This window comes from Rattus norvegicus, chromosome 1 (assembly GCF_021556685.1).
Source record: "Rattus norvegicus strain SHRSP/BbbUtx chromosome 1, alternate assembly SHRSP_T2T, whole genome shotgun sequence".
NCBI classification, from domain to species: Eukaryota; Metazoa; Chordata; class Mammalia; order Rodentia; family Muridae; genus Rattus; species Rattus norvegicus.
Window position 1 is genome coordinate 16,298,898 of NC_141534.1, and position 71,657 is coordinate 16,370,554.

General features: G+C 41.5%; 2 protein-coding genes across 23 annotated transcripts; both read left to right on the forward strand.

Annotated features, from left to right (window-relative positions):
• The first annotated feature begins 6,967 nt into the window (after nucleotides 1–6,967).
• On the forward strand, nucleotides 6,968–35,982 carry Bclaf1 (BCL2-associated transcription factor 1). Of its 22 annotated transcripts, none has more exons than XR_015685025.1 (15): nucleotides 6,968–7,096; nucleotides 12,402–12,539; nucleotides 12,856–12,959; nucleotides 16,438–16,551; nucleotides 17,379–18,290; nucleotides 19,475–20,140; nucleotides 20,280–20,449; nucleotides 22,412–22,517; nucleotides 23,727–23,811; nucleotides 26,490–26,665; nucleotides 26,798–26,960; nucleotides 27,802–27,982; nucleotides 28,902–29,048; nucleotides 33,221–33,433; nucleotides 33,568–35,982. XR_015685025.1 is itself a non-coding variant. In XM_087655354.1 (14 exons), exons 4-14 carry the CDS (start codon nucleotides 16,448–16,450, stop codon nucleotides 33,571–33,573), a joined length of 2,766 nt encoding a protein of 921 aa, XP_087511480.1. In that variant the 5' UTR covers nucleotides 6,968–7,096; nucleotides 12,402–12,539; nucleotides 12,856–12,959; nucleotides 16,438–16,447; the 3' UTR covers nucleotides 33,574–35,982.
• Nucleotides 35,983–41,671: 5,689 nt separating this feature from the next.
• Mtfr2 (mitochondrial fission regulator 2) lies at nucleotides 41,672–56,776 on the forward strand. Its single transcript, NM_001290110.1, is given in 8 exon segments — nucleotides 41,672–41,779; nucleotides 42,214–42,314; nucleotides 47,089–47,193; nucleotides 47,622–47,734; nucleotides 51,252–51,484; nucleotides 52,319–52,685; nucleotides 53,661–53,844; nucleotides 56,082–56,776. Coding segments are annotated over 8 exon segments (1,122 nt in total). The 5' UTR covers nucleotides 41,672–41,766; the 3' UTR covers nucleotides 56,088–56,776.
• Nucleotides 56,777–71,657: the final 14,881 nt, after the last annotated feature.

The following is a 71,657-nucleotide window of genomic DNA, read 5'->3' on the forward strand; positions in this document are numbered from 1 at the left end:
TTGTTTTTTTGTTTTTGTTTTTTTTTTTAAAGATTAATTTATTTTATATATGTGAGTACTCTGTAGCTGTCCTCAGACACACCAGAAGAGGACGCCAAGATCCCATTACAGATGGTTGTGAGCCACCGTGTGGTTGCTGGGATTTGAACTCGGGACCTCCGGAAGAGCAGCCAGTGCTCTTAACCACTGAGCCATCTCTCCAGCCCTCCCTTCTGATTTGTAAACTGCTACTGTCTCGTGCCCCACATACGAAAAGAAGTCACTAGCTCTCTGGACCATCCTGCTAAAGACATGAGTTCTGCTCACGAGGGTGCCTCTCTCAAGATCAAATCGCTACCCTGAAGTAGCAACCGGGAATATTACATTACAAGGGAAATTCCACAGACCTTTGTGGGAGACGCAAGTCTTTAGTCGACTGCAGTAATCTTGTCTTGTTTTTCTGCTGTCTTGTGTTCTTTAGTACCTGCAGCATGACGCCTGTTACACGGCAAACATCGTAGGACCCAGAAGTCCCGCCTATATACTCTCTGCCCAGCAATTGGTCCCTGGCCTTCTTTATTGACAAATCAAGGACCAATTGGGGAACAGCGCCTCTCCTTTCAAACCCCCAACAACACCACCTCTCAGGGGCCTAGCATTTATATGTCCCCTCAAAAGTCCTTTGAATTCCGGATGTCGCACAATCACAGAAACTATCTGCAGCTGACAAAATCATGCCTCTGCTAGAGCTCAAGGCAATTCAGCGTTAGGTGCTGTGGACGATCTGAGGCAGCCCCATATTCCACACCTGGGATTAATATGAGAACGGACTCCCACAATCTTTCTGTGTGTGTGTGTGTGTGTGTTTTTTTTTTGTTGTTGTTGTTCTTTTTTTCGGAGCTGGGGACTGAACCCAGGACCTTGCTCTTCCTAGGTAAGCGCTCTACCACTGAGCTAAATCCCCAGCCCCCTGTGTGTTTTTTTAAAAATAAATTCTTACTGCAGGATATTTTGCAGAGACTTTTTAACTCTGTCCCTGGACTCCATGAGATGAAGGATCACAAGATGGCTTAGGGGACAAATCACTATGTGAAGAAAATGTTTACCAAACTAAGACAAGCACCTTGGAATGACTGAGAGAGGAAAGGGTTTTATTCCCCATGGATAATATATATGTTTGTCTATTCGTTTCAGCAGACTTCCCCAATATTGTGTATATTTACCAACTGATTCGTGTCTTATTCCTATTGTCTTATCTTTGTGAGTCGTCTCCTCCCCTCGTGTCTGTGTGTACATGTATGTTGGTACAGGGTCTTGCTATGGAACTCAAGTCGGCCTTTTACCTATCCTCCTGCCTCAGCTTTCTTAGTGCTGGAATCACAGACATGAATCACCAAACTTGGCTTTAACATATACTTTAAAGTAAAATTCCAACTTAAATGTTTTGTTAAGATCCAGTGGTTGTGTAGCTGGCATTAAGAAACATGTTATGCCACCAGTGGGTAATGAGCTGGTCTTAATTTATACCAAAGACAATGGGAACTAAATTATGTTTCTCCCAGTGACTTTTACTTTTTGCTTCCAATTTTTCAGAGTATGTTGCCAACTGGTTCCCTGTAAGTAAATCATAAATGACCAAATTAATTATTTGTGTGGTTCCCGTTTCAGGACAAATTTTAGGCACGTAAATGGACGTTTCCAGAAACGAGCATCCCGTCTTGTGCGCAACACAGCGATGCATGTGCCACTGCCAGGATCTCTTCTTGAATGACTCAGAATGTGGCACGCCGAGGGAGCTGTCAAAATGGGGGCACTTGTCAGAACAGCCACGACTCCTTCTCAGTCTTGAGGTACGGTCATGGGAGCCATCCACAGTGGCAGCCGCTCCTCTCCAGCTTCCCCAAGCAGCTTAGAGACCGAGCCTCAGCAAAGCTGCCTGCAGCCAGGAAGGTCTTTCCATTCTTACCCATAGACCCAATGCAAAGAAGAGGGGCTGGAAAACGCCCCCACCAATCACTGAACAGGAAAACCCACCAATCCCTGAGGTCTCCAAGCTCAGACGTGAAATGCTACCAATCCTCACTCTGAAAAGTTCAGCCTCCTAAGAAATCCTACTTAAGTCCCGCCCTTTGTCTGGTTCGCTGTTGTCCACTCAGAGAAGCAGGAGCAGTCACCCCGGTTCATCTCTCTCCCTCCTGGATCTGTCTCTCCAATAAATCTCTTTTATGAGCCTTGCTGCCTGGCGTGACTTTCTCATTGGAAGAAGCCAAGAAGCAAAGAAGGGGCAGGACTGAGGCTCCTGAGCTCCTGGGCTCAGCTGGGGATTCCCTCCCTGGGAGCTGCACCGCCTCTGCTGAGGAGGCTTCTTAGAGCTGTGTGGTTCCAGAGTCCACAGGATTCTTTTCCATCGGAGCAAAGTTACACATTCTTTCGTGTATTAAGAGAACAGTGGCCCAAGGCTGGTGGAAGAATTCAGTTGTCTGGGTGTGCGCCTAACACATACAAAACCCTGGGATCAATCCCTAACACTAAAGGTTTGTTTTTTTGTTTTTTGTTTTAAACAAAAAAAGTTTGAAAAATTAAAAAAATTTCTATAATAGAATTAAAATATTGATTAGCCAGATACCAATACAACAAGTTTTATTATTGAGTTTTTGTTTTGTTTTGTTTTGTTTTTAAAAAACAGTCTCACTGTGTAGCTCTGACTGTCCTGGAGCTCACTAGGCAGACCAGGCTGGCTTCAAATTCAGAGATCACTCTGCCTCTGTCTCCTGAGTGCTGGGATTGTGGATTTACAATTAGCTGTTTAATCCCACTTTTAGTCCTGAAAATGTTTTCTCATCAACAGAACACCTAAGCATTACATTTCCCTGGTGGTCATATATGTAACAAAACGATGTTGAGAAATGGCTTGCACATTATTACGGTTTTTGGTTTGTTTGTTTGGTGTTTTGAGGTAGGATTTCTCTGGTTATCCCTGGCTGGCCTTGAACTCACAGAGCTCTGCCTGCCTCTGCCTCTTGAATACTGGGACTAAAGGCATGTGATACCACTACCCAGCTATGTTTGCCTTTTATGTTCAGTAGTTTCCACTTTTAACTGTTTCCAAGGTAGAGAATGAGTTCATAATTTTCTGATCATTCTATGTTAAGATAATTTTCTACCTTTTATATTTATTCCCATGGTTCGTGGAATTTTTCTTTGCTTGTTTTTAGTCTTTTATTTCTTCTTTAAGTAATACTTACCAAAGGGCTAGGAATTAATTGGGAAGGTCTCTACATTTTAGCTTACATTGAAAGTTTGTCTTAAATCAAGAAAAACAGAAATTGAAGCAAACTCACGATTTGTTTGTATCTCTGGCTAACCTGCTATTTGTTCTTTAGGCCAGGCTGGCCTTGAGTTCACAGGAATGCCCCTGCCTCATCCTCCTGAGAGCTGAGATTATTGGAATGTACCTCTATGCTCAGAGATGTTTGTTACATGTTTGAGACCTTACCATGCACCTTTCGCGTATACCCTTCTGCAAACGTGTGTTTCCCACCACTGAGACCTAGATCTGGGAGCTGGTTCTCTCTTCTCAGCATAAGATGCTGTAATGAGCGGTTTGTGTAAACTTTATACTTCCTTCTACTTGCCTCCTTACCCAGTGCTGCTTGCTCAGGCATTGCTGCCTTTCTCCTGCCCTTGGTTCTGGGACTTAACTCACCCTTGCAAGCTACATTTTAAGTTTCAAAAGCAGAAGTGCTTTGCTCTGTTTCTAACCCTCTTGTGGTCGATATTCTTGGTTGTCAACTTGATTACATCTGGACTCTAATTAAAAAATGGAGGGCACACCACTGAGGGACTTTTGCTTAGTTTGAAGTAGGAAGGTCCACCTCTAACCCAAACCTTGAGGTGGGACTACACATGCCTTTAAACTGGGCCAGACCTTCTGTAGGAAGCCTTGATAAGGACTTGAAGAGGGAAGCTTTTGCTCTGTGCCTGCTTTCTTTTGCCTTGCTGGCAAGCCCACTCCTTTCCTGACATTAGAGCCTACTTCTTCTGGATTCTAGCATCTGCCAAAGACCAGCTGGGACATCAAGCCTCGTGGACTGGATTCTGGATTCTGGATTTTGGGACTTTCTGTTCATAGCCAGCCATTGCTGAACTAGGTAGACCACAGCCTGTAAGCCATTCTAATAAATCCCCTTAATATATAATTTATATATTAATAAAGTAATATATAATAAAAGTAGTTACTCTAGAGAACCCTAATACACTTCTCTTTTTTTTTTCTTTTTTTTCTTTTTTTTTTTTTTAAGGTTTATTTATTATATACATTATAGCTGTCTTCAGACACACCAGAAGAGGGCATCAGATCTCATTACAGATGGTTGTGAGCCACCATGTGGTTGCTGGGATTTGAACTCAGGACCTTTGGAAGAGCAGTCGATGCTCTTAACCACTGAGCCATCTCTCCAGCCCCCTAATACACTTCTAACACCCAGATTACAGGTTTCAGTAAATCACTGGTTCTTATTTATGCTAACCCCTACAGATTTTGTCTCTAAGTGTGTAGAGACTGACACATGTCCATCTCTGTGCTGGAGAGTGAATATAGGGCCTTGAACATGTTAGGCATGTGCTCTACCACTGAGTCCTATTCATAACCTGGTGACCTTCTAAAATAATAGGGTTATTCTTATAAGGTCAATCTTGAGGTGTATCATATTCTAAGAAAAATCATTAGGGCTTGTTAACATCCATGGTCTCTTCGTGGACTAGGTTGAAATTTTTTTCTGAGACAGGGTCTCATGAACTCTGGTTATTTACAAACTTGTGTAGCTGATGAGCAGACACTATAAACAGTAATTCACTAACTTATTAGTCATAAAACATTACTGCAGCATTCTTTTGTAATTAGTAAGGTTGGCAACTTTATAATCAATATATTTTTCAAGAAATCTAGTTCTTCTTGAAAAATTTTCTATTTTTAGGAAATGCCCAAATTTCTATTTGGACCTTTCTACCTATGATGGCTTTTCAAGTTTTGAAAAATCAACCAACAAAATGAATGTCTGTTAAACAAGAACCTTAAAGCTTGGTTTAAAAAAATGTTTATCAAACAAATCTAGTTCGATTTTTATTTCTTTAAGAAGTTATTCACTTATTGTTTACATAAGTGTTATGAAGTGGTTCAATGCTCCAACTCCCTGTTGAGTTCAGAGGACATCCTTTCAGAATCTGTTCTTTCTGCTGTGGAGTTTTTGCCAGAGAAGACTGCTTGGACCCCAGTTCAGGATAATGGAAATCTTTACAAGCTGGTTGGGAGTTTCAGATCCCAGTATGTAGTCCTCGGCCTTTCCCAGCTTAGCTAGCACACATACACTTTCCCAGAGCTGTAGGGCTTGATGAATTAGTTCTTGGTCTCATTTGGCAGACAGTACTGCCTATGTGCTGAGTTCCACATCCTGAATGGTACTTCTATCATGACATCAGCAGTCTTGGGCCCTGTTACACTTCTGTAACATAATGAACTTCTCTTCATATAGGGACTGAACTCAGGTCGCATCAGGCTTAGCACCAAGTTCCTTTACCGAATGAGTTCCTTCGGAGCCCCAACTTGTCTGTTAGACATCCATTTACTTAGTTGCTTGTTCCAATGTCTTCCTTCTTTGGTAGCCCATTGATTTATTTGAGGTCATAGTTGGGATTGGAAGGCGTACTTCTGTGGTTGAGCAATTATGTAGCATATACCAGGCAGGTCTGGGGTTCAATCCCCAGCCCAGGGGATTCATGCCTTAGGTGAAAAGGTCACTTTTCAACACTTACTAAAATTGCACATGACTTAGTAGCTGCAAAATGATTAATTTTGGTGTCTTGAATAGATTAAGAGGTATTGGCACCTGCTGTCTCATTAATGTAGAGTTGCGATGCCTTTTTGTTTCATTTAAATACAGTTCACCTACTTGACAAATATTTTCTGAGCTCCCACCTAATGCTTTGGACCTACCAGGGTCCAGTGTACTCCACAGATCGTAGCTTTTACCTTTAGAGTGGGGCTGGGTGCAGAGCAGATAGCCCAATTAAAATACAATAAAAAACTACAATTCATTGGAAAGTCAGATACTTCCGCTGTGTGCTGATCTGGATTGTGAGGGCAGACCGCCCTGAACAGGGTTAAAGATCAGAATCAAACTCTAATGCTGAACTTAACTGACAGGCTGCAAATGGCAACTCTGAAGCCCCTCAAGGAATTTAACGTTGTCCCATAACATCAAACCGTAATAACGGTTTTACTAAGTAGTCCCGCTTTGATAAAAACAGCTTGAAGGTCTGCAATTTGCTTCAAATCAATCCTGGCTTGCTTATTTATGATTCTGGTAGGTCCAGTTAGGGTGTGAGGTTTCCGGATAGGTGCCAACCTTGAGAAAGCCTCAGGGGCCAGGCTTCAGCGTCCGGGAAGCTAGGAGCTATCCCATGACGCAATCGCCCAGACGACAAGTCTCAGGACCGGCCAGGAGGCCGAGTTAACAGGAAGCGACTCGGGACTCGGCCGAATCGGTACAGGGCGTTTAGCCCTTTAACAGTCGGGCAAGGCGTCGGAGGAACGCGGCGCTTCCGGGCGGACGCAGTTGCGTCGTTGGTTTTCCGGCCGGTTTCCTCAGTGAGTGCTCCTGACGTGCTCTGGGCCGCCGTCTCTGAATGACCCCGGCTCGTTAAGTGCAGTTCACAAGAAGGGCGACACTTTAAATTCCTTGGGACAAGAAGTCTCTTTAGGACAAGGCCGAGAAGTCAGCACCTAAGAGCGGCCCTTCGAGGCCCTTCGGCTCCCGGCCGGGCCCTGGCCCCTACCCCTGCCGGCTACATCTTCTCGCGAGACCAGCCACGCGACTTCCCAGAAAGCCTTGGGCTACAGCTCAACAGCGGTTCTAGAGCCGCGCCTGGGCGGGAGGGTGGGAGGGGCCTGCCTAGATATTTAGCGGCACTGAAGGCCACGCCCCAAGTCGGAAGTGACGGAGCCGAGCTAGCGCGACGAGGCCACCTCTATGGTCTTCCTCTCCTTCTGGAGTCGGGAAATGGCCGCTGTGTAGTTACAGCGGAGGTAAATCCTGAGAATCGTGCTTCGGCGTGTCAGGTAGGCCTTGCGCTGCATTCCAGTCACTCAAAAGAAAAAAAAAAGTCGAGGAGACAGGACCGTTGGGTGTTGAGAACTCTCGTGCGTGGTGACGGGTCGGCGGCGAGAAAGGAGACTCCCCCCCCCCACCCCCCCACCTCGGAGCCGTTACTTGTGCGTTTTCATCGTCACCTCCTCGGGTTTGGAAGGCGCCGCGGGCCGCAGGGGTGGGGGATGGGGAGCTGGCGCGAAGAGCGGGCCTGGCTGCGAATCTGGCTCGGGTTCCGGAGACCGTGAGGCCTTCGCGTGCGCTTGTGCATGCGCGAACCTCTCTCCAACCCTTCCCCCCACCGCTTCAGACGGGACTCCGGCGCGCGCCCGCTGTTGGGCTCTGCGCACGCGTGCTTTTTTCCTTTCTTTCCCTGCCCATGGCAACGCCGCCGCGTGTGTTGGCATCGGAGCCGGCTTGTCGTTGGCCTTGGGGGAGGTGTCTTCCTTCCTGGCCTAACCTTTGGGGCTTGGACCTGCGGCAGTGTTAGGCGAGAGGATCAACCACGTAGTGCGTGGGAGTTATGCTGCCTTCCTCGCCTCTGTCGGTTTAGGCCCGGTTTAATCAGATGGAGGCTTTTGATCTGTTGCTTATAGCCGACCTGCCAGCACCTGGGTGTTGGCGCCAAAGTTTTTCGTTTTGCCTCCCTATCAGCTCACTCTGTCCTAGACGATCAGTCGGTGCGTAGTTACTGTTTCTAGCGGGATTCGGGTCTTAACGGGTGCGTCTGAGAAGGGCCCTTTCTCAGTCATCCGAGCGCTGACATACCATTTTTAGTAAGAGTTGGCACTCCTTAGAAATTCAGGATATTGGCAGCGGTGACTGGTGGGGTCGGAAGAGAAGTTGAGGTTATAGTTCTGTCACCCAGCGCTGGCCTCGAGTAGTGGGATAATAGTTTTTCGTCACTACTTCGGACCCCTCTGCGTTTTAAGGATTTGTTTTCTTGGTCTGGGGAGTGACCAGAATATTGGACTTCTGTATCCCAGACGAGCTTCTTGGGACCTAGTGGCTTCGGGTTCTCCATGTAGTTACGTGTTTGGGTTATGGATGTGCAAATTCATGCCTAACAGTTTTTAGGTTTAATAGTCAAAGTCGAGGAGCAGTACTTTTCTACGTTTTTTTTTTTTTAATTTCTCAACTAGAATTGAAAAGGAAAAAAGACAGAAACTGAAAGTGAATATACCTAAAACTGATGAAAACTGTTAGTCACTTCACAGATATCCTGTTGCTACAGCACATATATATTTTTCTTATATTAAAAGGGAAACGTAGAACAAAATGTCTTGTCCTCACTGTGAGCTTGCATTCTAGATTAGCCCTAACTGGAATAGTTGGTAGTTAGGCAATAAAGGACTTTTAAAGATTTACCAGTTTATCTGCATTTTTGAGTGTGATTCTAACCAAATTCAGGGTAGTATGATGGGAAGTGCCTCTCTAAAGCAGGTCTTGGTAAAGAACAGGTTTCCAGGGTTGAAGTAACAGGCTCCAGCCACCACCCCAGTTTATGTGGTGCTGAGAATCAAACCTGGGGCTCTGTGCTTGGTGGAAAGCTGGCAGCCGAGCTCTGCTCTGGTGTAGACTTTTGTCCTAGAAGACAAGTTAGTTTTAGGACTTGAAAGCCGATCTGGAAAAAGCACTGCTCAGTGACTAGGCTAGTTAGTATCTAGTTGAATTTGTTTAAAAACTCAATGTGGGGAGCAAACTAAGCTGCATAAGATTATCTTTGATGTAAAAGAAGTGGAGAAAGCATTGTTTTCCAGTTGTTTATACATCTTTGGTAATTCTCAGGAACTGTGTTTGAAATCATTGATGGAGCACTATCCACCATCTGAAATCTGCTGTGTAGTTTTCATGATTGCTTAATGAGAAAATCTAGAAGACAGTGTATCTATCTCTGGGTAGTAATTGTAATGGTTAATAAGAGATTCTAGAAGATCAGTGTATCTCTGGGTAGTAATTTTAAGTGATTGTGGTTGAAGCATTATTGGTATCTAGCGTCTTAATATTAAAAGTAACTGAGTATTTCGGTTATAGGGATTTAATATTTTTGACTTAAGATTGAAATTCAGTCAGACCATGAACTTCATAAGTAATAGTACTAACCTGAACTTGTTTAATGTTTTAGGGATTTTTTTTTTAAAAAGATTTATTTTATTTATGTGAGTACACCAGTGCTGTCTTCAGACACACCAAAAGAGGGCATGGGATCCCATAACAGATGGTTGTGAGCCACCCTGTGGTTGCTGGGAGTTGAGTTCAGGTTCTCTGGAAGAGCAGCTAGTGTCCTTAACTGCAGAGCCATCTCTCCAGCTCATTTTAGGGCTTTCTAACACCAATTTTGCTTAATTTATCATTTCTCTATTTTTGTAGGGGGAGCCCTAAAAGGTGAAAAACTTAAGGCTGCGTAAGCCAGAGAGTGGCACAGCTTGGTTTAGAATGTGCTGTGGTTCTTAGTTCAGTTTTAAAAAGAAGAAAGAAAGAAGAGAAAAGCAGGGTGATAAGTAGATGGAGCAAACTAAATGTGTCACTAATCTATTTTGCTTTTAACTAAGGAAGGTTTTTGGTACAAAAGTAAAGTAGCCAGGTATATTGGCTGAACTTCTAATCCCAGCACTCAGAGGCAGCCAGGAGGGTCTCTGTGAGTTTGAAGCCAGCCTGTCTGTCCACAGAGTGAGTTCCAGGATAGCCAGGGGTACTAAATAGAGAATCCCTGTTTCAAAAAAACCAAATAAACAGGCAGCTAAGATAATTAAGTTGATTCCCATATTCTGCTCATTTATTTTCAGAATTTTGTATTTTGTTTTTTGTTCCTCCTGCAATACATTTTAAATCAAACTTGTGGAACATTTTATTCAACATTACTGGAATGATTTTTTTTTTCTTTTTCTTTTGTTCGGAGCTGGGGACCGAACCCAGGGCCTTGCTTTTGCTAGGCAAGCGCTCTACCACTGAGCTAAATCCCCAATCCCTACTGGAATGATTTTTATAGAAAACTTGTTAATGTTGTAGTGAAATCGTAGGCGTAAGCTTAAATAGACAAGTTTTTGAAACAAATTTATAGATAGCCTTTAGAAAACCTGTAACAAACAAGGCTAAACAAATTATAACTAATGTCAGAGCACTTACTATGTTCCAGCTTAGCCTTTTCTATTTATTATCTACCATAAACTTGTAAATACTTATTTTAGACCTTTAGAAATTAAAGACTGAAAGAGATTAACATACCTAATGTTGAGTTGTCATTTAATGATTGAGCCTGGATTTGAACCTAATTTAATTGAGTATTAGGGCAGTCTACTTTTCTATTTTAAAAGATGTGATGGTAGTAATTTGCTTTAAATTTCGGTCCTAATATTGCTGAATAAAGACTTGGCTTAATTATGTTAGAAATCTACTTTGAACAACTTCATGTTAGAGGGGTGTTTGTTTTTAATTTTGTTGTTTTGAGACAGGTCTAATTGATTAGCCCTAACTAACTTAGAACCCACTATATATAGACTGAGGTGGCCTTGAACTTGTTGAAATGCTCTAGTTTTTGCCTTCTGAGTCCTGGGACAAGAGACTGGATTTATAGATGTGATGCAATGTCTTTAAATTTTTTTTTCTTTTTAATTTTTTGAGGTACTCCAGGCTGGTCCTTTCTCCTGCCTCCCAAATGCCTGTGTCACCAAGCTTGAAAGACATTTTCTTTAATCACTTGTTTTCTAGCTACTCTTACACATTACTCCAAAAACAAAGTTTCTAAGATGTTTCTGGATTCATTCTCGTTCATTTATTTGGCTTTTTGAGACAGGGTTTCTCTATGTAGCTCTGGTTGTCCTGGACTCACTCTGTACACCTGGCTGGCTTCCAACTCAGAGATCTGCCTGCCTCTGCCTCCCAAGTGGTGGGATTAAAAAAAAAGGCGTGCACCAACACCACCCAGCCCAGCCTGGATTTTAATTTTAAAGACAAAACATGGCTTATTTTGTTCTGAGTTCGTACTGTGATGAATCAGATAAAGATTCTCTCTTTACAGCTGGAGTCTTTTGTTTGTTTTGATTTTTCTAGACTGGGTTTCTCTGTGTACCCCTGCTGTCCTGGAACTCACTCTCTAGACCAGGCTGGCCTTTAACCCAGAGATCCTCCTGCCAATGCCTTCCATGTGCTGGGATTAAAAGTGTGAGCCACCACTGCCTGGCTTTAATTAGAGTTTTCTAGTAGGTTGAAATAAAGGGAAAGTTTGGCATTTTATACTTTAATATTTGAGTTCTAGCCATGTCAGGCACATGTGAGTGTAGTGCACAAAGCACTGACATTTGTCTGGAGAATTCAGTCAATTCTGGATCACACTTTATAGTCTGTGACTGTGTGCCCCAGAAATCACAAACATCTTTCTGTTTGCCCCCAACAAGTCCATCTCCCAGATGCTGTTAGAGTTTGGGGTTTCCACTTACTTCCATGTTCCTTATTTTTGCACCAAAGCCCACTTGAGGTTTTGGTTTCATAACTCTATAAATTCCCAGATGAAGGGCAGTAACTATTTAAGGAATATTGACATATTTAGTTTGAACTATTTCTTCTTTGTATTTCCAAAATAGCATTTTAAAATTTGATCATTACATAGATTTGGGTATTTTTAGTTTATGAATACTTTGAGTGCTAGCCTCTTAATGTCAGCTATATATTTTTAAGTCTAATTTCTGTTCTTATGGTTTTTGATCTTTGCATATAACTGATAATCTATATTATTTGCAACTTTGTAACCTTTTCAATGTTGATAGCTGCATAACATTAATTTATTTAATAGTAATGGCCAGTTAACTTAGGAGTATTAATTCCCTATAGACTTGTGTCATTGCTGCCTGTTTCTTAGATGGTTAACCAGATACCTTTGTAAGACTTTTTGTTACTGTGGTTGCAGTTGAAGGAATTCTTAAAAATTGGTTTTAGATAAAAGGACGTTGTAAAAAATGAGCAGAATATTAAGCTGTTGTAAATGTTACAAAATATAGCATTATGAATATTGACTACAGGTTAGAATGACATTTGTTCTGTAAAGGTCAGGTGACTGCAGGTATCAGTTACATGGTACTCTGCTGTGTTGGACTAGAATGTTTTTGTTTTGTTTTTTCTATGTTGACATTTGCATGGAATCTCTTGTAGCCTAGGAATTCCGAACTCACTGTATAACTGAGGATGAACTTAAAACTGATTGTCTGCTTTCTTGACCCAATTAGTGGATTATAGGTGTTATCATTGGCTTAATTATTTTATTTTATGTTTGTCTGCATGTAGGTCTGTACAGGTCCTGCTTGTTGCTTTTGGAGGTCAGAAGAGGGTGTCAGAGACCTTAGAGCTGGAGATAGAGCCAGGGGACGTGATTGACCATTGGGTTCTGGGAATTGAGCATTCCTGGGGAGAATAGACTACCCGGTGAGCTGTATTTCTGGCCTCTTTTATCACATAGGCTGCCGCTACATCATTGCTTAGGCTAAACTCAAAACCACCAACCTCCTGTTTGGCTAGGATTGTTTGCCACTGTGCTCACCTTGTTAAATTGTTAGGATCAAACGTTTATGATTTCCCAAGGCAGGCAAGGTACATGCTTATAATTTCAGTACTGGAGAGGTCAAAGTGGAAGAAGTCAGTTTGGGCCACATAATTTATTGGTACACCCAATATTTGTATTATAACCAGTGCATACTGGTTTACCATAAACTCAAAACTCTTTTTATTTAATTTTTGCTAGGAATTTGAATTTAGAGTTTAATTTCCTATAACATTCTCTACAAGAAGAATCTTGGCAGTATCTTAAAGACATCACTGACTTCTGGATCCTGTATAAAGCCCAAGGTAAAAGCCATTTATGTTCTCTAGGTTTTACTTTTGACTAAATTGAGAAGATTGACTTCAACCTAAATCAGATGAAGTAAGTAAGAGTGTTGTTGTAAACTGACCTTGAAGGTGTAGCCCAAGAAGTAGGGTGCTTGCCTAATATGCAGGAGGCCCTAGGTTTCAACCTCTAGTGCTAATAAAGTTGCCTGGAACATTTCTCCTTTTTCTTTTTCTTTTGGTGGGGAGTGTGTTAGTTATCTTCTGTAAACTCAGATTTTGAGTTTTAAGAAAAAATTTTTTTTCATTTCTCCATTGTATATTACCTTTTTTCCCCACTTGTATAAATAAGATTCAGGCCATTTAGAAACAAAACAACCACAGCTGCCATCCTTTGAGACAAGGTCTTGCTGTGTAGCCCTAATGGATACCTGGTACTGGGATCACTCTCCTCTTCATTGTGCCCAGGTCAATCACTTACTTAACTTACTGTGTTCTAGAGCTTACAATGTAGACCAGGCTAGTCTTGAACTCACAGGGATCCACCTGCTTCTGTGTTCCAAGTATTGGGTTAAAGGCCCGTGCCTTCACTCTTGGCTTAACTTTTTATCTTCCTAGTACTACTTTATAATAACCTCAAACTCTAAATAAATATCTTCAAAATTATTTAATGAGATTAAAATTTAAATATGTGAGAAACACAGGCCTTTACAAAATTAATAAATTGAGCCTTAGAGACATGATTATTTATTTTAATAGGTTAGAAATTTGGAAAGTTACACAGTTGGCACTTGACTAACATCGAACTGAGGCTGGCCAAATGGTTCAGCATTAAAACACTTGCTGTGCAAGTCTTAGAACCTCATTCACTTTCCTGAGCGGGAAGAGGAGAGCCAACTGGAGAGCTTTATAAAGTCTGATTTTTTTTCTTTCACATGTAGACTGCCACTAAACACACATATAACATTAAAAAATAAATTGGGCTGGAGAAATGGCTCAGCAGTTAAAAGTAATTACTGCTCTTGCAGACAGAGGACATGGGGTGGAGTTCCAGCATCCACACCACAGCTCACAACTCCTTGTCCAGGCATGCATGGCCATATATGCAGGCAGATCATCCATTACATAAAATAAAAATTTCAATAAATGAACTGAATTTTCAGTTTTCCCTATACATGCTAAGCAATTCGGTGCTTAGTTCTTGTTTCCTGTTAGCAATGAGCCTCCGACCTAATGCTTGCTGAGCAAGTGTCCTACTGCAGAGCTGCTGTGTCACTAACCTCTGTCTCCTTCTCTCTCTTCTACATACTAGGTTTTAAGTGGCCCAGGCTGCTCTTGAGCTCATGTTAGCCTGTATAGGTTTTGAACCTGAGAAACTTCTGAGTAAGAGTGCTGGTCACCATCTGGGATAGCTATGTGGATGACTTAAAAAAATTTTAGCAGTTTGAAAAAATTTGTAGACTATAAGAAATAATAATTCTAGTTAAAATTTATGAATGTAGCACACTGGTTCATTTGCTATAGAAAAATAAAAGCATACAGAGATGATGCATTAAATAGTGGCTTCACTAACTTTGGTACATACTATAATTCACAATTACTTTCTGTTATTATAAGCGCATATGTAGTGAGTAGCCACTTAACAGTTAATGCTGAAATCTCCATGTGAGCAGTTTTCATTAATAATTTTTGTACTGTATTTTTTTTCAGCATACAACATAGCTATAATGTGCCAGTTTTGTTATCAATAAGGCTTTGGTTAGCACTAAGCTATAGTATTTAAGTTTTGGAACAATCAGAGGTTGGTTGTACATAAATTTGTACATGTGTTGGTTATTGTTCTTGCTACCTATTGTTAATGGTAACTTACATGGTGAAATAAAAGATTTTTTTATTTTGTGCCTTCCCCCTGCCCCCTATTATTTTTCTTCTGGATCTCTGAAAAATTAAAAGTGACATTTGGTATGTACATGCAGTGATTTACCATATTTAGATTTTTTTCAGGAGAAGCACATTTTATAAATCAGTACTGTTATTACTATCAGCATGTAGTGAGGTCTAATTATATCAGCATTTAGAAAAGTTAAGTTAGAATTTTCTTGTAATTCTGATATTTCTTCTGATCTCTTTAATCCCTTTATCTTTTCTTGCTCTTTTTTACCAACAAGATACAGGGTGAACTTGGCATTGCCCTGCAAGTTCCTGCTGCTAAGGGGCTTTTAGTCACTTTTATTCTATAGGAGACTATATAGTGCACATCGAGAATTTTGTACATGAGAAACAGTTTAGTGCCTTAAGTCTATAAAGCACTGTGATGACAGCTTGGTGAGGTTTCTTTTTAAATTTATTTTTAAGTATTGTGCCAGTTTTTTTTTTTTTTTTTTTAATGGTACGTGTGTAGGTGTTTGGTGCATGTTTGTTGGATCCTGTTACAGGACTTCTAAATTGTGGGTGTTGGAAATGAACCCCAGCCCACTAGAAGAACAACTAGTGCCTTTTGCTCTTTTTTTTAATTGAAAATTTTCTTACAGTATATTTTGTAATTTTTATACAGCATATTATGCTTTTCTTAATTTCTTTCAGTTCCTTTCCACTTTTCTAACTTACATATTTTCTTGCTTTTTAAAGCAAACAAAACCAAACAAGAAACACAAAACACGGGGCTGGGGATTTAGCTCAGTGGTAGAGCGCTTACCTAGGAAGCGCAAGGCCCTGGGTTCGGTCCCCAGCTCCGAAAAAAAAGAAAAAAAAAAAAAAGAAACACAAAACACTCCCACAAAAACACAAATCAAAATAAATAAGCAAAAGACTATTAAGACAAAAAAAGTAGTCAAACAATACAAAATGTGACAAAAAGTCTACACTGTATTCTACAGAAATACCACTGTGTTCATACTGTGTTGACTAAGTACTCTTGTATGGGACATGCACTGAATGGAGTGTGCCTAACACACCTATTGCGACTCCATTGGAGAAAATTGACTTTTGCTTTGCTAGGTGGTATCACTTGTAGATAGCTCCTTGGCTAAGGGTGGGACCCTGTGCACTTTCTTCTTAGTGTGGGACCCCATCTTAAACAGTACTCTTGAACCGCTAAACCATCTCTCTAGTCTGTATTGTGCCACTTTTTAGTGTTCTTTTCTTCGGGTTTCTGTAGTACTCATATAATTTTATCTTTTTACAGTTGAGGTAAGTAGGCTTTTATATTGGGCAAAGAAAGACATTTAACATAACTTGTCTATCATTGGTCTTTCTGACTTCTGTAGTTGATTGGTGCCTTTGGTGTTAACATAAGTATTAAGTCCATAGAAATGTTTTATCTTGAGTATTTAATATCTGTAAGTGAAAGTGGTTTTTAGTGATAATAGGTCTGTTTTATAAGTAAATATTCTTTTGAAAGAAATGACTTGTAAAAATTCAGTTGTTTGTATCTGGAAATAAGTAAATATCAAAATAGCTTTTTGTATTAATTTAACCGATTTTGCTTTCATTTGATTAGGAGAAAAGAAATGGGCCGCTCCAATTCTAGATCACATTCTTCAAGATCCAAGTCTAGATCACAGTCTAGTTCTAGATCAAGATCAAGATCACATTCTAGAAAGAAGAGATACAGGTGAATTAATGTGTTTCTGGTGCTTTTAGTAGTGCCATAGTTATCATTAGTGTCTGCTGTGAACAGAGTGTATAGCGAGCGTATTGTTCTCTCCATCAGTCTACCATTCTCAGTGAAGCTCCGTGATTTGGATTTGTTGTCTTCATTTAGAATTGAAATTGAGAATTGTCTTAAGTTATCAACTGACTCACGGTCTGAGATTGACTGTACTGTGTTAAAACATGATGAATTTCTTTGTTTTCTCCATCTTCAGTGATAAACTGGATATTTTAAGAATTTTTTTGGTACCGAATCATATTGTTTTCCGGTTTTTACTGAGTCTGGTTCTTTCAAGGATAATCCCCTCCCCTTTTTGTTTAAAAAAATGATTTTTTTCCTTCAAATAATATCTATAGCACGAGGATAGGAGCCTATTAAGGATTAAAATTTGTAATTTTTCTGTATTTTATATAATCAGCCTTGCCTAATATCTGTCATTTTGCTCTGTGCAATTCCATGTAACCCCTTTACCTTATTAGCAGTACATGGTGCCATTTAAATTTCTCTTATTATGAGTTTTAGTGCCAGCCTAGATGGAATACAGTCTTGTGTTGGATATATTGATAGCCTCCCCCATTTCCTGTGCCTACTTTCCCATGGCTTCTCTTATCCATTGCTCGTCTTGGACAAAAGCTTTAAATATACCAGAAACTGTAAACTTTTTCAAACAAATGTTTTTAAGTATATATAATTTTACCCTGTATATATGTTTTATTCAGCCAGATATATCTAAAATGTTAAAATGACGTACTTCATTTTTAAAAAATTGATACTTATTTCATTTTTAGTTCTAGGTCTCGTTCCAGAACATATTCAAGGTCTCGTAGTAGAGATCGTATTTATTCTAGAGATTATCGTCGGGATTACAGGAATAATAGAGGAATGAGACGACCTTATGGGTACAGAGGAAGGGGTAGAGGGTATTATCAAGGAGGAGGAGGTAGATATCACCGAGGTGGCTATAGACCTGTTTGGAATAGAAGGCACTCTAGGAGTCCTAGGCGAGGTCGGTCACGGTCCAGGAGCCCGAAAAGAAGATCTGTGTCTTCTCAAAGATCCCGAAGCAGATCTCGCCGGTCATACAGATCCTCTAGGTCTCCAAGATCATCATCATCTCGTTCTTCATCCCCTTATAGCAAATCTCCTGTCTCTAAAAGACGAGGGTCTCAGGAAAAACAGACCAAAAAAGCTGAAGGGGAAGCCCAAGAAGAGAGTCCTTTGAAAAGCAAATCACAGGAGGAACCAAAGGATACTTTTGAACATGATCCATCTGAATCTATTGATGAGTTTAATAAATCTGCTACATCTGGTGATATTTGGCCTGGCCTTTCAGCTTATGATAATAGTCCAAGGTCACCTCATAGTCCTTCACCTATTGCTACCCCACCCAGTCAGAGTTCATCATGCTCAGATGCCCCCATGCTTAGTACAGTCCACTCTGCCAAAAATACCCCCTCTCAGCACTCACATTCCATTCAGCACAGTCCTGAGAGGTCTGGATCCGGTTCTGTTGGGAATGGGTCTAGTCGATATAGTCCTTCTCAGAATAGTCCGATTCATCACATCCCATCACGAAGAAGCCCTGCAAAGACAATCACACCACAGAATGCTCCAAGAGAGGACTCTAGGGGGCGGTCCTCTTTTTATCCTGACGGAGGAGGAGATCAGGAAACAGCAAAGACAGGAAAGTTTTTGAAAAGGTAAGAATCCTAAGTAGTGCATTTATATTATAGTATTTATTTTAAAATAACATTGTGCTATGTATTTACATGTTTTTACTTGTTCCTGCTTGATAATTGTAAATTGTAAGTTGTTTTAATTATGTAAGAGTTTTGATAGTTCTGTTTTTGTTTTTATTAGCCATTTCAAACAGTTCACAACTAGCAGTTACAAACAAGGAAAAACTAAAGGCCTAAGATAACCAATATTATATATTAAACACATAAACAGTTTTGTGTTACTTTTCCCTTTTTGCTTTAGAATGTGACCTTATATAAACAGTATAGTCATGTGACATATTGTGTGGTAATACAGTCCAGCTGTCAGTACTTTGTGAATTCTTCCTGACTGAGAAAAAACCCTTTATTTCTCAGTGAATCTAATGACATTCTAAATACTTGGTTTAAATTCTAGTTTCAAGCATTACAGAAAGAAATGCTAGCAAACTAATGAGAATTAGGTTGTTAGTAAGTGGGACAGGTATGCTGTTTATGATTTTTTCCCCTACTGTGAAACCTGGAATATTTTCCACTGAACTGATGATTAGTTTCTATTAGTACCAGAAGTCCTTATCTTCTAGAGCAGATTTTATATGATTTATATTTTGTGATTAAGGCAGAGTATTAAATACCTCATACTTTGTCATTAAAGTATATTTCTGTGAGGTCTTGTTTATATTGACAGAAAAGGTAAATACAGTAGCATATAGCTCTATTCCCAGTGTTAGGGAGGTGGAGGCAGAAGGCTCAAGAATGTCTACTTTAGAGAGTTTGAGGCTAGCCTGGAATACCTGAAGCTTTACTGCAAAATGAAATTGAAAATTTGAGCATAAATACAAATTGAAATTTTAGTAGGTATTTGTATTGTCTATTAGTGGTTCCTAGCCTCAAGGTTAAATTTAGGCTGTATTGTATATTAGGATCTCTTAAAATTTGCATGTGTTACTATAAAATTGTGGCAGGTAACTATATAGAGTAGGTTTTTGAGCGTGACTTACTTTAGGAAGTTTGAAAGTATAAATTCGGTGTGAGTGCTTTTAATGGTTTTAAAAGTAAGATTAGGTTTCAGTAGAGTAACTTCCTTTTGTTGGGCCATACATTGAAATGTGCAGGTTGTCTACGATGAATGCAGTCCAGAGTTACCCTCTCTTCTTTGTTATTCACAGGTTTACAGATGAAGAGTCTAGAGTATTCCTGCTTGATAGGGGTAATACCAGGGATAAAGAGGCCCCAAAGGAGAAAGGGTCCGAGAAAGGCAGGACAGACGGAGATTGGGACGATCAGGAGGTTCTAGATTACTTTAGTGATAAAGAGTCTGCAAAACAAAAGTTCCATGATTCTGAAGGGGATGACACAGAGGAGACAGAGGATTATAGACAGTTTAGGAAGTCAGTCCTGGCAGATCAGGGGAAGAGCTTTGCTACTTCATCTCACCGGAATACTGAGGAGGAAGGACCCAAGTACAAGTCCAAAGTTTCACTAAAAGGCAGTAGAGAAAGTGATGGATTTAGAGAAGAAAAAAATTATAAACTGAAAGAGACTGCATACATAGTGGAAAGGCCTAGCACTACAAAGGACAAGCACAAGGACGAAGACAAAGGCTCTGACAGAATAACAGTGAAGAAAGAAGTGCAGTCACCGGAGCAGGTAAAGTCTGAAAAGCTCAAAGAGCTCTTTGATTACAGTCCCCCTCTACACAAGAGTCTGGACGCACGAGAAAAGTCCATCTTCAGAGAGGAGAGCCCGCTGAGGATCAAAATGATAGCCAGTGATTCTCACCGTCCTGAAGTCAAACTCAAAATGGCCCCTGTTCCTCTGGATGACTCCAACAGGTAATTCCACAGTGGTGCCTAGTAAGTAAAGTAGAGGTACTTAGTGATGACATTACTCTTCTGAGCTTGGAGTTCACACATTCAAACCAATGGTGTATTCTGTTTGTGTGTGTGTGTGTTTATTTTTGATGTATTCTAGACCTGCCTCCTTGACTAAAGACAGGCTACTTGCTAGCACGCTTGTCCATTCTGTCAAGAAAGAACAAGAATTCCGATCCATCTTTGACCACATTAAGTTGCCTCAGGCCAGCAAAAGCACTTCAGAGTCATTTATACAACACATTGTATCCTTGGTTCATCACGTGAAAGGTATGCTTGGTAAATGTAGTATCATGAATTAAGCTTTTCTTGCATGCATAAAAAGTAGAGTTGAATAATAGCTGTACTAACTGAGCCAGCAGGTAGGTACATCAGTGCTGTTTAAATGTTACACATTTGGAAAACATGCTGTGGAAAAGCTACAGTTAGCATTGTGACTCACTAGTAAAAGAGGATGATCAGATGACGGGAGTTAAAATGTAAAAATGAGTGTCACAGAGAAGTACTATCCAGATTTACTTTGAAAATTTAAATATCCTATTGCATGTGAAAATTAACTGTCATTGTATGCTGATGACTTGGTGACTCATAGTGGGTAAGTTTGTAGTAACTCTAGGCAGTATAGTTGCTGCTGTTTACTGAGAGTTTATAATAATAGGTTCCAGAAATAAATGGCTTCATTTTAGCTACCAATTCATATTTTCATCAGTATATTGTTGTAGTTTAAAAGCTACTAATAATTTTCAAATACTTGGGGTATGTATGATTTGGTTTGGGGCAGGTAGGTAGGTTCTGCGTTGGTTATTTCTGTGATTAGCAGGTTCTTTCCCAGAAAACTGGATGGCTGTTGGTCTTTTTTTTTTAAAGTTAGTCCTGCAAACAACTCATAATGGCTGCAATTTGTCACAGTTCCTTATGCACTGAGTGACTTTTTTGGCTATAGTCAGCATGGTAGCAACAGCATTTTGCTGTTGGCTCTAGATAAGCTTATGAACCATATCACGACTTTCATGGCTATAGTATTGTGCACATACAATTAGGAAGCATTAACATTTTTTCTTTTTCTTTTTTTTCAAACTTTTTTTTGACCTGTCACCACACTTTACAGTTTATTGTTGAATTTTGAGATGAGATTTTGATACATTTTTTCCTTTTTCCTTTTCTTTTTTCCTTTTTTAGAGGATCTGTAGTTATGTTTCATAATTGGTGTTGTGCAACCGATCTGAACAGCTCTTACTTTATATAGAGCTGAAAATGCCCAGTGATGTTTTCTTTTTCATTGTAACTAGGTCCTGGAATATGTTTTGAAATGCCAAAATCCATGTTTCAAAGTAAAATAGCTGTTGAAAGATACAGGCAAAGTTGAATCTTCTGTCTTCCTGGCAAAAAATGGCATAAAAACTGAGTTGCTAGCTCAAATTCCTGGGTTTCATGGAATTATGATTGAGGCACTACCCTGGTAGTGGCCGTTTCAAGTTTTAATGATTGGTTATGAGACATGTGCTGGATACTGGGCGGTAAGTTGACACAGATGTATGTTGACCTGTTAAGCAGATAGCTTGCTTCATAATGTAACATTTCATAGTTGATGACTTTATACATCTATTTTACATTTACAGCATATCTTAAACTGGTTTAGACACTAATCAATATTGTTATTACTAATTTAAAAACTGCTTAAAGAAAGATACAGTATCATATGTGCTGTCAGGTTTGCCAAGATGCCAGAATTTTTGGACGAATTAGTGAATGTAAATGAATTTCAGAGTGCCCCCCTCCCTAATTAAGTGGCAGTACTCACTTTTTTTTATAAAACCGTTTCTGTTGATATGTCATCATAGTTAACATAATTTTATTACTTATTCAAACTGTCTGTAATTTTCTTTATTTTTCCTGCAATGATCAGTTGAAACTTTGTTTAGTTGGCAGGGTTTAAGGACATACCACCTATTGTTCCTTTTTGAGGAAGTTTATTAGCGTGGAGTTAGTCTTATTAATTGTGCTGGGGTTGTAGTTAGTATAGACAGGGTCCTGTGACGACCTTTGCAGTCAGTGTTGAGGTAAGAGGAAGTAATAGAGTAGGAGTTTCTATTTTAACACTTGATTCTCTTCTGCTAGGTTTCTTGAGTATTTTTATTTTCTCTCACCTGCTACATGCCCTTCTATCACAAATGAAAATCCCCTCTTAAAATTAAGATTCCTAATTCGACAGTGTTTCTCCTAAATCAACAGAGCAATACTTCAAATCACCTGCAGTGACCCTAAACGAGCGGTTCACTTCATACCAGAAAGCTACTGAAGAGCATAGTACCCGGCAAAAGAGCCCTGAGATACACAGGTATGTGAAGTACTGAATTTGCATATAAAATGTTAGGAGAAGTATGCTGTCATCATGTCATAAATAAACTTTGAACTCTTTTTCTCCTAGACTGAAGCACTGTATCTGCACGTTTAGAAAAAATTTAATTTTTCCCCCCTGGTTTTTACTTTACTTAGTTTAAAATGGTTAGAACTTTTATATACTACCTTTATTCATTGTGGAATTTAATAGCTGTAAGTTTTGGGGGCCTGGGTTGGGGAGTGACTGTCTCAAGGAACTTTGAATTCCTGAGATAAAAATGTTTGGTGTGTGGACCAGAAGAGTTATTGTGAAAGTGGGCGGATGTGAAGCCAGCAGCTGTGTAGCACGCAGTCTGTGTTCTGGCTTCCATTCCTTGGGGACCAATTATCGAATGCCTGACATTACTATTTCATCTGCCGATTGTGTCACAGTGGAAACTCAGAATCTAGCTTGGTGTATTCTGGTCGTTGATGACTGCTCAGAATGCAGTGAGAAGTTCTAACTACTCAAAGCCTGAAATGGAAAGGTGCAGAATCAAACACAGGATGAACTAAAGATGAAATGATAAGACTCTTGTAAGGCAGTAATTTGTTATTAGGTCAATACTGACATTGAATAAGTTAATTCATTTTAGTTGCATGATGATTTAATATTTAAAATAATAATGTATTATTTTTCATGGTTAAAGTTTAATGTGTAAAGGTCTGCTTTCTTTTTTTTTTTTTTTTTTTTTTGTTCTTTTTTTTGGAGCTGGGGACCGAACCCAGGGCCTTGCACTTCCTAGGCAAGCGCTCTACCACTGAGCTAAATCCCCAACCCCAAGGTCTGCTTTCATTTATAAAGATCTACCCCAAGTATTTTAGTTGGTTTGAGGCAGGATTTTGTTATGTAATTCTGTTAAGTGTCCTACTCACTGTGTAGCCTATGTGGACATCAAACTCAAAGCAGTCCTTCCTCTTATTTGTCTCAACGTGGGGAGTACTGGGATTAGAGGCATTTGCCACCATATCCAGTTTTTCATTAGTTCGTAATGCATATAATTTTTATTTCTTAGTTTAGGAATTAAATCAGTAGACTTAACTGTGCCAGATTGGTTTCTCAGGAGAGATATAACTAATATTTCTCACCAATGGGTGGTAGTACTATTTTTCTTTTGAATCAGAAGGTAAATAATATAGCTACAAATACACTTTATTTTATATTAAGGAGGATTGACATCTCTCCAAGCGCTCTGAGGAAGCATACCCGTTTAGCAGGAGACGAGAGAGTTTTTAAAGAAGAAATTCAAAAGGTAGTTTTTATTTTATCAATGTTTTTGCTTTTTATGTGAAAATGAGCTTAATGATACTATACTAAACGTTTACTTAGGCAAAATGATTACATCTTTTTCTTTTAATTTGTAAATACATAATGTTTATAGTTGTGTATCTTAATTTAAACCAAGAAAACTTTCCTGAAAATGCTTGTCAATGAATGGTAAATGTCAGTCCTAAGGATAGGTAGACAAAAGATTAATGAGTAGGATATAAATTATACCATGATTTTTATGAGGTTTTGAGATGAGATCTATAAGTCAGAGTTTGAATGTCTTTTAAAGTTAATTGTATTTCTGCTTCTTCAAAGAAGTTACCCTAGTGCTGTCCTTTTGAGAGTAGCAAGTTTTGACAACCTAGGCTGTCTTTGAACTCATGCCAACACTCCTTCATAAGCTTCCGGAGTGCCTAGCTTAGAGTTGTGCACTGTCATACCTGCCCATTGCACATTTTTGTTTGGTTTACTTAAGAAATAGGCAGTTTTACTTGGGATCTTTACCTTCTGTTTGGTCCTATTCCAGTTTGTTTTATATCTTAATATTACCCTTAGATGTCTGTTTCTAACAAGAGATGTGTCCTGCTGGGAGGGGAGGTGGGGAAGAACCGGGAGTAGAGGGAGGGGAACTGTAATCAGAATATATTTAATGAAAAAAAATCTTAGGTTCAATTTAGAAGAAAAAGAAAGAAATAAGCATTTTAGGCTGGGTATAGCTTTATTCCCTGCACCCTTGAGGCAGAGGCCAGCCTGAGCTATGTATAAAAGTTCCAGGCTTGCTGTGGCTACATCACAAGAGGGAAAAGAATAGGAATTCTAAAAACTGATGAGCAAAGTCAACTTTGGAACAAAACATGTTTCATTTCTATTGGACTACCTAGGGATTTGGCTTTGCAACTTCCTGTTTAGATAATACAGGTAAGGTGAGGAAGCCAGGGGCTTGGCGAGACTGTAGTGCAGCCATAAGGTACTTAATGGTGATTCAAGCTGACATTTATTGAGTACACTAGTTCATATGACTTTATATATGCAGTTCAGGTCCAGTTTAGTAAGATAGATATGCAGTAGAGGTGGCAAGGGATCAGTTCTGTTTTGAAAATCTGGGTTCTGGAAAGTGATTAACTCTTTTTTTTTTTTTTTTTTTGGTTCTTTTTTTTTCGGAGCTGGGGACCGAACCCAGGGCCTTGCGCTTCCTAGGCAAGCACTCTACCACTGAGCTAAATCCCCAACCCCAGTAATTAACTCTTAAACCTTGACTTTTCTAATTAAAATAATAGGGATGTATCTGTTCTGTAGAGTTGTGGAAAATTTGGGCTGTTTTGGATTTTACTTGTATTAAGAGGAGTTACTTGACAGTGCCAGTGTACAAGTTTTTCAGTAGGGTGTGCTGCTAACTGAATTGGTTTTGAAATCTAGAGCTTAGAGGTAAGGTGATGCCTCTGCGCAGGAGATAACAGGATTAGAAAAACAGACTGGGGAAGGAGCAGTTCAATACTTAAAAACAAAAAAACCAAAAGCTTTGACCTTATTAATACCTTAGGCTTATTGTGTTTCATTTCTTCAACAATTCACTTTGTCTTTTGTCTGAGAGAGAAGTAATAACTGATAGATGACCAGGAAGACTGATAGTTGGGCTTGGTTATCTTTCTGTCTTTAATGAATAATTAACGTGTTGTTGATTTGAAATTACCTGCTTAGCAAGATTTACAGAGTAGTTTCACTTACATTGTTTCTTATGGAGTCAGTAATACCTAGGTGATTAGACTCCTTACTCTAGGGACAAATTGGTGAGTCTTACTTAACATTGAAAGAGATTTCAGTTTCGTTGATGCTTATGAATATTACAGTTAGACGTCCCAGAATAAATAGTTCTCGTTGTTGAATAATATCAAGGATGGCCACATTGTATAGCATCTTACTGATGTATAATTTCTCTTCATTCCTAGATGCCTCTTTTCAACTCCTAAGTTATATAGTATTTGAAAAAAGCAATGGAACAAGGAGGAGGTGAACTGTGACCCAGTTAAACTAATGTCTGTTGCAATACCTGAATTGAGAAAGGGCAACATAGAGCCCAAATACTGAGCACAGGATTGCGAACAATATCTTTTTGACTTTGTCTGACATTTGTCCAGCCTCAGTTTTATTAATCTTACTCCACTTGCATGTCATGAAAACTGCAGACTCCCTAATTTTGAAGTATCTTCTGTCGGGTTTATCAGTTTATCTGGGAAGAGCTTGTTGTTCTGAGGCTTAGTTAATGAGACCATAACTCCAGGATCTCGATTACATGCTGAAACCACATTGCATCTACAGATGATAGCTTTAACACTGTCCAACTACTTCATAAAGGCTATTTGCAAGAATGAGGGGTAATAATGATTCACTGAGTAAAAAGATGTACCACTTTGCTGAATGAAAGTTTCTTATGGATTGCTTTGAATAATTACCATAAACCTAAAAATGCCTTGACGTTTTAGTACATCTCTGTAAATGCTCAGTAAAATGCAGTTTTAAAAGAAATTCCAAGGACGATGGCAGTACATGATGCAATAGTTTTTGATACTAAAGTACCAGTTTAGAATCTGTTGTGATACAAATGCATGTCTGTACACATTTCTGTTTCTTCCATGAAATCTGTATTTTACATGTCTTCTACAGGGAGATAAAAAATTAAGGTGTGATTCGGCTGATCTTCGGCATGACATTGACCGTCGCCGCAAAGAAAGAAGTAAAGAGCGGGGAGATTCCAAGGGTTCGAGGGAATCTAGTGGATCAAGAAAGCAAGAGAAAACACCAAAGGATTACAAGGAGTACAAACCTTACAGAGATGACAGGTGACTGTTAAAGTTGTCTTGACTTAGGCTCTAGCTTCTAATTAGCCTTTAATAATTGTCAGCTTAATTGCTTTCAATTTTGACTGTAATCAAATGTTTAAATTTAAACAATTAAAATTATTTGTTTTACAGCAAAAATGTATTTGTCTTTTACACGGCTTATGGTGGATGAGGACAAAAACTTTGGAATAGCAAGCTAACACTGAAAAAAAAAATGACAAATTAATGTGTCCTATTATCCAGGCTACATCAGGAGGTTGGACTTCAATGCAGTGCATTTCTAGAAACAGTTTGTGTAAGAACTTTGGTTCGTTATGCTTGATTCCGCACTTTTTCAACTCATAACACCCAGAGTACAAGACTGTTAAAGTGTTATCTAGTGGTTTAACATGGGAAGATGGGGGGAGGAAAGCCCAGGAAGCAGGATTTTGTGCATTAGTCTTTGAGAATTGTATCTCCCTGGATACTGTTAGCAGTGGTAAGAGCTACTGCAGGTGCGACTTTTTCGGGTGTTCGTTAGAGTCATGTAAAATTATCTTTACAGAGTCAATAAGTAGAATAAAATGTATTATAGAGAAGTTTTTTCTTGATGTTCATTAGGTAAATGGTGGATTTTTACTTGTGCTTTTAAATTTATGACTTACTTATAATTGTACATGCCTTTTATTTCTATCATAATATTGTAGCCCAAACCAAGCAGACTGTTCTCCCTTAGGGCGTATGTAATAAGCTGCAGTCTTTTTAAAACTTGGACTCGAGTTCCGACTGGGGCTGTAGCTCAGTTGTACCTGCTCACCTAGCGTGTGGCGGGCCCTGGAGTCAATCCCCAGGTACCACAACAGAACCAAACCATTCTTGCCTTTCCTGTTATTAAAATAACAAAAAGTTACAAGTTAAAATAATGGACTGAACATTATTGAAGTTTGCAAACTACCAGTTTGTAGCTGGTAGGCTGTAGTATTATGTAAAACAATCAATGAAGACAATTGGAAACAGACTGTCAGAATTTATACCTAATTTTACTTATAATAATTTTAAGCGGGTACTTTTCTTTTTTTAACTTAAAAACATTTCCTCGTAAGATTTTAAATAATTCTTTATCTTAAAAAAAATAGCACATGTCTTTTATTTTTCAGCAAACATAAAGGGAGAGAGCAAGATCATTCTCGGTCATCGTCCTCTTCAGCATCGCCTTCGTCACCCAGCTCCCGAGAAGAGAAAGAGAGTAAGAAAGAAAGAGAAGACGAGTTTAAATCTCACCATGAGATGAAAGACTACTCAGGATTTGCAGGAGTTAGCAGGCCACGAGGAACCTTTGTAAGTGACAGTTACCTTTGATCACCCCAGAGTGTTTATCTTGAAGTGTGCAGAGGGGAATCAGGTATTCCTTATAGGTTATTTGTCCTCTTTCCCAAAGTCAGAAGCAGTCTCAAGTAATAAAGCGGTATTTGAAGTGCTGTCCTGTCAGTGAAATGAAGTGCCAGTCAGTGTGAGAGTTTGAAGCATCTATATAAACTGGATACCTTTTTTTTTTTTTTTTAACTTTCAGATCAATGTTTCAAGAGTAAAAGTTCAATTATTAAATCACTTAATTTTGGAAAACCTGTTTTAAAAATACTAAAACCGATTTATTTCTCTGTATTATTGCTGTTTTCATTTGCCTATTTAGCTCCTTGCTTATATGTGTACCAGTCACACAACCTTCCTAGGTCTACATAGAATGTATTATTAATGCTTTTATAAAGTTCCTGAACTGTTAGAGGCTTACATGTGCAGTACATCTCTCAGGTCCATACTATAACCTTTAGCTTAGCCAGTTGGGTCTTAAACTCATTTGGGGGAAGCAGAAGGGCTTTCCTTTCAAGGTAATAGACATGGGTGGACACTTGAGACTCTGTCGGTGTAGTTCAGAGGAACTGTATAGCTTTTGTCTAGTGGAAAGGGGGACCTGCCTATGTCACTGTTTGAAATACTAGTTCCAGCTCATGGAAGCACATCTTCTACTACTTCAGAATATTTTCTTCATTTATTCAACTTTCAGTAGGCTTGTGATATAAAATGGCCACCAGTTCCATCCTGAGTGGCTGTGAAGACAGACACACATACACACACACACACACACACACACACACACACACACACACACACAGAGTCTTGTTACTGCAGTAATCTAGAGTTTGCATGTAACTGAGTGCCTGTGACCGCATGACTAAACACGTGTGTTACTGTTAACCAGTTTCGGATCAGAGGCAGAGGAAGAGCCCGAGGCGTTTTTGCTGGGACAAACCCTGGTCCAAACAACTCAAACTCCACTTTCCAAAAGAGACCGAAGGAAGAGGAGTGGGATCCAGAGTATACCCCAAAGAGCAAGAAGTACTTCTTGGTGGGTGTTAGAACTCTGTTTTATTTGGTTTGTGTTGATTTTCCAAACATCCTAGGTGAATACATTTCAGTGCAGATGGTCACCATTATGAGGTTTTCATTGTAACTTGGGCGAACATTTTTTTTTTAAATATCATTACTTAAGATGTTTGAAACTTTAAATTCATTTGGGTCCCTTTAGTTTCTATGCCTGACTTAACATCACACAGTGGGCTGCTCAAGGTAAATTAAAAATTGCCTGATTTAACTGCCACATTCAGAGTTGAGTTTAACATCTTTTGTATCTGTGTAGAAGACACGTCTAAGTATGGAAGCCTCTTAATTACCTTATACTTCATTCCCTTGCTATTTATTTAAAGACAGCATTCTTCATGGTTCTTGTAATGAAGGGTCTCCAGGTTTTCACAATTCATTGGAATAATAGGCAAACTAGGTATTGATCTGTTGCTAGCTAGATCTGTTGGTTTTCGTTCTTGGTTGTGATGGATATGCTTTTCCTGTTCAAATTGCTTTCCAAGGGTTAAAATGGGAGTTTGTGTGGGTCTGGAAGTCTTTCTGGATAGATGGTAATTTTGTTTAGTTGGACATGGGGAGGGGAACAGGTTGTATGTTTTTATTATAGGAGCAGATTATTAAGTTACCCAAATGTACCAGAATATTAATTTTTAATCATATCTTCTCAGGGAAGTCATGTTTCTGAGGCTAGTTTTGAAAATTGTAAGCAAGGCAGTAAATAGTTAATGGTAGAGGATGATCAGATTTGAACATCTCTAGCAGGTTTGCTTAACTAAAGGATAAAGCTATATCCTGGAATGAATCTATTTGGAAAGGATCAGTAACTTATTGAAAAATGAATCTTCTCCCTATCTAGGTTGGGTCTGAAGTAATTAGGAGAGAGTAAGAGTGAATCCAGTGGATCCAGTGGATCCGAGATATAATTTAGATCAGAATTTATTAGTTGTCAGCATCTGTTTTCATGAATCTTTATTAAATTGGGACATAAACATTATACGTCTTTTATTAATGTGTTATTTTAAGAATTTAGTTATTTGCTGGGTGTTGCGGTGGACACTTTTAATACCAGCACTCTTGAGAGTCCAGTTCCAGGCCTACATAGAGAAATCCTGTCTCCTTCTTCCCCTTACCCCCCAAAAGAATTTAGATACTTAGCAAGTAATGATAATAATTTGTTGTTATTATGACATTTTCTTTTTCTTTCTCTTTTTTGGTTTGAGACAGAGTATCTGTGTTTAGTCCTAGCTGTCCTGGAATTTGCTCTGTAGACCAGGCTGGCTTCAAACTCAAGAGGTCTGCCTGCCTCTGCCTCCCAGAGTGATGGGATTAAAGCTATGCACCACTGGCTGTGGGCTGTAATTTAACATCTTTGGTCTGTGTAATATATGTTTACAGGTACTGACAGACTGATGGTTGATTTATTTCTGTACTTAAGAGCAATTGAAGTGGCTACTTGGATTCACCAGAAATAGCATTCGCTTTACATACAGACTGACTGTAGACAGCATTGAGAACAGAGATAGGAACCAAAGTATCAGTCAGAGGAAAGGAGCTCATACTCTAGTGTCAGGAATTAATGTTTAGGAACATTTAAGCTGGCATGTTAGTGAATATCTAAAATCCCAGCAGTCAGGCATAAGGATAGACCTAAGTTACACAATGACTCACATTCAGACATGAAATAAAGTTAAAAAACAAACAAACCCTTTGAGTTGAAGCTATTCTATTTTCACAGATGACCAGTGATTCAGTTACTGAGCAGTTTGACTATTGAGGTCGCAAGAATGGGATTTGTATTTAATACCATGTACCGCATTCCAAGCCAAATTTCTGATTTGTGATATTCATTCTGCCTTGGTTAAGTTGGTGTGAGTCTTGAGTTTCTCATCATAAGTCTTGGCTTTGTGGAAGGGTGTGATAATCAGTAATAAGAGTTCTGTGAAGACACCAGTGTCAGTAGATCCTGAGAGACAAACATGGGGAGTTGGAACAAGTGAGGAGTACTGAGTGGGCAAGGTCTCAGGACAGTAAAGGAGTGTAGAGTCAGAGGAACTTGACATTTCAGTTTTATAATAACACCTCAGACATTTATTAATTAACTGGAGGAGATTGGAACAGGGTCTTGTTCTATAGAGCAGGCTGACTTTGAAATGGTTGCTGAATGTTATCATTATAGCTTTGTACTCCTAGAAAACTTAATTGTGTTAAGCGGAGACATAATGGGAACTGGAGGTCTTGAGTCCATTATAAATTCCTTTTTAAAATAAAAAAAAGGCATTCTGACTGTTAGGTAAATATTTAACTGCTGTCTGTGAAAAAATTAATTCCTAAAACTAGGAGACTCAAATTTTGAATGTAAGAATTTGAAAATTAAGACTGTTTCCAGTGACTTGAGGACACCTCAGTGGTTAGAACATTGGAATTCCCAAGAAACCCTATACAGATGTTGGGTTTGTGAGCTGAGGGCCTATCTGCAATTTCAGCCTCTAAAGTAGAGATAAGGGATTCCCCTAGCCACAGTTTTCATATTGAACAAGGTGGAAGAGCAGTCAAGAGTGGTCTCCTTCTTAAGTCCTGCCCTCCACTGGCATTCACATAGACCTGCACAAGCACCCATACATATGTAACACACATGAAAATGGGAAAAGACGGAAAAATACTGTTGTTGGTGTCCACCCACTGTTTCTCATAGCTGCTGTAAGAATGAATGTGCTCTGATAGAAACAGCTTAGTCTCCTGGGGTTCTAGTTTGTTTTATTTCAGATGAGTGTGTATCTAAAAATAATGACTAATCCGACTGGCTTTGCTACTGGCCTTTTCTATTTCTATTCTGAGTTGCCTGATACGGTAACTCATTTACTGCCACTGGTTTTCTTTCTTTGGTGTTTCTCCGTGTTTAAGGATAGGAACAGAGAGCCGCTGGTTCTAAAGACGGGATGAGTAATTGCATGTATTCAGAGCAATGTCTCACCGAAGCAAGCAGTATAGGCACACTGAGTCCTTGCTTGGCAGACACTGGGCCAAGGACATTTTACTGAGTCTTTACTGTTCTTTCTAGACTGCCTCCCTCTATTACAATGTGGTAGATTCAGAGAAGTTTGTTTCTGTTGAAGGTGTAATGGGAGGTCCTTTCTTCAGAACTTGTTTGCCTCTTCCTACAAATTCAAAAAATATTAAAAGCAACACCAAACAAAGCTCTAGAAGTGGGTGTTAGTGCCATAAGGGAGCATGAGACTGTAACTGAGTAGACATTTTGAGTGGCTCTCTTCGGAAGTCTGTACTTCTATGTAGTGTGGGAAGTCATTCTTTATAGAGTCACACACATCCCCACCTGCAGTCTTCATTCTTTGGTAAAAGTGTCAAAAGATAAAAGGTATTAATAGCCAAGAACTGTTCTTTCAAATAGCCTAATACCTGCCTGTATAATTCTAATTTTTAAGTTATGTAAGTTAAGCTGCACAAATGCTTATGATGAAAGGCATATTCTGTTCTGAAAACAGTCCTTGTGACACATTTTAAAACATTTTAGTAAGTTGAGTCCTTGCTCAATACAAGCACTTAAAAGGCCGTGCAGCATTCCTGAGCTCACACTTGCGTTGTGTTTGTTTCCTTGTAAAGGCCCATTTTGCCTCACTTGTTATCTCATAGTGGGCTTAATTAGTGAGTTAGTGCAAGGGAGACCTTTAGCCTTTTGTGCTGCACTTTGGAATGGGAATACTTTACAAACTTTTCAGCTTTGGAGATTGTTTTACTTAATAGAATAGTTTGTAAGTTGGGGAGTAACTGTGTTTAAGTATATTAAAAACTTAAGTTTGGAACATAATAGTTTCAGTACTTATTGAAAAACAAAGTAACTTCAGGCTGTGCTGTTACAATTTACCATTGAAACTCGTAGTCTATAGACTGATGCATATTTACATCTAGATTTAAATCTCAGTGTAGGATTTTAAAATCTCTTAGCTTGGCATAGTTTACATGATGCAATAAATATTTATAGTATTATAATGACAGTTTGTATCTTTTGCAGTATCCTTATATTTCTTGGGGAGGGGGAGGTTTTTTTGAAGTTCATTACTAGCTGTATGATTAAAGAATGACTAAAGAATTTCTTTACAAGAACACTGTTTTACTGATGTTTCTTTTTAAACCTTTCTATAGCACGATGACAGAGATGATGGTGTGGATTATTGGGCCAAAAGAGGAAGAGGTCGTGGTACTTTTCAACGCGGCAGAGGGCGCTTTAATTTCAAAAAATCAGGTAGCAGTCCAAAATGGACTCATGACAAATACCAAGGAGATGGGATTGTTGAGGATGAAGAGGAGACCATGGAAAATAATGAAGAGAAGAAGGATAGGCGCAAAGAAGAAAAGGTAGACATTTTTCTGACTTTTGACAGTTTATTTTGTATGAACTTGGCAGGCAAATGAGTTGATCAACTTAGAAATATTATTAATATTATCTACTCACAGATTTACTGACCTCTAATTTCTTTTTCCCTTTTTAGGAATAGTCTCAAGATTGCATCAGGGAGCAGAACTTGACACTTAATTTTTTTAAACCTGATTTTTGTTTTCAAATAAGAATGTAAGCATTTTACTTAAAATGTACTGTTTGCAAGTAGTCTATAGAAATTTTGTTTTAAGTCTTCAAATATCTTGAAAATAGTAGACTGTATGTTGAAAATTGTACTGAAATAAAGTAGAAGACGTTCAATATCATATTTGTAACGATCAACTTTTAAGCCCTTTGACTGTTTTTGTTACATGCCTTGTATTTCTGCTTTGTCTATAAGAAGTGGTCAAGTACAGTTCTGTGACAGCTCTTAGGAGCCTCCCTGTTAATGTTTGACCCTGAAGTGAACGTTAGCTCTACACAGATCCACACAGATCCTCAGACAGGAGTTGTTCATAGTGACCACACTAATCGTTTTAACTGTACACATCAGTTAACATCTTTGAAAATTTGAACACTACATAGTAGGGTGACTAATTTTTGAAGAATGTCACAAAGTTACTATTATGGTAAACTCGTTTCACACTTCAACAAATATATAAGGAGGACAGTAGCTTTGTTAATAGCCAAAAAGTACAAATTTAAAGTTAGATTTGAGAAAGTGGTATTTTTACTGAAAGCAAACAAAGGCCTGTAAAATAATTTGAAGAGACTTTCCAGTATGAGTTCAAAATTGAATATTCTCTTCCATTCTCATTTGATAGTTTGAGTCATGGTCTTAGATACCAGCTACCTACGAGAGAGAGAAATTGGTTTGTAATATCAGATGTAAGTAAATTCCTAATTCCATAGACCTGATTGTATTAAAAACAAAACACAGCCAAAACCCCACAAGACCACGACAGAGTTTGGGAGTCCTTCTCCCGTGGAGGAAGGTTAGCCTGCAGCGTAACGTGATGCACGTGGTCATCCAGTCCCTGACTGGAGAGCTCACTGTTAGTGGATGCTTGAACAGCTGTAGACCAGTCCGTAATTTACAAAAGACTCGAGAAATGCAACGGGTTGTTTAGTCGTGTTTAAGTAATTTGTTTTCTCTCTGTGTTGCTAATAGAAGATTTTAGCAGGAAGCTTGTATTATTGATCTAATTTCAATTTAAGTTTATAAAATGGCCTTTTTTGGGGGAGTCTATTCTTGAGGTAAATAATCTCTCCGCTATTTAACAGCTCTTGAAGGAATAAAGTAACCTTCAGGGCTAAAAACTAATTTTTAAGCAAAGGTAAGATTAGCTACATTGCAGCGATTAGTCATGTATTTTGCATTTAAAGAAGACAGTGCTTATTCTGTTACTGTAAACTTTTCATGTTTTGATGATTATACAGTGTCTTTGAACTGCTAAAACCTTTTGGCAGCAAAGTTAAACTAAAGCCAAAGTCACCTGTGAAGTGTTTACCCTGCTACGGTCCTCAGGAGTAGTCAGTTTATGGGATGCTCCCACTCGTCCTCACCATGGAATCATTCAGTAAATCAGAAAATACCTGCAAAGCAACTTTATTGCTTCAACCTGGACATAAATAGTTATTTATAATAACTATTATAATAGTTCAGATTAACTTAAATGCAAAAACAATGTGTTTAATCCCCTAATAGTTTTCCTACCATTTCTATTTTCCATGAATATACAACTTTTATTTTAGCAGTTACTTGGTTATACACTGAATTTTCACGTTGGTACCTGTTCAGGTTTACTCTTTCCACAACAGAGAAAAGTAGATTGCTGGAACTTACTTAATAGGGAGTACCAGGCTGTATTTAAGTGTACCTGAGGTTTCTTCCATTTTGTTAGTCCCACTGCATCCTAGTAAAGGGGTTGTTAGAAGAACTGCAGTAGAACACCACTGTGAATATTCTCCTTCTCACAGCCAGACACAAAGTAGCCTGTATGTATTCTTTGAGATCACCATTTAGTTACATGCTTCATGACATGTTACAAAAGCTGCACAGAGCCTCTTGGTAAAGCTGTTTGCATACAAGTGCCAGGAAAAAAACTGTTAGACAATTAATACCATATGTTACACGCTGCATACGATGTGATATACGCTGCATACATATACTTCCTTTACCCAGAGAAAAGAAATAAAAAGGAACCAAAGGATTTTTCCAGAAAAAAAAAATAAGAAAACAGTTTTAGAAGGCCATGACTCAATTCTTAGGTTTGTATGCTTCAACATCTTAGGAATTTTAATATAAAAAGCAAAGTCTTTCCCAGTTGCACTCTATTTCAAAGAATTGTTATTGTTCCCTTTCGTCACAGTTAAAATCAGTGTTGGGAATTAAATTATAATTTGAGGGGAAAATATCCAATGAGAATGAATGTAGATGGCTAAACGATTCTTCCTCAGTGTGGTGTATATTTCAACAGGGACCCTTGTAAATTGTCATATGCCAATAAAATGTCCTAAGTGGTAATAGCTGGTGTCTGTTTACCTGACTTTGAGGCTATTGCTGGTTGAACTCTACCTAGCTGATTTCTATGGCCTGTTTCTAGAATTTGGAATACCAACTTGTATAAATTTGATCTGTGGTTTGATAAATGATTTTAATTTTTTAAAACTGTCTTAGTTGCTTTCTTGTCTTCTTGGGAAGATGAGAGCTCATATGGTTTTTAGTGAGCCATTCTAAAAAGCACAGCAGCTCCAGATTGGTAGTTCTCAAAGAAGAGGGGTCCTTGAAGAGAACAGACTTGACTCGTAGCACTTGGATACCAGGTTGAGGTCGGTCAGAGCTGCATCTGTCTTCAAAAGAAGACTTTGCTGGACTCCTATTTTGTTTCGAGACAGAGTCTCAAAGGCTGGCCTTACGTATATAGCCAAGTGTGTAGCCAAAGATGACTTTTATGTCTGATCTTTCTGCTTCCTCCTGTGGTTGGGATTGAGCCTGGGGCTTTGTGCATGCTGAGCAGACATTCCACTGAGTTAATGTCCCTAGCTATCTGCTCTCCAAAAAGTTACTCTTTGTTCTCCTTAAGATCCAGTACAATTGAAATATTTATCTTAAAGATTATTGAAAATACAAAAGAAAGTGTGTGTGTGTGTGTGTGTGTGTGTGTGTGTGTGTGTGTGTGTGTGTGTGAGGGGTGGCGACTGGGGCCTGTGCCCACGAAGGCCAGAAGAGTGCATTAGATTCCCTTTAGTTACAGACAGTTGTGCACTGCCTTATGTGGGTCCTGGGAACTGAACTTGGTCTTCTGAAAGAACTTCATATTCCTTTTAACTCATGAGCCATTTCCCTATTCTGAAAAATTGACCACTTCCCCACGTGTTTTGATTGCATGTTATTTATGTGTATAGTTACGTGTGATGTGCAAGTGTGGTGGGAGATCCAAGCACAACTTTTTGGGGTGTAGTTTTGTCCTACCCTATTTGTCTCTGGTTGTTTAAGGTTGACAGAAATCACCTTTCCCCATTTGCCCTCCTTGCTGGCCCAGGAATTGACAACTTTTAATACATTTTGTAGCCTTACATTTTGAAGCCGGTTCTGCTCTGTAGCTCAGGCTGGCTTGGAGTTTCTGGATGTATTTTGGAGCCCTGGGGTTAGAGATGTGTACCACCAGGCCTGGCTTAGTTTGGTGCATTCTGACAAATGAGAGAATTAAAAAATCTCAGAGAAACCGGTTGTATTTGTAAAGTGATGTGTAAAATTGTTAGTAGCTTAGAACTGAGTAGTTTTTATGTATATAAGTTTTCGATACAAGAGCATGCTCCATTTGTTCGGCTCTTCTTAGAGATGTTGTCACACTAGCACCTGAGGTGACCGAGGCTGCCTCTGTCACCTCTGCTGACTTAAAGCTCTAGGCGGTCTTCCCTCTCAGCTTCTGAGGTTTCTGGCCAGTTCAGACACGTTAACATCTGGCCGGTTTTCTGACTCCAAGAATTATTATACACACTTCATTGTCAGGTGTGTGTGTGTGTGTGTGTGTGTGTGTGTGTGTGTGTGTGTGACTAGATGTAGTTTCTTGAGTCATAGATAGGCAAGTACATACTTCATTGTCAGGTGTGTGTGTGTGTGTGTGTGTGTGTGTGTGTGTGTGAGACTAGATGTAGTTTCTTGAGTCATAGATAGGCAAGTACATACTTCATTGTCGGGTGTGTGTGTGTGTGTGTGTGTGTGTGTGAGACTAGTTCTTGAGTCATAGATAGGCAAGTACATACTTCATTGTCGGGGGTGTGTGTGTGTGTGTGTGTGTGTGTGTGTGTGTGAGACTAGATGTAGTTTCTTGAGTCATAGATAATGATACATGCTTTATAAACTTGGGAATAGTATGTTGCTACTGGATTGGCTGCTTTCCAATTGCTGTAATAAAACACCATGACCAAGGCATTATAGAACAGGAGGGCTTATTTGAGGCTTCCAATTCCAGGGAGATAGAAGTCTAACACTGTCAAGGGAGAAAGCTTGGCATGGGGGAGGCATGGAGATGCCAGAGAGCAGAGGGCTTCCAATTTGAGCTACAAACAGGAAACAGTGAACAGACATCTCAAAGCTGGCCCCTGGTGGCATGCTTTCGCCATCAAGCCACACCTCCTAAGCCTCCCCTAGCAGCCAGTTGAGAACCAAGCCCTCAGATGCCCACTTGGGGCCCACCTCTCATTTAGGCCACCGTAGAACACAAGGGTGCTTTATTTTAGTAATGTGCTGTATTCGAATGGGAATGTAATGCTGTTACTCGGCATGAGTTGAGTTGGTTTTGATACAGTTCAGTTACTACATTGGCTGGCCTGATTCATGATCTGAGTCCTTTGCGTAACTGTCTGCAGGAAGATGGTCTGTTATATTATGTGTTGCTGCTGTTCTCAGTACAGGAAGAGTATGGTTCCACTGTAGTACAGCATTCCGTATTTGTCATATAAGTCAGATGTTGCTTCTGGTGAGCCTCGAGCATGGAGGTAACTGCATTTTTGGTGACAGGCAACATGGAATTGAAGATAGAGATGTGGCAGCTGCTAGGGCAGATTTGCTCCATGAGTCTAAACAGAAATCCTGAAGAAGTGTGAGCCTTGAGTATCTATGAGGGAAAAAAAAGTCTCCGAAGAGGATGAAGTATTGAGTTTTCTGTGCCTGGGCCTTTGAAGGCACTCCTGTTCTACCCCTGTCATGTTTACTTTCACTGTGACCGGATGTTCACTTTCAAGGCTATGGTGGAACCTTGGTGTACCCCAATGGGTTTAAAGTTACTGGAGCAGGGACTGGAGAGAAACTCATGTTAACAGCTTAATGCTCTTGCATTAGACTGGGGTTTGGTTCCTGCTGTCCTTAATGGTGGCTCACGGTTATGTACTGTAATCTTGATCATTGAAATTCTATTTCTGAAGGATGTGATCTCATCCTCTGACATGGGCTGCTGCAAGTACCTGGGACAGTACACATAAAAACAGATATTAAAAAGTATTACAGGAGCTCGGACAATTATACCAATATTCCACTGAAGAAAATCTTTTCTTTCCCCAGTAACTTTTAATTGCCTGCGTACAAATCCTCAAGGAAAGACGGCATCACGAGCTCCTTCCTCACTCAGTGACAAAATATTGTTAGGCCCAATCTTGCCCGGGTCATTAAGTGGTGTCACTGCTCCACAGGCAGTGGGACTTGGGAGAATTGGGCCTGTAAATGAGGCAGACTAAAATCTCATGTGATAGCCAACTTTATTCAGAGCCCCAGACAATTTACCATGATGGTTGAATCACACGGGTAAAGTTCTTAACAGTTATGCTGTATGCTGTATGTACAACCACAAGGATGAGCCACACATGGCAAAAACATTGTTCCATAGACGCACAAACATTTGATTGAATAAAAGCAGCGAGCAATAGTAATCTGAAGTAAACTCACTCCTATTCGCTACATCTGGGAGGAGCATGGAAATACACTGTAAAAACAAGTCTGTGCTTTGAAGAAACAGGTCACAGACTTGTTTTCTTGGAGTATTCTCAGGAGCACTCCTAATTCTCCTTGACTGTTCAGACAGGTAAGTACTCAGAGCTGGTAACTGTTGAGTAAAGTTCATGAGTTTGAGGCCAGCATGGACTGTACAGTGAGGCATTGTACACACATGCACACACACAAAGCAGATTCATGTAACCCAGGATGGCTCCCAGGTGTCCCAAAGGAGTGCCTTCATCTCCTTCCTGCTTCTGCGTCCAGATGCTAGGAATATATGCCTGTGTTAGTACCTAGGTACTAAAACAAGCGTTTCCTTGTAATTGAAAACAGCTGGTATGATTCATTGTTTTTTTAAAAAAAAAAAAAGTGAGGGCTGGAGAGAGCTCAGCACTAAACTGTTGCTCTTGCAGAGGACCTTAATTCTAGTTCCCAGCACCCGCATGGTAGTTCATAACAATAAACTAAGTTCCAGGGAATCCAGTATACATGGTACATATTCATATATGCAAAACACTCGTAGTGTCAAATCTTGAGAGATTTAAAGTAACATGGTTTATGTGCACTGTGTGTGTGTGAAGAGAGATCTCTTGGAACTGGAGCTAAGGATAGTTGCGAGCTGCCATGTGGTGCTGGCAATTAAATCCAAGTCCTCTGGAAGAGCATTTCTGAGCCATTTCTCCACCCACCAGAGATGGCTTTTATGCCCTTCATGGACATGTACACCTGTGTACCATATGTATTTTGTGTCTGCAGAGTCTAGAAGAGGGGATCAGATCCCTATGGTTGGAGATAACAGCTGTCTGTGAGCTATTATATACGAACTGGAAATTCAATCCAGGTCATCTGGAAGGACAGCCACTGTGCTTTTCTTACTGCTGAACCGTCTTTCTAACCCTGATAGCTTTTACTTTTATTGGGTTTGGCCGACCGACCTCAGAGCCCTCACTTCCAAGGACCTACTAGCTGGCCCAAATGGCTCAGACACAGCTAACCTGGTTCAGCTTTCCCCAATTATGGTTGTTCCATGGATGCTTGTTTCCTTTGGAACTTATCAGATGGCAGGATAGAGGTGATCAGAAGGGAGAAATAGAAAAAGTGGATGAAAGGTGCAGTTCAGGAAGAGATGGAGGAGGGATAAATACTAAACATTCGAAAAAGCTATAAAGAATGATTTCATATTTATGAAGTTTACATATGATACATTGAGTATATGCATACATACCTATATAGTTTAAATGAAATTATGCCACTGGGCGTGACAATGCTTCCTGTAAGAGCCATAGATTAAGAAAAACGCAGTACTGGCCGTGAGAAACTTCCCTTCAAGTTGGTCAGATCTAAGAGACTCCCTCAGTGGCCTCTTAGAAGACATCACACACTTAGGAGAGACTTAGAGGAACTGCTATCTGACCCATAGATGAGGGAGGCAAAAAAAAAAAAAAAAAAAAAAACCCAACCAAAAAACAACAAGCAAAAAAATCCTACATTCCTCCAGAGAGAGTATGCAATCTCAGTTGTCAGAAATACTGTATTTATGCTGAACTTTTTCTAGTTTGGGTTTCACTTACACACCAGATGCTTTATTTTAAACCAAGAAAATGTATTTAAGAGTTTTAAAACTATGCTCATGTCTTCATGGCATGCCGACTATTTAGATTTATTTAACTGAGGCTTGTAATGAAATCCATTACTACGATTAAATAACAATTTGTAAATTGGATTGGGGTGAGCCTCTGCTTTCCATAATCTTTTACTGTCAATGCAAAAACGGGTCTTCTGTTTTTGATTAATTAGAACATTTTTGCTTTTCACTAGCTTTCAAAATTAGAAAGGTAAAGGTGTAAAAAAGCCTTAAGCATCCTGCTACCAAGCCTGAGGTCTCAAGTTCTATCCCTGGAGCCTACACAAATTGTCCTTTGACTTTCATGCGGGTACTATGGCATGCGCACGTGTGGCGTGCACACTAAATACATGTAAACAACTTGACTGGATATTGTGGCTCAGCAGGAGTAAAGCCAGCACCAGCAAAGCACAAGTTCCAAAAGCAATCCTACCACAGCGATGAAAACTGGGCGCACGTTGTGCTTGCGCTTTCCTGGTGCGGCTATTGGTTCTTGGCCTTCCAATCACAGGCGGCGTCCTCTAGCCTCGTCCAATGGGGGTAGGCTCCGAGTTCCGGCCCGCCAAGCTTGAGAGTCGAGGCTGGAGGAGGAAGCGGCGAGCGGTTCCGGTACGAAGTTGCTTGGCGGCTGTCGGCGGGCCGGCCGCCCCGCTTTGCGTCTAGAGAGTTTCCCCGGCCGCCGGCGGCGTGCAATGCAGCGGGACGGTGAGTGGCACAGGCTCCGTGAGGCCTTGGCTTCCGGTCGGCGGCGGGTGAGGGGCGGGCGGCGGGTGAGGGGCGGGCGGGCGGGCGGGCGGCGCTCTTCGCGGTGTGAAGAGAGCCCCGCGGCGGTTCTCTCCAGGGGCAGCAGAGCTCCGAGGCTGGTGAGCTTGGCTGTCGCACATTTGCTCAGAATCCCTTTACATATAGAGGGGAGCAACGTAACTTAACAAAAGTTTGTGGGTTTTTTTTTTTTTTAACGTGCTCGCGGATACCTCCCCCCTCCGCACTCACTTCCTTTTCTCTTCATCTTCAAAATAAAAGCTCCCCAAGAGCAATCACTTGGTGTAATGTGTCATATAAGGTCTCTGTGGTTTCTTTAGTGCGGTCTACGTGGCAGTTACTTGTCAAGAGTAATAATTGATAACTTCTCTTCTAAGGTACCAACGAACAATGTTTTCTTGAACTTGCTTCACCAATGTCTTTCATTCTGAATATATTAAGAAACATGCTGGCATATTTTGGTGTTCCCGTAGATCAGGTAAATGTCTTATTAATTTTGCTAACTTTATTTTGGGGCCTAATATTATTGTTCTTGTTTTGAGACAGGATATTGTGTAGCTTAGGCTAAAAGTCTGGATCCTTGGGTCTCATTTTTGTTCTCTGAGCCAGGGTGTAGTCTAGCGCAGGTTGTCCTTGAGCTCTTGATCCTCCTCTCTCCACCTGCCAAGGGCTGGGACTACAGATGTACAACAGGAGGTCGGGTTTGGTGTGTCACTTTGAACGTGTTCTCTGCCCTGATTAGTTTTTATATTGTCTATGGGAAGAGGGAACTTCAAGACATGGCTTAGAGTTGATTGGCTTTCGACCCTGTCTCTAAGAGATTGTCCTTACTGTTCCTAGGTGTGGTAGGGCCCAGCCCTTGTAGGATACCATTCTTGGGAACATGAGTCCTGAGTGGTCTAAGAAAGCCAGCTGAGCCTGAGCCAGTGGTTTCTGCTTCAGTTCCTGCCTGACTTCCCTCAGTGATGGATCGAGACTGAGAAGTTGTGCTGGCTAGTTTTATTTCAACTTGACACAAACTGTAATAATCCGATAGGAGCGAACTCTGATTGATTAGCCTCCATAAAGTCAGGCTATAGGCAGGCCTGTAGGGCGTTTTCTTAGTTAGTGATTGAGGGAGAGTCCAACCCACTGTGGGTGGTGCCACCTCTGGCCAGGCTGGCCTTTTTATAAGAAAGCAGGTGGAGCAAGCAGTAGTTATCATATTCGTCCGGCAGCTCCCGCCTCCAGCTCCCTGCCCTGTTTGAGTTTCTGCCCTAACTTTCTTCCACTATGAACCAGTGATTTTTTTTTTTCCTCCTCACATTGCTTTTGGTCCTGGTGTTTATCATAGCAGCAGATTGAACACAGCAGTCACACTACACGTGGTAGCACAGGCTGTAGCCTCAGTTGTTGGAGAGACAGACAGACAGGGACTGAAAAGCCCAGGGTCACCTTAGGCTACAGAGTGAGTTGAAAACTATCCTGGGCACCTTAGTGAGACTACATGTCAGTATAAAAGGTCATGAACCAGGGCTGGGAGCACTTGCCAAGCGTGAGCAGGGCTCCTAAGTCCAACCCCAAATTCTGGAAAGAAAACCTCTGTGTAAACATCGAATTCTTTCTTTTCTATTTAGGTGGGAGAAAGAGGAGTTTGCAATAGTGTAACTGTGACAGTTTCGGTTTATAGATGGTGGCAAAGTGTTTAGTGATCTGTTTTACTCTTTCAGGTCAAAGCCCAATAAGATACAAAGGGATAAAATGTGGACACGATCACCACAGAATTATAGTTAGTGTATGCAGTTTTAAAAGTTCTTTTGCATTTGGGAGCGGAGGCAGGTGAACTCTGTCTCAAAAAATTAAAAAAGTAGTTTTATTTATGATAAGTTATGACTATGTTTGTTTGGGTATAGCATGAGAACACAAGTTCAATAAACCTAGAGTAAGTCTGAGGGAGAAAAGATGAGTCTGAGATTGACAAGTTCACGTCAGGTTTGTGTGCCCGTTGAACAGGAGCATCCATGGGTCTTGGTTCCATGGGTGATACAGAAGAGCCATGCATGGCTCTTGTGCTTGTGATGCCAAAAACAGGAGCCAGGCGTGGCGGTCCATTAATCCCAGCACTGGTGGGGCTCTGTGAATTTGAGGCCAGACTGAAAATAAAATTATTTTGTTGCTTTTCCATAACTGTAGTTTTACTGCTGTCACAAATCTACCTGATGGGTGACCTCCAAAGGGGTTGAGACCCACTGGTTGAGAACCACTGGCATAGAGTTCCAGAATAGCTAGGGCTACTGGACTGGCTGGTTTTGTGCGTCAACTTGACATAAGCTGGAGTTAGCACAGAGGAAGGAGCCTCCCTTGAGGAAATGCCTCCATGAGACCCAGCTGTAAGGCATTTTCTCAATAAGTGATCAAGGGTGGGAGGGCCCATTGTGGGTGGTACCATCCCCGGACTGGTAATTTTGGGTTCTATAAGAAAGCAAGCTGAGCAAGCCAGGGGAAGCAAGGCAGTAAGTAACATCCCTCCATGGCCTCTGCATCAGCTCCTGCTTTCTTACCTGCTTGAGTTCCAGTCCTGACTTCCTTTGGTGATGAACAGCAATGTGGAAGTGTAAGCTGAATAAACCCTTTCCTCCCCAACTTGCTTCTTGGTCATGATGTTTGTGCAGGAATAGAAACCACGACTAAGACAGCTACATAGACCCCATCTGAAAAACACAAGCACATATGAAATGTGTGTATAATACTGGGTGGCTTACAAAATGGCAAATTATCCATAAAGTTGGTGGAACGAATTAGAAAAAGTGTCAGGGATAATGCCAAGATTTTAAACAAAAGTGAATTAAAATTTGATGTTGCCCAGATGAAAAGGCAGTAGCAGGACAGATTAGTTTGACGAGAGGAAATATGTAAGCCAGAAGTATTGTTGGGATACACAACAATGTATGCCACAGACAATTGGACATAAGGGTCTAGAGGGGTCTGGGGAAGAAAAACCACCCGGCTTAGGGAGTTTGCTGTGCTCTGTTGATGTCAGAGGCCATGGAGTTAGAGTAACAATGCAACATGTCATTTGATGGTGCTGAAACAGCTTAGCTGTCAGTAATAGAGAGACACACGATGACAAGGACTAGCAGTTGGAACAATTCCTGGTGTAACTTCTGAATTCAGAAGGCCGAGGTAGGAGAGTTGCTCCTGCACAGCTTTGTGATCGACCTGACTGGGTTTGTAGTGAATGGAGAAAGGACAGACGTGTGACAGAAAAAGCTGGGGTGGGGTGGGCCATGCCCCCTGTTGGAGATGCACCTGGGAAATTCAGCACACTCATGATAAACAGCCAAATGAGGAGTCTGTGTATTGTATGACTGAACAAGGGTGTGGGTTTCTTATACATAGTTGAAAGAGAAGTAGGTTAGATGACTTTGGAGTGGAATTTCTCCAGGGGAGCTGTAGCAAGCTGTAGTTACCAGAGCGGAGGAAGTTGTGGTTGATACTTTTTGTAACTGAACTCAGCTATGGGAAAGGTCTTGCCATACTCAATTGGTCTGAGGCACTCTTGGCCTTGACCATTCTCATGTCCACAATACACATTCACTTGTGACTTCATTTGCTTGCAACAGAGTTGAGAGTTCAAGGCTAGCCTAGGATGTATGACAGAACAAGCCCAGTGTCAGATAACATGCCAAGTCAGACGGGAAGTTTCACATGGTCCCACTCCTACAGGAAGTTATAGGTGGTGAGTGTCTGCTGAGAGAGGAATAGTCAGTTGAGGAACGAACTCACGTAGCTTATGCCATCCAATGTGGTCAGTTCTGAACACATAAGCTAAATGGACTCAGTTGGTTATGTGCACGTATGTGTATACATACATAAATATATGTATGTGTATATATGTATATACATTTATTAATACCAATTAAAGGAGATGTTGAAAATATTTAAACCCAATCTGGGGTTTCTACCCTGCCTTTTACCATTTAGTTCCTATATAAAAGACACGCACCGCCTTTATGTTTACAATAGGACTTAATCAGCACTAGAGTGGGCAGACATCTACCCTCTGCGCTATTAGAATCTATTTTCCTATCGATAACCCCGAGTTATTACTTACTGTGTTTCTTCTGGCCTGCTCTTAACTCCATTTGGTCAGCCCTCAGGGCTAACTCACGACACCTTTTCCTCTCTTTGTGCCCCCTTCTCTCTCCTGGTCTGCTGCACACTCTCTGGCAGGGAAGACCAAGCTCCTCCCATCTCTCTTCTGCCCAGCTACAGGCTGTAGACATCTTTATTCACCAATCAGAAATAACTTGGGGGCATGGTCACTTGGGTCTATGTGCTGACTTTCTAGTCTTGGGGGGGGGCAGCCAGGTCTTGAGGGCCCATACTTAGCATTACAATACAGAGCCAAAGACCAAACCTCAACAGGAGGGATCGGGAATCTGGGACAGGGACAGGGGTTGGAGCAGGGAGAAGAAAAGGCGAAAGTGAGGTAGATACAGTCAGTACTCACGCAGGGCATTCCCTTGCAAACAAACAACAAGCAAACAAGAACATCCCTCAAACTATTAAAGAACCGAAACAAGAATCAAGCCAAACATGCTCCAAGGAAAAGTTTCCTCCCTCCCTCCCTCCCTCCCTCCCTCCCTCCCTCCCTCCCTCCACACCCCCCCCCCCCTCTCTCGGGTTAGAGTTTTTCTACGTAGCCCTGACTGCCCTGGAACTCCCTCTGTCAACCAGGCTGGCCTGGAACTCAGAGTTTCTGTCTCCTGAGTGCTGGGTTTCAAGGTGTGCTTCACCACTGCCCCTAGAAAGAATTTCCGTGGGTGGAGATAGGATTGGATTGGAAAAGTAGGAAGGATGTGTGATGAGTTAGGGAAGGTGGTATCAGTAACTTTCTTTTGAAAACTTTGGAAAAGAAATTGAGAGAGGCCATCAGTTGGAGGGAGTCCACGAATCTGTTTCCCGAGCTTTGGGATTACTGGAGTGTATCACCATGCCAGCATTTTTACGTGGGTTCTGGATATTGTATTTGGGATCTCATGTGTCCATGGTAAACTTTGACTAAACTTTTCTTCTAACCCCATACTTGAAGTATTTTTTTTCCAAGAAATGTTAATAAGGTTTAATTCTTTAATAAAGGTACGTTTAAGTATTTGCTGTTAATGTTTTCTTTGAAGAAATAAAGGTTACTACATCTATTACACCTTTATTTTCGTAGATAGATAAACATACTTAACTGGCGTGTATTTTAAACAAAGCTTTATTTATAGGATTTGCTGATTTTTCAAAATAAAGATTATGGGTCAGCTCGGAGTATTGTCCGTGTTATTGGGAGAATGCTTCCTTTAGAGCCTTGCCGAAGACCTCGTTTTGAGGTGAGTCAGTCACCGTGCATCATTTAAGCCCTGGGGATAAAGTAATAGAGGCACTCCAGGGATATAGGACAGGAGGACAGAGGAAGACTTGTGCCTGTGAGCCAAGCCTTTGGTTTGCTTCTACAGATAAATCTTCTCACACATCATTTCTTTGCTTATATTCCAAGTCAGTACAGAGAATGCCTGAGGCTTGTTCCAATCTGACTTTGTGTTCTCGATGTACGGCTGTGTGATGGATGAGATTAGCCGTGGGGAGAAGATGCAGTTATGCCCTCAGGTGGAGGAATAACATTTCTCCAGCTTTTTTTAACGTCTGTTTTTCCTGTTTGCGTTTTGGACTGTTAACTTATTTACTATGATGGAACACGAGTCGCGTGCTGTCCCTGATTGTCTGTGGGGTTCTGACTGTGTCTGTTCTTTTGTTGTAGTTGACCCCACCTGCGAACGCTAAGGAGGTGGATGACTATGAACTTGCGGTTCCGTCTTTTGCTGATGTTTTGTGTGTGGCAGATGATGGAGAAGCCGGTTGTCTCAGATTTCGGTAATTTTATGTGTTTGCCTTGGACATGGGTGTAGCCTAAAACTTGAATTCTTGCAAGTGTTGAAGTTTGTTCCTAATGAGTGGACATTTTTGTTGTGTTTTTGTGATATGCTATGTCCTGATATTTTCTTAATATAGATGAGTGATGGCATATCATTTTCTAGCCATATATATATATATATATATATATATATATATATTTTAAAATTTTTTCCCAATGTGGAAAGGTTTAATGAGAGGAGAAGAGGAGAGTAGTAGAGGTGGGCCATGAGCACGTGGAGGGAAGCAGGGTGGGGAATGGGGAGAGAAGGGACAGGGGAGGAGGAGTAGAGGGAAAGAACAAGGAGCAAGAGTTTTAGTATATATTTTAAAGAGGTTTTTTTGCCTTTAAATTTTTGAAAATGATTTTCCCCCTTTTACATAAATGTATTTTAGTTTGATCAGATCTGTCGCGCGCCCAATGTCCCGCCAGCAAGAACGACGCGCGGCAACAGGATTCTTCTGCGAACAAGCCTTTACTGTGTTACAGCTCTCTTAGTGTTACAGCTCTCTTGAACAGGGACCCCGAGCAGCAAAATCGCTCGACTTATATAGACAACAGTATGCTAATTATCTCACAGGGATTGGTGGGGCTTGGATCACCTCACTATTTGTCCTCTAGTGATTGGCGGAGAATGAATCACCTCATTAGCATATTAACGGTCAACTGACACCTGGTGCAAAAACCGCACATGTGCAGTACCATTGTTCACCACTAGAGGGAGCCCTAGCAAGGGGACAAGCCTGCACATGCGCAGTAAGTCGTTTATATCCAGACAAGGCTGGATGTCGGCGCCATCTTTGTTTCGCCGAGCCGCTCTCTACAACAGATCATCATCCCTCACCCTTCCACCCAACTCTTCCCCTGTCCTCTTTACATGCTTTCCAATTTCACATTGTCGTGTGTGTTGTGTGAGTGTATGAGTGTGTGTTGAGTTTGTGTATGTGTGAGTGTGTATATATGTGTTGCCCGCATGTACTTGGCAAAGGCTGTGGTTTAGGACTTAGTACATTGCTTCTCTCTTGGCTCTCCCAAGTTTCCATTGAGAAGTCAGCTGGTCTTCTAATGGGTTTGCTTTTGCATGAGTTGTGACTTCTTTCTTGAGGGTTTCACATCCTTTCTGCTTTCTGAATGTTTAGTGCTTGGATTATAACACCTCATGGAAAATTCCTTTTTGTCCAGTGGGGCTCTGCGTGCCTCTTGGCTCTGAGTGGGGGGTCTCCTTACTTAGTTACAGGGGAGTCTCTTCTGTTTTAGTGAATGCCTGATCTGTGCCTTTGGGCTGAAATTGTTTTTGTCTCATGATTCACAGCTTTTCTCCTTTTGGGGTGTCCCAGACTTCCTGTGTATTTTTTCTTTAATTTACCCTTTTCTTTGATCATGCGGTCCGTTCTTCTCTCTTTTCCTCGGTTCCCGATTCTCTGTTTTCTACCACATCCGTGTTGTTGGCTTTCCACCGCGTCTTTTGAGTGAGTGGTTGGGGTTTTCATTTCTGTCCTTATTTGTGTTTGTGTTCTCGTCAGTATTTCACTCCATTGAATTCTTTTTCGTGTCCTGCATTGTTCTCCTTATTCCACTTGTGTTCTCGGACTTCAGTCAGGACTCTAGTTCTCTTTAACTGCATTCAGGCCTTTGTTTCCTTTTAAAACTCTTTGAACTCTTAAACTCTTTGTCTTGAGACTCATTTGAACTATTTGTGCTGAGGAATGTTGCTATAGGTTGGTGATATCTTTGGGGGGCCATGTTGTTTTGATTTTCCATATTGCCTATGTCTTTGCAGTGGGGTCTTGGCTTCTGGGGTAGGTTGTGAAACTGGTGGAAGTTTGTCGTCCCCCTATGTCGAGTGGGTGTTCGGGGCTGTTTTCTCTCTTACCATTTTTGGACTGGCTTCAGACCAGGGAGGGAGTCCTGGAATTGCTCATCAAGGCTGAGTGTGAGGGATTGGGCAAGGTGTCAGCAGAGCCCTTGGCTGCTTTGTGCCTACTTAAACCTAGTACCCGGTCTAGGAGGCTGTGGGTTATCAAATGGGTATCGTGGTCATATTGATTTTGCTTTCTGTATTATAAATAAAGCATTTAAAAATAAATATTAGATATATATATATCCAGCTCTTTATCATGGTTTCCACCTGTGCTTTGTGTCCATGTTCGAAAAATATGGGTTCTACCCTGTGAAATCAAATAGAGAGAAAATACTCAGGGAGAAAAGTCCCGAAATTACCCAGAAACAAAAGCGCGAACTTGTATTTCAGATATTATGCCAGATCTACAAAAATGAAAGTGACAAAGGTTCTGTCCTGAATGTCTTCACTACTTTAGAGATGACTCAAAGTGAGCGAAGGATGTGCATAGGTTAAAGGTTTATAAGGAACTGGAGCAGCTTTGGCTTTTGGTGTCTGCAGGGTTTCTGAAACAAATCACTTCACGAATGCTGAAGTGGACTGTGTTTCAAATTTTGGATGTATTTATACCCCTAGCAAGGTGCTGATTTATATGTTAGAATATTTAAATGGAAACTTTTAGCATCAGGAATGCCAATTAGTCAAAGATTCTAGCTAAATTTATTATGTATCAAACCGTTTTATTTTCAGACATTTAGAAGATATAAACTGATCCTAATATAGACCCAAATGCAAGGCCCTTCAGAACCTTATGTAGAATTTCTGAGTAAACTTACAGCACTAAAAGTTAGTAGGTAAACAACTAGAAGGTAGGCCTTTTTGACCTACAATTTGAGGAAAGGTTTACTTCCTCATTTCCTTGCTGCATATTGGATGTTTTCTATACATGAAGATAAAAGTAATGATACGAGGCTCTCCTTCTTGGTGAGGCTAGAGGCCATCCCAGAGGAAAGAGATACTTTTGGTTTTATTTACCTTGGTAAATCCAGAGCCTTGTACATGCTAGACACTCTATACTGGGCTACGTCCCTAGCCCGTGTTCACTGATTGGTCTGTTATATGTATACTCTCTGTATGTGTGTGTATATATATGTATATACGTATATATGTGTGTGTACATATATATATACACACACACATATATATTCATATATATATTCACACACACATATATATATTTATATATATATACACACACACATATATATTCATATATATACATATACACACACATATATATATTCATATATATATATATATATATATACCCACTCTGTGGTAGGGAGGAGTGTGTGCCCCCAGTGCAGGTGCTAAGGATTCGGGAGCTGCCGTTTAGCCAGCTGACTTGGATTCTGGGAGCTAACCTGAGTTTATGAGAACCAGTCAGAACAAACGGAAAACTTAGCAGCTTCCTAAGAGCAGTGTGACGGCCTGCAGACAGGCTGGCCCTCTAACTCAGAGATCTGCCCGCCTCTGCCTCGAGGGCCGGCATTAAAGCCACCACAGTGCTGTGCTGGGATTTTCTTTCTCAAGTTGAAAATTTTCCTCCCTTTATATTTCTTTCCTCTTACCCACAGACACAGTCTATGGAAAAAGGCGGAAGGGAAAGCTGCTCTCTTCCATCCTTCAAAACTACCTTGGGACCTGTCGTCCCCTGCTCTAAGTCAGAACAGAACAGTGGCCGATGACCTTCCTGTAAGCGAAGCTGCCATTAAAAAGATAGCCGCCCTTGAAGATGAGCTGACTTCTCTCCGGGCTCAGATCGCGGCCATTGTGGCCATGCAGGACCTGGGAGGGGGTGGGGAGACTGGTAAGTAGTTGTGTAGTTTGTTGGGCTGGAGGGATACTGAGCCCACCCTCAGGTCAGCAGCATTGTGAGTGTAAACCAGCAGAGACTGCGTCATGACAGGCTGATGTAAACCACGCGGGTAAGAAGGGCTAGCCGCAGTACATGGTCGCTTCGTTTGTTTGTTTTGAGAAGTCATGACTTCTCAGTGAGCTTTGCTAATTCTTCAGCAAAGAATTAGAAGCCAGGCATGCGGCTCACGCCTGTAATTCCAGCTTTTAGGAGACTGGAGCAGGGAGGCTGCCTTGAGTTGTAAGCCAGTCTTGACTCTAGACTGAGACCGCATCTCGGAAACGGAAACCAAGTGCTGGTGCTGTAGTGAGCTGTGGCCTGCTCTGGGGTTAAAGCCACAGCGCCCGGAAAGGCACGGTGGGCACACCTTAATTCTAGCACTGGGAGTGGATGCAGGAGTTCAAGATAATCTGTAGCAACAGAGTTTGAGGTTAGCGTAGACTTCATCAAAACCTCTCCCAGAAACACCAAAACAGGGCAAAATAAAAACCCAATACAAAACAACTCAAGCTAATGAATACCTTTTATTAAATGTTTTCGATGATACTGTCTCACCGAGTTCAGGTGAGTAATATTTTCCCGGTGTCTTTTTTCTAAGCTTTTGGAGGTGCATCTCGTTTTAAACATAAAGTTTTGGGGTCTAGAGAGGTGGCTCGGAGGTTAAGGGGTGGCTAACATGGATTTGCTTGCTGTCTTGTAGCAGGAACACAGGGGTGTTACTGGCTTGACTCGCTGGCTTCGTGTTATGCTGAGGGTTGTGTGTGGTTTTGGGTTTCTGTTCTTCAGGCTTCATCAGCTTGAGCGATGGACCCAGCATGGAGCAGGTGCCACCATCATCAGCGACCGCTCGGCTGAGTGTGGAACCAGACCATGTTCCAAGTGTGGTGCTTTCTCCTCCTCCCCTTCCTCCTCCTCCTCCCCCACTTCCTCCTCCTCAGTTTTCTCTGCAGCCTCCCAGTTCTCTTCCCGTGCCACCCGGATCTGCGAATACACGTGGCATAGATAATCTGGCTGCTGAAATGAAAAAGCGCCCTTCTGGTGTTAAGAAGACTGACGGCAGCCATCATTCAGAAAGCCAGAGAGTAAGTGACGTTCCGAACATGTTGGATGTTCTGAAGGACATGAATAAGGTCAAACTTCGGCCAGTGGAAAGGTATGTCACTGGGATTTGGGAGAGGGAAGGAAATTTTATCAGTTTTTCAGATAAATGGTTCATGGGAGTTGTGTATCTCTTACTCTCCCTTACCCTGTGGCCTCCTTCCCAGGGCAGAACCATCCTTAGTTCTTTCTTTGAGTGTCTCTTGTCTTATCATACTTCACTGTTAATTATATGTACTCTGTGTTGTGGAGGATAAGAATACAGGACTTCCTTCTACCCAACATTTTGCTTTTCCTGAGGCTGGTTAGCATTTAATGGAAAGTTCTAGAAGCGGTGTGATTAAACATTGTAATTCAGTGACGATGGACGCAATGATCAAATTAATGAACAAAAGCCGAATGATTTTTTTTCATCATGAACCTGGTCTTTTGTACATTCTTAAAGATTTCTTTAAATCCTCCTGTTCAATGTGCTGGACGTCACGGTAGACTCCCATATTCCCTGTAGTTGGATAGCAGAAGCAGGATCAGAAGTTCAAGACCAGCCAGCTTGGTTTACCTAGAGCATGCTACAGTGGAAATTAGAAGGCTAAACATTGAAGTTTGGAGCGATGAAAATGAGGAACTCAGGCCACACAGGTGTGGGAGGCCCCTGGTTTTCTGATGTGAATTCTTAGTTTGCTCGTTCTTTCTTTCTTCCTTTATTTAAGTATTTATTTAAATGTAGGAGTGCTCTGTCTGCACATACACCTATATCCCAGGAGATCAGATTCCTTTATAGATGGTCTTGAGCCACCATGTGGTTGCTGGGAATTGAACTCAGGACCTCTGGAAGAGCAGCCAGAGTTCTTAACTGCTAAGCCATCTCTCCAGCCCCTCTTTAGATTTCTTAATTCATGGCAGAAATCTCTTAAAAACTAATTAGATTATAATGTATTATGCTTACATTCCTGCTGTGTTTAGGAACTAAGAGCTAAAAAAAAATTGCATCAGAGTTTTAATGCTTTTGATTTTCTTGATTTACAAATAGGTCACCGGGTGGTAGACCCATTCAGAAGAGGAGAAGACAGAGTTCACAATGGGATCCAGTGTCTCTAATTTCTAATGCACTGAAACAGAAGTTTGCCTTTCAAGATGATTCCTTTGATAGTGAAAATAGGTCTTGGCAAGGTTCTCCATTTTCTAGTCCAGAAACTTCCAGAAATGGTTCCAGGGTGAGTTTGTGATAGTGACGCATTAGCTTTCTCAAGTGTGTTCTTCTTGACTGAGCTTTGCCTACAGATTCTCTACACATGCCCACACGCACGCATGTACATGCACACACATGCATACACTCCACACCACACACACACACACACACACACACACACACACACACACACTCACACACTCACACACTCCCCTGGGAATCTGCTTTGGCCTCTCAAGTTCTGGGAGTAAAGCTGTCAGTTTCCATGACAGTTTGATCCATTAGTTTTGTTTTTGTTTTGTTGGTAATACTTTTTTCTTGCTAATTTTGCACTATTATTTTTGATATTAGCTTACCATGAAACAAAACACGACTTGAAAAACACAGATGCAGCCCAATGGTGGTGTCGGTGGTGCACACTTTTTATTGCAACATTTGAGTTGAGACAGAGGCCAGCCTGGGCTACAAATGGAGTTCAGGATAGCCCAGGGCTACACAGAGAAACCAAAGAAGAGGTCTTGAAAACCAAAAAAGAAAAAAGGAAAGAAAACCACGGATGTGTGATGGTTTATTGTAGGTAGGATGTTGCTACTGCTATCTGTAGTGTGAAGGAGACATTTAAAGTTTTAAGGAGTCTAGAGAAGAGCTGTGTAATAGGTCCGGCCTTCCATTATTTTTGCTGTCAAATATGAAAGGTTTGGCTTATTTAATTGAATGGAATGTTAGCCCTGTTTGTTAGGAAAGCAAAAGGATCATAGTTATGTCCCCCAAGACTGGCCCAGAGCTTCTTTTGTAGAGCAGACCTGCCTCTTGTACCCCGAGCGCTGAGGTTGAAGGCTTATACCACTGTGCCTGGCCAGAATCAGAGTGATCCCTAAAGCGGTGTGCATGGGCGCATGGAATGGTATTACACTTAAGGGGGTGATTCTCATACTCAGATGAGGTCAGACCTAAGAATGAGCCTTGTGAGGGGGCAGCATCTAAAGTCAGCACTCAGTGCCCTGAAGCAGAGAGGCTGCGGAACTGAAATGCCTGCTGCTGCTTGGATCGCATAATACTGAGGGAGGTGCATTCCTTCAGGAAGGCCCTGGTCCAGGAGCTGTGGCCCATCTCATTGCCACTGTGTGCACATAACCAGGTGTTGACTCATAATGGCATTTTATACACATGACAGTGCCGGGCTGGGGATCTGGTTAAGTGGTAGCATACCTGGTTAGCATGCAGGAAATGTTAGGTCTGATGTCCAGTACCTAAAACAAACTGGCAAAACACTGGCCCTCCGAGCAAAATGGAGAAAGGGAACACTTCTCGTTGGGACTGCTGGTTGCCTTTTCAGTGTGCAGCTGTGCCTGAAGTAAGCGTTCACTTCTAACGTTGGTGTAGCACTTTGTACTCGCAAGATCATGATGTCTCTGTAGCTGTGTGTTCTGCCTATGTGAGTCAACCAAATGTTAGATGGGAAACAAGCAAGCGATAACTAAAATGCTTGCCGCATCTGTAGTGAGCACACAGACATCTTTTTGTTGTTGTTATTTCTGAAGCTATTTATAGAGCGCTTATGGTGTACCTAGGAAGACTGTTTCCCGGTGGTAGTGCACCAGTGAAAGCGTCCCTGGGTTGTAATGTGATGTTTGATGCTTGCTTGTTGTTTCTTGGTACGTTCTTTAAGAGCAAAATTAAAAGTGCGTGTGTCTGTGTGTGTGTGTCAGTTTGAGGAAGTTCGTTCTCTGTGGGTCCTGGTGACCCAGCTTACCCTCGTGCCTGGAGGCCGGTGTCTGTACCCACCCAGCCGCTGCCTTTCAGAGGCATTCTTAATTTACTTTAGTAGCACGAAGTTTCAGGCTGGATGTAGGGACAGTATGGTGCTAAAGTGGGGAGTGTTGTGGGTACTACAAAGGTTTCAAGTCATAGGGGACATGCTTGTAAAAGGAATTGTGGGAACCCGAACCCTTTTGGGGTGTCTTCTGATTGCTTGCTCAAAAGGCGAGTGGTTTGTGCCTCTTTGCAGTCCTGCTGTGGGATACATGCCCCTCAATGGCTGCCAGTCTTAGACTGCAGCGGTGAGCTAAAATGAACCTTCTGCTCACTAGGGAGTCTTCAGCTCCTGACTTTCTTGCTCTTGTACCTCTCCGGGTCATCCAGTCCTCGCCAGCCTTCCTGCTTTCTCTCTCATTCATACCATCGCTCCCTCCCTTCTCCCTCCTCCCCCTTCTTGTTTTTACATTTTAGTAATTTTTGTGTTAAACTTTTGCTTTGTTTCAGTTTTGACGTCACATTACTCCACCAGAGAGTCAGCGAGTGACCTAAGGGAAGGACCGATGATATAAAAGCCGTAATCCAGGGTATCAGAAGCAAAAGCTGGACTACACTTGGAAGGACAGATCAGGCTTGCCCTGTGGTATCCTTCACTGCCTGTCAGGGAATTACCACCTCTGTTAGGGTCATCAGGCTGTACTCTGGGACCAGTATCCGCCCAGCCCGAGGAAGACATCTGTGAACACTGTCCCTGCTTTTGGAAGATGTGGCATTTGACTGACTACTGAAAAGAGTTGGGTGTAGATTCCCCATGTGAGTGCTACTGAAATACGTGGTTCCGTGATGTTCCTAAAACTATGGCTTCCTACGGAGGCTCCTTTCAGTCTTGTGAGTTGCTGTGATACAGTTTACGTGGCTTTCAGTAACTTGTAGATTTCTTAGTGAGCAGAAGATGATGATTTTCATTAAGATAGTCAGAGTTTTAGTCACATAGGGCTGAACTTCCTAGAACTTCCTGCAGTAGTAAATTATTTGATCGTAAAGTACTACACGTAGAAGTAGACCCTTGATAGATTTCCTGCACACTGGCTTTGCACACGCAGATGGCTTTGGTGTGTTCCCTTTGTTCTCTGTTATGTTTATAACCTGTATATATGTATATTCTTTTGTAAGTAGATTTTATAATAAATGGATCTTTTGAACTTGGTTGAGTTTTTAACAATCCAAATTATATTCTTGCTGTTTTGTGACGTCTGGTTTCTTTGTGAGAGATGGTTATGTGGGTAAGATTTCTCGGGGGAACAAATGAAACACCCAGTTTATTTGCAGTAACTGTCTCTCCTCATCTGTATGCTAATGTGATAAATAGATTTGCAGGCTTCCCTGCTAGGCTTGCCCCTACTGCAGCCAGGGACCGGGTGGAGTCTGTGTCAGTGGGTCAGCGCCCGCCCACTCTGCCAGGCGCTCTGCTTCAGAGGAGCCTAACTTGTCTATCACTCATTATCAAAATTGTAAAGAACTCAGAAATAAAACCCACTGTGTACCAGGGTCTCCATCTTGGATGCACTTATGGCTAACTTTAGTGTTCTCCGTGTGTCGGCTCAGCCCTCACGTCAGGAACATGGGTGTAGGCTTTTGGTAGCCTCTCAGCAGATGGGAAACTGGGCAGAGGGAGTTACTAGTCCAGCTACTCTCCCAGGACCTCGAAGCTTAAGTGGTGAGATAGGATGTGAAGCCAGGCAGGTGGGTTTTCCAGCATGTTCTAACCATAGGAAACACTGTGAACACTTACAAAATTTTAAACTATTTAAACTGTGCATTATTACTGAAGGCATTTCAGACAATTTTCAGATAAAGTGGGTAAGAAAGTAGTGTAGCAATAAGTTGAAAGTCAAAACACCTCAGGGTTGTAATTTTCTGTATTAACCACCAGAGGGAAGTCCAGTACCGGGCACGCCGAGATTCTCAGCAGCTGTTAACCGCAGCCAAATGACAACCTTTTAGATGTCATGGGTAAAACAAGGTCTTTTACCCACTGAGCCATCTCGCTGGCCCACAGTGTTCGTTAAAATAAGTAAAGTTTAATTGTTAACGCTCAGGATTGCAGTAGGATTATCTCCACTGTGAAGTTACCGAATGGCTGTTGGTTTTGCTGCTAGGGTGCAGCACAGGGACTACGGTGAGCAGCACGGGTACAGTCTTCCCAGCCTGACAGTGCACACATGTATTGCAACTGTGTGAAAGGTCACCTTCACGCTTCTCGGTGTTAGCATCTGGGTCAACCTCTAACCCTCACCACGGACGGCATCAGCCATTTTAGAACCCCCAGCAGGGCACGGAATTGAGTGACGATGGAGTCAAGCGTGCTGGAGTTATCCTCTGGGTGGGTCTCATCCCGCGGTACCTGCCTGGCTTTTCCTTCCCAAGGACCCTTCAGTTTAGCTCTGCTTTAAGCCTCGGGCAGCTAGGGGGCTGTGCCAAGCCCGCCGTTGCCAGCGTTCTCTGGAAGCCCGTACCTTGCTTTCTGCCTCCATAATCCTGTTTGAAGTCAGATGATGACTAATCTTAACAGCTGATTAACACTGAATTTAATTTAAACAGTGAACACTTCATCTATATTAGCCACAATTCTGTGTACTCTAACAGTCTTTCATTTGTTAAATCCTCTCTTACCTTCCTCAAAGGGACCATCGCATCCCCCCACTAGACCCAAGATTATACCATTGCAAGCAACGTATGATGTAAGTCTGTCTGCAAGCTGAGCTTCTCAGAGGCTCCCTACCCTGTGACATCTACCATTCTCTATGGCTTTCGTCCATCAGTGGTGCTCAAGAGCAGCCTGCAGCTTCTGGTCCACCCAAGGGCATACTGGTGCAACCCCATGTCTCTTTGTTTGTGAGGATCCCCACTCCCGCCTCAAGACATTTTCCTTAAAGCCCTTCGGTATGTGTGACCACTGCCGGCTCTTCTCTGGGACCATGAGCTGCTCTCTGCCACTGCATCTGATGCCATAGCAGCTTCCTGGACTGGCTCTTCCCAATCTCAACAGGTTCTTCTAAGGATAGGAACTGGGTCTTACTCATCTTACTTCCATCTACGCCCAACAGCCAGTAGGTATATAACTTCATTTAGCGCAGCTTTTCAAAAGTTATCCCCATTCTGTAGATGAAGACAGTATGGTATATACATCACTTAGGCAGCTTATCCAAGGTCAGTTTCTACCAAGTAGTACTGTGGGGATTAAACCCAGAGGGCCTGACTGATTATCAGAGCATGTCACTCTTAGACTATGAGACCTCTTTTGACACATGGCGTCCCATTCGTTAAAATAGACTTGACATGAATTTAAAACTATCGGGGCCGGGGGCCTAAGACGGGTGAGGATGTGAATTTGAGAGATGGCGACAGGAGGGATCAGGCATTTAAGGTCAACTCAGCCTACAGGAGATTGTCTCAAAAACAAACCTCCAAACCAGCTTAATCTGGTGACCCAGAACTGTAGTCGTAGCTACCAGGAAGGCTGAGGCAGGAAGATCGCAGGCTCAAGGTCTGCTTGGGTCGCAGAGTGAGCAGGGTCGGTCTGGACACTTTGACGCTGTCTCAAGTGAAAAGAAGGCTGAGGGTATAGCTCAGTGCTTGCCCAGAATGCTCAAGACTCTATCTAGGTCCAACCCATTATTGGGAGAAAACAGCCACCACCACCGAATGCACAACCAGCCCAACCTCTGCCTGGTCCACACCATAGCTACCTTGTGCTGCTATTATTCCTGGTGGCGTGTGCTCCCTCAGTGTGGGTGTGGTACTTCTGTGAAGTAGCTGCCAAAGAGAATCCATTGCTGGCCATGGCCAACAAGGAACCCAGGGGAAGACTGGAGACTTGAGAACAGTCAGAAGGAAGCAGGGCAGATGGTTCTGTGGTATAGATTAAGAGACAGACACCACTTAGCTAACGGAAGCCTCTTGTGAACCACGGGGTCTGTCAGTGAGGCAGATCAGATTTCAGTTCGATGGCAGTCGATCACTGAAACACACCTGCACAGTCAGAAGAGGAGGACGAAGGTATGGATGTGTTCGAGCAGCAGACAGGAGCTGTTACCGAAGAGAAAGCTTCACGTGAGGATGTCGTGATAGACCCAGAACATTCTCCATTAGGAAGACACAGTTTGGTTCTGACGCGTCCTGGCAACTGTGGGAAATCTCTGTTCCTTCTGTATCCTTGTCTGCTCCCACTCTGTTGCACACAAACTTTGCATGTGTGTGCAAGCATTTGGAGGCAAGTGCTGGTTCTGTGACACAGCCCCTGTCTCTCTCAGTGGTGGTCACTCTGCTCTCACACTGTTTTAACCACAACAGACCCCAAAACAAAACAAATTCTTTGTGTACCTTGTTTAATTGGAGAATTTTAATGTTTTCATCTTTGTGAAACCAAGATTTCGATTATTATTAACATTTTTACTTATAGTTGTTACATGTAAGGAAGTGTCTTTTAAGCAGGGGTACAAAACGAATCCTAGCTTTCTCTGTCAAGTGTCTTTTTGCTTAAATAAGCTTAAAAAAAACCCCACTACACTTATGATTTCTAGCAAACTTTAAAGAAGTAAGTTAATTGCTCAAATCTGTGAGAGTTTCACAGCTAGGACTTAAACCAGGGTTACCTAAGGTCTCCTTGGCTTGGGTCTTCTTGCACAAGGAACCATTCACTTGTAGACCATGGGATGGCCCTTTGGGGTTGGCCCTAGGGGTTGGGGTCATGGTTAACACTGCTGACCACATTGTGGATCTCCTGCTGAGGGAGTCCAGGGCTTTTTCTTTCTGCTCACGTGTCATGGAGGTGTCTACCCAACAACTGCCTCTGCGAGTTCTGGAAAACAACTTCAAGAGAGTAACTCATTGTCTTCTGAGAATGGGTTTGAGTTTTGAAAGTAGCCAAGCAAGAAACAAGCCCAAGGAATGAGTGAATGGGATGGTGGATAGTGTATATGGTTGCCATGGTTACCATGGGCATGATTTTTGAGTGGTTTATTTTTAGTTAATTTTAAGCAGGTGTTATACTCAGATACTGAGGCATTTATAGCTCCCTCATTGTGCTGGGGAAGGAATCCAAGACCGTATGTTTGCTGGGTAAGTATTCTAGTACTGAGCTAACTCTCTAGTCTCCGCTCTTTGCCTCTGAAGGCATTTCTAATTCTAAAGACTAATCCCCTAAATATTTTTATCACTATGCTTTATTCTAAAAGTGCTTTAACGATATTATGCTGTTACCCAGGTACAGTGGTCATTTTAGAAGTCATTAGAGGTCAAACTCTGGGCCATGCTACCTCAGAGTAGTATATATATATATATATATATATATATATATATATATATATATATATATATATAGAGAGAGAGAGAGAGAGAGAGAGAGAGAGTGTGTGTGTGTGTAGGTGTACAAACTTTTCCACAGTGTACCTGTGGAAGCCAGAGAACAAGTTGGCTGTCTGCCTCCACCATGAGGATCCCAAGAATTGAATTCAGTTCATCAGGCTTGGTGGCCAGTGCTTTTACCAACCAAGCTGTCCTTACAGGCTCTCCTACTGTTCTTTAAGATGCACATAAGACTTTTATAACTATCTCTTGTTTTCTATTCGAATTGGACATCACAGCCACATTTGGTCACTAAAGAAGCAGCTGGAACCATAGATGTTATTTCTCTGCCATTGACGGACTATGTCTGCCACCAGGAATCTCTGATCTTGTAAGTTATTTGTACTACTACCGGTTAGTGAGGAGTGAATGAAACGTTTTATGGAATTTATCAGCCTTCGAGCATTTCACCCACTAGATGCTGTGTTGTGTATTAGAACGGTTCTTGTCGTTCTTTTGCTTTCAGTGCAACCGTATTTTGACCTGACAGGTAGTACATAATCTGGATCCCAGTGCTTGAGAGACCAAGGCAGGAGAACTGAAAGTTGGAGGGTAGCCCGAAGTGTTCAGCAAGACCCTCTATAAAAAATAAAATACTAAAAAAATAAAAAATAAAATAAAATAAAAAAAGTTCACTTCTATCTCTCGGTTTGATTTCTGATCTAGACAGCAAACAGTAAGTGAGCTCAAGTGCTTTTATTATGGCTGTTTCTTTCCTTCTGTTCAAGGAGTCCCAGGGAGAGGCTAGTTGGCAGGAGTACGGATGGCCGCGAGGTCCGAGAGCCAGTCTCTACATTTAGACTCTCATGTGCTGTGCCAGATCGCCAAGGCGTTCCTTTTTCCTTGTTCCTTGTCTTCCATTTCTGTCTGTAGCAAGTGATGACTTTGTAAAAAACTGTAAGACTGAGCCACACAGGTGTATGTGTAAAACAGTACATGGACTGAGTAGGTTGGTGTGTGCGTGTGTGTGTGTGTGTGTGTGTGTGTGTGTGTGTGTAGGTAGGTGTGTACACCATGGTTCTCATGTGACGAGCAGAGGACAGTTTGAGGGAATTGGTTCAACTTTTCCACTGTGTGGTGCCGGAAGTCAAGCACGATCGGTCTCAGGAATTTTTCTCAGGCATGCTCTGCTCATTATATGGCCCCTATCTCCAGGAAAATTAAGCCACTTACAGCCTCCGGCTCTGGGACACCTAGCCAGTTGTCCGTTCTTATCACTTTTACAGCCTGTCTCCAGCCTGTCTATATCTGCAATGTACGGTTTAGGGCTCCAGGGAGGGTGGTGGCAGTGATGGATCGGTCCTGGGCCCTGCGTGGCCTTCCCGCCTGCCTGTCTTTTATAAGCCACTGTTTTAAAATAAATTTTGAGAGCTTGATCAGACCATAGACTTGCTCTCCTTCTTCGTGCCTCCTGTCCCCCATTCTTTCGCCCCCTCCCAGGTCTCCACTGAACCTCGGCAGGCCGGGGCAGTGTGAAGTGCCAGGGGTGCGCGAGCTGCAGCCGCATCCCTGCGGCTGAATGAGACACATGCAGGACACAACCCTCCGCTAAAACATTAGCTCCACTGGCATTTTCCATCTGGGGTCTCGCAAGGGTGAAGGGACCTGCTCAGCCCACACACTGCAAAGCTAAGTGTGGCAGGGAAGACCCCTGCAACGCGAAGAAAAGACTGCCGTGGGTGAGCACCAGGCCTCTCCCAGGATTGACCTAGCAACAGCATGAGTCGTAGGGAAGGGAAGCGAAGAGCACACAGCTCCTCTGACCCTCCCTCCATTACAGCCCAGCAGTCTCAGTGTCCAAAGAACCAGAAAGAAGCTGCTTGAACGCTTCATTTCCTGCCCCCGACACTTGCTTGTGGCACACCCCACTTTTAAAAGACTAAACATTTAGCGGATTATGTTGTTTTTTTGAGACGAAGTCTGTCTGCATAGTCCTGGCTGTCCTGGAGCTTGCTGTGTGTAGCAGGCTGGCATTGAATTTACAGAGATCTACCTGCCTCTGCCTCCTCAATGCTGGCATTAAAGGTATGCGCCACCATGCCCGGCATGTATTAAAAGGATTTAAAAGTGATTTATGTATATGAATGTTTTGCTTAGACATATGTCTGTGTACCACAGTTGTGTCTGATGCCTAAGAAGGTCAGAAGAGGGTGGCACATTCCCCAGAACTGTAGTCATGGTTGACTGTGAACTGCCATCTGGGACTTGAACCTGGTTCCCCTGCAAGAACAAGTGCTCTTAATTCTGGAGCCATCTCTCTCGCTCCTTAAATTTTCCCTTTAAATTAAAACAAATTGTTATTCCCCTTCATTCATGCAGGAAATTTCGTTAATATGTATTTTTAGGTTTGTTGTGTGTATGTCATATGCACATGTTCTCGTGTGTGCACATGTGAGTACATGTGTGTATGCATGTGTTCATGTCTGTGATGTGTTTGTATGTGTGTGCACATGTGCTCGTGTATGTGTGCATATGTACAAGCATGTGCATGTGTAGGCATGTGTGCATATCTCCACGTGTTTGCATGTGTGTATGTATGTGCACATGTTCATGTGCACGTGTATATGTATGTATACACATGTGCACCCGTGTGTATGCATGTGTACACATGTATTTGCATGTATGTGTGCACATGTACATGTGTATGTTTGTACTTGCGCATCCACATGCACATGTGTGTGTGCATGTGTGTGCATGTGTACTGTGTGTATATGTGTATGTGCATGTGTGAGTGTGTGTACACATGTGCAAGCTTAATAAATGAACAGCTTCTCTCCCCTTTTCCTTCATCTGTTTCACTGTTTCTTCATCATCTTGCATAACTTCCAACCATCCTGTAGTACTTATACTATCTTAACTATCATGGCCATTTGTGCAGTATTAGAGGGTTTCATATGATTTTAAAAAGATTTTTATTTTTAATTATATCTGTCTGTGTCTACGTGTCGGTATTGCACATAAGTGAAGTTACTCACAGAGACCACAAAAAGGGTGTTGGATCCCCAGGAGCTAGAGTGACAGATGCCTGAAATGGAAACTTGGGACCTGTACAAGAGCAGTGTGTGCTCTTTAACTGCCAGCTCGTCTTTCTGCTCCCTTTCATGGGTTTTACGTGCATTTCTATGTGTTATGGTTCGATGATGCCGTTAGCAGTTGGTTTGTCAGTTACTGAGTGGTACTGGGGATTGAGCCGTCAAGAGTAGGCTGCCAATAAAAACATCTATTCCTCCAAACCAGAAGAGACAGCTAAAGCAGGAAGCAGCAACACAGATACGCGTGCAGCAGGGGAGATCAGGTCACGTGACTCCTCCAGAGCATCATCTCTGTACTGCTGAACTCAAAGACACCGAAGTGGGTGAGATGCCTTACAAGGGTTTCACAAGTTCTTGGGTAAAGATGATCAGTTACCTGAAAGATGATGCACTCTGTGATGTGAGTGACAAGGCAGCAACACACAAGAAACAGCAAAATAGCAGAGGAAGGTAAAGAGATGTTGGGAAGGAGAGACCACTGAAAATGAAAAAGGTTAGTGAAATAAAACGAGACCGTGGAAGCCTCACGGTAGAAGGCACAGGACATGTTGGGGTGGAGGACAAGATGGACAAACTCCATTCAAACACTAATAAGGGAAAAATGTCAATGAGAGAGAGCAAGGACTCTGCAGTGTGATAGAGAGACCTAAGAATCTATGGGGCAGAAGGAACAGAGGAAAAAGTGAAGGCACCGAGAGTGTTTTCAGTGCAATGGTAGCAGACATTTTCCAAACCAAGGGGAAGAAATGAACAGGTAAGTGCAAGGGGAATGTAGACCCCAGTAACACTGACCAGAGTCTCTACAATATAACCAAGATGTCAAAAATGCAGATCAAAGGAATGATATATCTTTACATTAATTGTGTGTGTATCTGTGTACACAAATGTCACACATGTAGAGGTCAGAGGACAATTAACAGGAGACGGTTTTCTCTACTGTGTGGGTCCTCGTACCGGAACTCAGATCTTATGACTTCGAAGCAAATGCCTTTACCTGGTTAACTTGCCCGCCCAAGAAACACTATTTAGAATTAAGAAATTGTGGTCCCAGCCACCAACTTCTGCAGGTGCTTTCTGGTACCCTGTTGGTAGGCCTTGCTGGCCAGGGAAGTGGTGTTCAGGCCTCCACTCTCCCCTCTCTCCTCCCAATCCAATCCCCCAGTCTCATACCCAGCTCTGTACCAAACCACCTGCTACAGCCCTTCCCCTCCCCGTTCCCTGGGGCTGTGCTCTCCTCCCTCCTGTGGATCCTCCCCTCCCTCTCTCCTCCCCTGCTTTTAGTCTATCTCACCACGGAGACACTTGCCAAGCCAGGTTCACTGCTGCTCTGTTCATAACAGACAGAAACCGGAAACAACCTAGATGTCGTATCAATGGATAATTGAATAAAGAATAAAAAACATGTGGAACATTCACACAAAGTAGTATTAGCCGTTAAAAAAATGGATGGAACTAGAAAAAAATAACAGCGAGGTAACTCAGGCCCAGAAAGACAAATACGGAATGTATTCCTGTGAATGTGGATGCTAGGTCACTGAGACACAAGTTATAAGCCTTATGGCCGTAGTTAAATGGTTGGTTAGAGAGTAAGGGACTAGGATGATGTCTGGATCTCTCTAGGAAGGGATATAGAATAGAAGAGTGGCCTGGAATAGGAGGACCAAACGGAGAAGGAGAGGGGACAAAGGGAGGGGACATAGGGAAGGACAACTAAAATCAGGGCCATTTGGTGGGTCTTACGGAAACCTAATGCAGTAGAAGCTTCCTATGACGTACGCATACGTGAAGGAGATCTGAATGAAGTCACCAAATAATGGAGGAGACAGAGCCCCAACCTTACATCTCTCATGAGTAAATGAAGCATTCAGTACCAGGCGTGGGTGACATCTAATGACATCTAATGTGTTGTTGGCTAAAGTTGTCCATGGGAACCCACAAGTGACTCAGGCAGTCGGCTGCTTTCTACAAACTGGTAGTAAGGCCAGCCACGCCTCCACATTTCACTGAACATGGAGAGCGTGAGCAGGTGCCTGGAACCTTCACCCCTAGTACTAGTAATATTCATGTACCAGAAGGTACATGCTACCAAAGGGGAAGAGTGAATGCCACCTCAGCGACAAACCCTTCGCTCTGCAGTAGTAACCTGCCTGCGGGATGCTACTGCAACAGTGGTACAAAGCTAGTGGGAGTAACCAACCAACACCTGACTGCAGTTAAGGTCCACTCCCTGAGGTAGAACGCAGTACCCAAGGCTGCTCAGGTGGCCAAGAACCTGAGACTTAGGTAGGGCTTGGGCCTGGGGGAAAACTAAACGATATAGTTCTGCTAAAGCAGAACCTATAGGTCGTGACCCCTTCAGAGGACGATGTTGAATGCCTCCCTCTCTTTCACAGGGGTTGCCTAAAACCACCAGAAATCATATTCACATTATAATTCACAATAGCAGCAAAATGTCAGTCATGATGTATCAGTGAAGGTAAGTTTATGTCTCCACAACATGAGGAAGTGAATGGAAGGATCCCAGCATTAGAAGGTTGAGAACCAGGATCATAGCAATGAAATGACTCATAAGCACATCCTACTGTACTCATAGATTCACACCTTACTCAGCCACCACCAGATTCCCTCTTGCAGTAGTGAATGGGGATAAAAACAGACCCACAGTGGGACAATGCTCAAAGAGCGAGAGATCTTGGAACTCTCAATCCTAAAAGGGATGTCTTCATCAAATTCCTCCCCTCTTCATTAAATTCCTCCCCTCTCTGCAGAGGAGGAGGTGGAAAGAATATAAAGGCCAGACGAGTGGAGGAACCAAGTAATCAAGGCCTGGTACATGTATGACCTCAGAGACTGTGGCACCATGCATAGGGTGTGCACACGCCTGCACCAGATGGAGCTGAAGAAGTAGATATCAACCTCATCCCTAACGCAGAAGGTGTCTCGGATAGCTACTTGGAAATGAAATATTCATTGTCTCTGGAGGAGTCTTACTAAGGAAACGAACCACACCAAACAGCAGATATTACATTGTTATTTTTATTCTTTGTTTTATTGAAGATAGATTTTGTTCGCCAGGACGGGCTACAATTATGAACTATTATTTTTCTTAATTTTATTTTTGGATATTTTATATATTTCCATTTCAAATGTTATCCCCTTTCTCCCTGTCTCATACTCCCTCCCCCTGCTTCTAGGAGGATGCTCCCTCTCTGACCCACCCTCTCCATCTTCAATGCCCTGACATTCCCCTACAGTGGGTTTCCCTTCACAGAACCAAGGGCTTTTCCTCCTATTGATGCTGGACAATGCCATTCTCTGAGACATATGTGGCTGGAGCCGTGGGTCCCTCCCTGTGTACTCTTTGGTTGGTGGTTTAGTCCCTGGGAGCTCTGGTGGGGTCTGGTTGGTTGATATTGTTGTTCTTCCTATGGGGTTGCAAATCCCTTCAGCTCCTTCAGTCTTTTCTCTAACTCCTCCATTGGGGTCCCCTTGTTCAGACCAACAGTTAGCTGCAACCACCCTCATCTGTATCAGTAGGGCTCTGGCAGAGCCTCTCAGGAGACGCCCATATCTGGCTCCTGTCAGCAAGCACTTCTTGGCATCAGCAGTAGTCACTGGGTTTGGTGGCTGCATATGGGATGGATCCCCAAGTGGGGCAGTCTCTGGATGACCTTTTCTTCAGTCCCTGCTCCACTCTTTGTCCCTGTATTTTCTCCCGTGAGTATTTTGTTCTCCCTTCTAAGAAGGAATGAAGCATCCACATTTTGAGCTTCAAATGATCTGTGAATCTATCTTAGGTATTCCAAGCTTTTGGGCTAATATCCACTTATCTGTGAGTATATACCATGTATGTTCTTTTGTGACTGGGTTACCTTACTCAGGATGATATTTTCTAGTTACATCCATTTGCCTAAGAATTTCATAAACTCGTTGTTTTTGATAGCTGAGTAATATTCCATTGTGTAGATGTACCACATTTTCTGTATCCATTCCTCTGTTGAAGGGCATCTGGGTTCTTTCCAGCTTCTAGCTATTATAAATAAGGCTGCGATGAACATAGTGGAGCACGTGTCTTTTTTATATGTTGGGCATCTTTTGGGTATATGCCCAAGAGAGGTATAGCTGGGTCCTCAAGTAGTTCAATGTCCAATTTTTTGAGGAACCTCCAGACTGATTTCCAGAATGGTTGTACCAGTTTGCAATCCCACCAACAGTGGAGGAGTGTTTCTATTTCTCCACATCCTCGCCAGCATCTGCTGTTACCTGAGTTTTTGATCTTAGCTATTCTGGCTGGTGTGAGGTGGAATCTCAGGGTTGTTTTGATTCGAATTTCCCTGATGACTAAGGATGTTGAACATTTCTTTAGGTGCTTCTCAGCCATTCAGTATTCCTCAGCTGAGAATTCTTTGTTTAGCTCTGTACCCCATTTTGATTCTCTGGGGTCTAATTTATTAAGTTCTTTGTATATATTAGATATTAGCCCTCTGTCAGATGTAGGAGTGGTAAAGACCTTTTCCCATCTGTTGGTTGACATTTTGTCCTAATGACAGTGTCCTTTGCCTTACAGAAGCTTTGCAATTTTATGAGGTCCCATTTGTAGATTCTTGATCTTAGAGCATAAACCATTGGTGTTCTGTTCAGGAAATTTTCCCTGGTGCCTATGTGTTTGAGGCTATTCCCCATTTTCTCTTCTATTAGTTTCAGTGTATCTGGTTTTATGAGGAGGCCTTTGATCCACTTGAATTTGAGCTTTGTACAGGGCAATACAAATGGATCGATTTGCATTCTCCTACATGCTGACCTCTAGTTGAACCAGCACCATTTCTTGAAAATGCTGTCTTTTTTCCCACTGGATGGTTTTAGCTCCTTTGTCAAAGATCAAGTGACCATAGGTATGTGAGTTAATTTTTGGGTCTTCAATTCTATTCCATTGATCTCCCTGCCTGTCTCTGTAACCAATACCATGGAGTTTGTTTGTTTGTTTGTTTGTTTGTTTTGTTTTTTAAATCATGACTGCTCTGTAAAATAGCTTGAGGTCAGGAATGGTGATTCACCCAGAAGTTCTTTTATTGTTGAGAATAGTTTTCTCTATCTTGGGTTTTTTGCTTTTTCAAATGAATTTGCAAATTGCTCTTTCTAATTCTATGAAGAATTGAGTTGGAATTTTGATGGGGATTGCACTGAATCTGTAAAATTCAATGCAAAATGGCCATCTTTACTATATTAATCCTGCCAATCCATGAGCATGGGAGATCTTTCCATCTTCTGAGATCTTCTTTGATTTCTTCAGAGACTTGAAGTTTTTGTCATACATATCTTTCACTTGCCTGGTTAGAGTCACACCGAGGTAGTTATATTATTTGTGGCTATTGTGAAGAGTGTCATTTCCCTAATGTATGCTTTTTAGCTTTAGTGAGGTTTCTTTTATGAATGTGGTGCCTTTGCATTTGGAGCATAGATATTCATAACTGAGAGTTTATCTTAGGGGGCTGTAAAGATGGCCCAGGGTTAAGAGCACTGACTGCTCTTCCAGAGGTCCTGAGTTCAAATCCCATCAACCACATGGTGGCTTCACAACCATCTGTAATGAGATCTGATGCCCTCTTCTGGTGTGTCTGACAGTGTACTCACATGCATAAAACAAATAAATTAATTAAAAAAAGAGTTCATCTTGGTAGGTTTTTCCTTTAATGAGTATGAAATGTCCTTCCTTATCTTTTTTGATAACTTTTGGTTGAAAGTCGATTTTATTTGATATTAGAATGGCTACTCCAGCTTGTTTCTTGGGACCATTTGCTTAGAAATTTTTTTCTTAGCCTTTTACTCTTAGGTAGTGTCTGTCTTTGTCACTGAGGTGTGTTTCTTATATGCAGCAAAATCCTGGGTCTTGTTTATGTATCCAGCCTGTTAGTCTATGTCTTTTTATTGGGGGAATTGAGTCCATTGATGTTAAGAGAGATTAAGGAACAGTGATTGTTGTTTCCTGTTATTTTTATTGTTAGAGGTGGAATTATGTTTGTGTGGCTATTTCAGTTTGTTGCAAGAAGATTAGTTTCTTGTTTTTTCTCAGATGTAGTTTCCCTCCATTGGAGTTTTCCATCTAGTATCCTTTGTAGGGCTGGATTTTTGGAAAGATATTGTGTAAATTCGGTTTTGTCATGGAATATTTTGTATTCTTATCTATGTCAATTGAGAGTTTTTCTGGATTTAGTAGCATGTGCTGTCATTTGTGTTCTCTTAGGGTCCGTATGACACCTGTACAGGGTCTTCTGGCTTTCATAGTCTCTGGTGAGAAGTCTGGTGTGATTCTGATAGGTCTGCCTTTATATGTCACTTGACCTTTTCCCCTTACTGTTTTTAATATTCTTTCTTTGTTTTGTGTATTTGGTGTTTTGACTATTATGTGATGGGAGGAGTTTCTTTTCTGGTCCAATCTATTTGGAGTTCTGTAGGCTTCTTGTATGTCTATGGGTATCTCTTTCTTTAGGTTAGGGAAGTTTTCTTCTATGATTTTGTTGAAGATTTACTGGCCCTTTAAGTTGATAAACTTAGTTCTCTTCTATACCCATTATTCTTAGGTTTTGTCTTCTCATTGTGTCTTGGATTTCCTGGATGTTTTGGGTTAGAAGCTTTTTGCTTTTTGCATTTTCTTTGACTTTTGTGTCAATGTTTTCTATGGTATCTTCTGCCACCTGCCTCTGCCTTCTGATTGCAGGGATTAAAGGTGTGTGAAAATCTATCTTCAATAAAAGAATAGAAAGAGATTAAACAATCTCTTCAGTCTCTTGTGTTCTGTTGGTGATGCTTGTGTCTATGACTCTTTTCTAGGTTTTCTATCTCCACGGTCATTTCCCTTTGTGATTTCTTTATTGTTTCTATTTCCATTATAGATCCCGGGTGGTTTTGTTCAATTCCTTCACCTGTTTCCTGTAACTCTTTAAGGGATTTTTGTGTTTCCTCTGTAAGGGACTTGTTTACCTGTGTTCTCCTGTATTTTTTTTTTTAAAGGGAGTTATATATGTCCTTTTCAAAGTCATCATGAGACATGATTTTAGATTCAAATCTTGCTTTTCTGGTGTATTAGGATATCCAGTACTTGCTTTGATGGGAGAACTAACTGTTTCTGATGATGCCAAGTAGCCTTGGTTTCTGTTGCTTATTTTCTTGCCCTTGCCTCTCACCATCTGGTTATCTCTGACGTTAGCTGGTCTTGCTCTCTTTGACTGGAGCTTGTCCCTCCTGTGAGCCTATGAGCCTGTGATCTTAGGAGGGAGAGTGCTCCTGGCAGACCAGCTCTCTGCAGGCAGGTTTTGTGTCCGAGCCAGCCACTGCTATGGATTATAATGTAAATAATCTATATTTTCCAGTAATTTTAGGCAACCCCTGTGAAAGAGGCATTTGACCTCGACCTCCAAAGGGGTCACAGCCCACAGGTTGAGAACCACTGCTTTAACAGAACAGTATTATTACAAGGCCAGCAGGCAGTACGTAGCCTACAGAAAGTAACTCGGTGCCGACTTTGGAGGGTCTCTGTCTCATAACGTTAAGTTAGGACATTTAATTTTATCTTGTTTTTACCTTATAGATTCTTCGTGTATGTATATTATGGCTTACAGTTTTGAGTTTTTATGGGATTTCTTCATAT

Bases quoted from the DNA above. Each gene is read 5' to 3' on its own strand.
- Bclaf1 (XM_087655354.1), top strand. From the start codon at position 16,448: ATGGGCCGCTCCAATTCTAGATCACATTCTTCAAGATCCAAGTCTAGA. The intron at 20,450-22,411 runs GTATGCTTGGTA...CTAAATCAACAG, and splicing joins CTTGGTTCATCACGTGAAAG to AGCAATACTTCAAATCACCT. The intron at 23,812-26,489 runs GTAGTTTTTATT...TGTCTTCTACAG, and splicing joins TTAAAGAAGAAATTCAAAAG to GGAGATAAAAAATTAAGGTG.